Consider the following 72,089-nt stretch of genomic DNA (forward strand, 5'->3'; position numbering starts at 1 on the left):
CTATTTCTACACTATTTTAACACAGTTTTACACTATTTCTACACTGTTTTAATACAGTGTAAAAAATATCCATTCTCTCCTCCTACAGCATGCATACAGTTCAGGACATGCTGAAACACAACTGGAAGGGTTGCACAACACATGTAGCTGCAGGGCGAACTGTGGGATGGAGCACTGAAGCAGACAGTTTTACTGCAGGAGATAAAGTTTACAGCTGCAGGACAGAATTACCGTGTCAGTCATCGCCTGATGAAGAAGAAAACAGAATACTTTTACGGTATTTAAGCCCTGAAGGGAGACTGGATGTCTCTGCAGGAAGGAGGCATTTCCTACGGCCGAGTATCCCCAGGATGAACACTTTGACTGGAGTAAATGTGTTTATCCCAGAGGAGAAAGTCAATCTAAAATCTATTATTTTAAAATATTACCCCATTCACCTGTGGTGTCTCTCCTTAATGTGATCTGACGGTTAAACCGAATAAGCAGAACATTACCTGGTTATGTTGGTTCAGACCGGTTCAGGACCAATAAAATAAGTTCGGATGATCCCGAACCCGCTCAGCGGTACCAGTGAAACAGTTCTCAATGGTTCCCATCAGCGGCGGCTCCTCCATAGCGGCGATTTGTGCGACGCACTACCAAACACAGAGTTTTTTTTGTTTTTGTTTTTTTTAATCTAGTTGCTAAGGCGGGCAAACTGGTTGTATATGTCATTGTCCAATCAGATTAAGGTCGCGCCTGGTGTTGCCACGCCCATTTGGGGCGATTTCTGTCAGGGTCGAATTTGCACCAGAAATCTCCCGTTGACATGAATGGTACGTCAGTTTTTTTCAAAAATCCTGCTCCCAACACATTTTCTATTCGGGTTTATGTGCTGCACAAACGACGTGCTTTCCTCACACGTCTGCTGCGCGGGACCATGAACATTCTACGAAGAAGATGGCGAGTGTGGAGTGCAACAATACGGCAGTGTTTCTGACAGAAGTACCCTTTAGTCGTCGTACTAATGCGGAGAAGGAAGTTTGGAAGAATTTCGCAGGATTTTGGAGCTCGCCTTGCGAGGCAAAGATGAAACCCAGGGCTCCACCAACCCTGCTATTATTCCAGGTAGTATTTGATGTAGCTAAATAACCTTTTGTGCTCAATCATTGACTTGTAATGATTTAAATCTTTTATATAATGTTGACAATAATAGCAGAATGTATAATGACACATTCATTGTTAATGGTGCAGTATTATATTTAAAAAAAGAGAGAAATCTCACATAAGTAAGCTGCACTTAACCATGTTTGACAACTGGTTATACATTTCTAAGTCATATTTTCCAAAACTTCAATAAACACTTGACTTGGATTTATATGCTGTCATTTTAATTACATTCTTTCGAATGAAAATTGAATGAATCTTATCATTAAGAGCTTATGAGTTTACTTATTTCATAGAATCCTGGAACAATATGAGGAAAATAAATAAATAATGGTTAAGGTGTAATATTAACTGATTGGCAAATTATGCAAAAAATAACAAAAGATTATTAAAAATTATTACAATAAATTATGCTACCTAGACAAATATACCTCAGTCCTGTGGACTTTTATGGTACTTATCAGGGGTGGGACGATATGCTTTGGTCACGATTCGACTGTATCACGATTCTACAAGTTTTGCGATTCGATATAATCAGTAATTGCAATTTTCTTCCTCCTTAAAAAAAACAAACAAGTTGAATGAATGTCGTTCTCATAAGCAATGCACATCAGCAGCTGACATTTATTTCAACAGAGACAAAAAGAGTACTTAACATGTACGGCATGTTTTTAAAGTTTACGGTTACTAAATGAATTGAAATGTCCACACAGCACAAATGTGGGCTAGTCTTAACATAACTTAATGTGATGAATTGATGAAGTTTTTCTGGACACGGATATGACGAAATATAATCGATTCGGGGGAGAAAAATTGATTTTTAAAACCATCCCCTAAGAAATTGCGATATGTACATGAATCGATTTTTTCACCCACCCCTAATACTTATGGACATAACGGGGGAAATTGCAGAGTCACTTTGGTTATTTAAGGAAGACAAGGAGTTTCTGGACGATTGGACATTTTATTTCCTTCGTGGGAACAGAACCGGTTTGCATCAGCACACTCTGATGCAGCTTTCACAGACTGGAGATTGCACTACCTAAAAAAATGTCAGGAGCCGCCACTGGCGGTACCAGTGAAACAGTTCTCCAACAGTTCCCATGACTCAGCTGTTTGAAGCTAACCGTAGCAGCTTAGAATTAGCCAAACCGGTTAGAAACTGTTAGCTTGCTTGTTAGCATCGGGCTACAACACAGGAACCGCCATCAAAACCGCCAAAATGTCACGTGACTCACGTATAACGTCACTTCAGTTAACGAAACCAAGGTTAACTAATCAGGTTTACTTATTAAGCGAACTGATAACACGGGCATTCAAACCCAAACTCACCTGAATCCGTCGTCTTCGTCTATCCGAAGTTCTGCTTTTACTCTGGATATAACGGCAAAGTCACGGTCTCACGTTCAAGTGGCGCTCAGCGCCCCCTGCAGTCCCCCAGCGGTACTACACCGAACCGTCCTGAGACCGTGAGGCCGAGCATCCGGATCAAAGCTGAGGATCTGCTCAGCAGTTAGGACAGAGGTGTGAGCAGAATGGCATGTGTGGGGGGGCAGTTAGCTCATCTGGGTGGGCAGAAAACAATACCTGAAAAAATCGGTGGAAAACCATTACTACAACTTCAAGCATAATAATAATAATAATGATAATAATAATCAAAATAATAATAATACTAATAGTAATAATTCAATTCGGTAATGAAAATATGGTCACACTAGCATAAATCATTACCGTCAATTTTGTTAAAAGTGTGGTTTTGTTTGTTTTGGGTTTTTTGGGTTTTTTTGTAAAGAAATGTAGAACTTGTACGATGCAGGCAAACGCACCATTACAACACCATCAGGGTCACAAGAAATGTGTTCACCAAGTAACTGCTAAAGAGAAGAAATAAAGCTGAGAGTACCAGGATACTATTACCCTGCAGTCCTGTTGTGTACCAGAACTAAAATCTACATCCATTGTCCAGCAGAAGAACAAAGTGTTCAACACTCAGAGGCATGGTTAAGGTAAGAGAGGATGAAACCCAACTACCACTCTATCAAGGCAATTTCAAGACAGTCACATCCATCTGGAATACTCTTAAATTGTTTAGAAACTATTCAGAGTAGGCCTATGTCAGATCTCGTTTGTGGCTCAGTGGAATCTTTTTTATGAAGTTTGTTTTTGTTAGTTTTTTTGTTCATTAAGTCTACATTTCAGATCATTATATACAACAAAAACATCCGAAAATCGCCTTTTTTAAAACTTTGCAGATATATGATTTTTTTAAATCACCACCTGCATTTATTCTATCAATACAAGACACAAACAGAGATAATAAATCGTGGCCTTTTTTCTGGCCAGTTTTCTTTGGATGGACAGGGCAAATAGAGCAAATAGAATAGAATAAAAATAGAGAGTAAACATCAGCTATAAACAAATCTACAGAATGAAGACAAGGGTAAATAATAATAATAATAATAATAATAATAATAATAAACATCAGTAAACTAAATAAAAACAGATTTGTACATTTAACAATAAAGGTAAAAATAAATAAATAAATTTAACTGAGCAGACTGAACCAATAAGAAATATAGGGTATATGGATAAATTATAGGGGTATATTCACATTATATTGTACTATACTTGATGATATTTGTGCAAATGTTATTCGTGCAAAATGAGCAGTTGGGCTTCTGTTTTAGAGCTGTTTAGTTGCAGGAAGTTTGCCGTCATCCATCATCTCCTCCAGGCAGGTGGAAACTGTGGATAGGGCTGCAGAGGGGGGGTTTGTTTTAATGTAGAGTTGGGTGTCATCAGCGTAGCAGTGGAAAGATATTCCATGCCGGCTGATGACAGGACCAAGGGGGAGCATGTACAGTGTGAAGAGGGTGGGGCCAAGGACATGTCTGAATTTGCACCTCCCAGGGATACATATTCTGTTCTGTCAGTGAGATATGATGTGAACCGAGCCAGGGTAGTGTCAGAAAGTCCGATGGTGGAGTGGAGGCGGTGTAGAAGGATGTGGTGATCGATGGTGTCGAAAGCTCCGGTGAGGTCAAGAAGGATGAGAAGTGATGGAGAGCCAGCGTCAGCGGTCTGTAGCAGGTCATTGGTAACCCTGACCAGAGCGGTTTCTGTACTGTGGCCAGAGCGGAAACCAGACTGGAACTTCTCATACAAGCTGTTAGTGGTGAGGTGGTTGTGAAGTTGAGCAGAAACTACCTTTTCCAACACCTTTGATAGGAAAGGGAGGTTGGAGATGGGGCGGTAGTTGACCGGTGCTTCTGGGTCCAGGCTGGGCTGTTTGAGTAGTGGCTTGATGACGGCAGTTTTCAGGGATGTGGGGACGTGGCCGGACCGGAGGGACTGATTGATGATTTTGGTGATCATGGGACTTATTGCAGAGGAGTGACTTTTAATAAGGACTGAGGGAAAAGGGTCCAGGGCACAGGTGGAGGGCTTCATCTTCCTCAGAATGACTTCGATGTCATGCTGTGTGGTGTCAGTGAAACAGCAGAGGAGTTGAGTGGTCTCGGACTAGGTGACTGTTTTCACTGATGCATCAGTGGAAGCATTTAAGGGGGTCTGACTACTTCCTGAAGGCTCTGTATAATAACTCCAGACTCCCTCCTCTCATGCTCGGCTCGGGTTCTCCTCAGAACCTCAAATGTTCTTTTGGAGCCTCTCTCCCAGTTTGGGTCTCACGGCTCCACGGTACCCTCTTTAGGGCGATGAGAATACAAAACAAACCCAGTAAAATGGCCCTGTTCTGCATTTTCACAAATCAAAAAAGGTTTAACAAATCCCAAACAAAGTTTTAATGAATCTACAGCCTCTTTAGAATAATTCCATCCAGATTTGAGCAGTCTAACCATTGTAGTTTCCATACAGGACCCAGTTTAGGGCGATCAAAATGCAAAAAATGCAGTGAAATGGCCCTTTATGCCCATCCATTTAATTTGCGAATCGGATGCCAACTTCAGCGTCGTCTCTATGGGCTTGATGTGGCGCTCATGTGCCCCCCCTGGAACATTTAAAATCACTGCTCCACCCCTGCCTGTGGGTGTTTGCTTTGTGATTATTGTGATTATTTCACCATTTGGGTGATCAGCCGATTCATTTATCAGGTCTGCTGTGTAGCTCAGAAACTCTTTGGTTATTCCTCAAGTTCTTAAATAACCTAAATACAACATTTTATTTGTGGAAAACAATACATTTTTGGGCTGTTTACAGTTATTGATTACTGGACGATTCTCATTTCATTCCTGAGATATCTTCCATTCATCAATTAGTATCATAACTAGAAAAATTTCTGGAGAAATTTTGATGGGTGCCAATCTACTACCCGCCCTATCAACAAACCATTTAGTTGAAGTTGAGAGACTCCTGTCACATATTAACTTTGAATGAGGTCTCTGTGATGTCGTATGGCTGAGTTATGAGGCCTCAAAAATAGGGCAGTTTTTGGCATTTTGGGGCTCGTTAAGTGCTTTTCAATCGATTTTCCCATTGAATTTTGGGCCTTAAATTCATAAGACATATCTACTGAAGACAGTCATGTCATTTTTATCAAGGTCCTGTTTAAAATACAGCTTTTATGGCATTTTCAATATGGCCTCGTTAAGTGCTTTTCAATGGATTTTCCCATTGCATTGCGGGTATTTTCAAACTTCCCCTCACTATCAGTTTAAAGGAGAAAAGCAGAGCAGATTTATAACATGAAGCTGTTATAACAGGGCAGCCATCTTGGCTCTGCCCTCATAAGCAGTCTTAGAACAGAGCAGGCTAACGAGGCGTTGCCCCGGTAACAGGCGCAGGTGCTGTGTCTCTGACATGTACGCTCACTATGGCTTCTTAAAATCGGCCTATAATTTTGACTGCACTCGACTGTCTCGAACAAACGGTCGCTGTTCGAAAAGTAAAAGTCGTATCCGAATAATTCTTGAACCGTCAGCGCCCCAAGAGACGGCAGACGCCAACAGTGTAATTTTCATTCGGCTACTATGTGTGGCTCGTTTTTTATGGCAGTTTTAAAATAATTTTTCACCTGAATTTTCTGATTTTAGGCGTTTATAATGGGCGGAATTGTCAGTTGGAGGGCCGACTCTCTGCGCTCATAGGCGATTTGTGATAAATCTTTGAGGCAGAGCTCATTGAGTCTGACTTTGTGTGAAAGAGGACAAAAATACCTACATTTTGAAGTAAAGTTTGTCCAGATCGGGCAGATATTTCGGACATTTGTTTGAGGAATTGGTGCAGTATCAATTTTTGAGTGAGGATCTGAGTCGGCGAGACACCTCAGCTGAGATGTAGTCTTCCTAAAACGTAAACTGCCGTTGTGTCAAAGCTGTAAAATGTATCAACAAACCCTTTGGTTCAGTTAAAGCTGAGAGTCTCCTGTCACATAAACTTTGAACGAGGTCTGTGCGATGCTTTATGGCTGAGTTATAAGGCCTCTAAAATAGGGTAGTTTTTGAATTTTCAATGCATCTTCCCATCCACAATTTTTCCACTTTTTCCCATTTTTCCGGATTTCCTTTCGACTAATGAGAGCCAAACGTCATAGCACAAAGATCGAGGTTGTTGCCCACGCAGCGGTATGCTTTTTATGCCGGTCGGACCGTCGGTGCTAGACTGGTAGCGAACCGAAATTCATGACGGAAACAGGAAAACAATATGTGTGTCTAATGCCTTGGGCGGTCAGACTGAATGTGCTTATTAAACAGCTAAGTTATCACCTGATGAAACTGGACGAGCAGAGAAAGAAGCTCCTGAATTTAGCATCGTATCACTTTCCTTTAATGTGAAACTATCATCTGATAAAGAACAACTCGCTGACGTTTATCTGGGCTGGTTCCATTTCTGTGAGTTCCCAGATTACCCCAGAAGAAGAAGGCTTCTGCCTTTCTGTGGCGGCAGAAAGAAAAGTCAAAGCAAAGAGGCACAGAGGCGGCTGCTTCATTCAGAAAACACTCCAAACATTTATTGAGTCTCGGCTCTCTGAGGCAGAGCTGACGCTAACAGACATTTGGCACAAAGATAGATATGTTTGATTTTCCACACGGAAAACAGCCTGAATCACAGGTAACTTGATGCTGCGCGGGACATTCCTGCGTCTGTGTTCCCACCAGAGGAGGGCGGGCCGAGCGGGGGCGGTTCGACAGGCAGCAGCACGTTTTCTGCTGCCGCTGCTGCACCGGATCCAGAACACTGAAGTCTGAAGCAGAACCTCAGGGAGAACCTCAGGAGAACCACGGAACATGGCCGGCTTCTCCTAACCGAGCCGTCCTCCCCATCGGGCTGCATTCATGTCACATGGGAGAATCTGAACTATTGTTCAAGTAAAAGAAAAAGCAACTCTGGAATCATCTGTCAAGTTTAATAAAAGATGTGTGAGGTTTGTGTTCCGGGGCTGAGAAGGTGGTTCTGATTTTTAAAAGTTCTGTTTTCCAGATGAGTTCCTGGAAATATAAATCAGTTTCTAATGTTTACAAATCAAAGGATGCCTGAATTAATCTGATCGATCCAGGGTTTGGGTTAGAGTCCAGACCCAGAGGAGTCCCGACCCAGAGTCCAGAGGTCTGATCCTCTGGACTCTGATGCTCTGCTTGAGCTCCACGTTGGAAACAACGAGCCTGAGATGCATCTGAACGCTCTGCAGGAACAACCTTCTGCAGCTTTACTCTCCCATGTGACATGAACAGAAACTTCAGCCCCTCACAGTCCTGCAGACCCGGTTGGTTCTGGAGCTAACCTAAAGCTAAAGCTAACCTAAAGCTAAAGCTAACCCCTCGTTAACACCTTCTTTGGCAGAACAGAAAGACTGCACTGGAAAAAATATAAATCTTACCAGGTATATTTGTCTCATTGGGTATCTCATTACACTTAAAGCAATACTATGTAACATTTCTACATCAAAGTAACAGTTTGAAAAAAATTGTGGGGCTAAAATGAGTTTTAATATTACGATCGGCCTGTCTCCTATGCCCTTTGGGGGTCTGAGTTGGAAAAACTGCGCAATGTAACTTTGCTGGAGCGGCCCGGGAGCTGAGCGGAAGTACTTCGACTTGCTTTCTGGCACACCTACCGCAAAAACAAATAGAGCCCTCTCACGCTCCCAGGTATAAGGCTAAGCTAGCGCAACATTGTCGGTACGATCACCATGGCAGAGGCACCGAAGAAACAGAAGAAGACGTTGACTGATGAAGCAAGGAAGAGAAAGAGAGAGGCCGACAAAGCAAGAGACCGTAACCGTACGTTACCTCCAAGCCTGTAGGGGGAGCTCCATAATGGGCTTTTTGAGAAGTTACATAGTATTGCTTTAATATCAGACACAACTGCCTAACAAGCACCATTTCAGCCAGATATAGGGACTTGTTTTAATACAATACATCTGGAATATCTTGTTAAGAGAAAAAGTCTTGAAAACATCTTGTTTTGAGTCACATTTCATATGAAACAAGCTTTTTTTTTTACATTTGAAGAGGTTTTTAAGCTAATTTCAAGATCACTTTTAACTCAAAAGTCCTAAATATCACATTTTATTTCAAGAAATCTTGACAAGCTGATTTTCACTAGTTCCATTGGCAGATTTTTTTTGCTTATTTCAAGCAAAAACGTCTTTTATTTGTTGTTTTTTTACTTATTTTTCGAGGGGCATTTTTTCCAGTGTGAATGTGGTGGACTGGACGGTCTTCATGAACACAAACACAGACAAACGGGGTCAGTAAGGCAGCTATCGTCTGACACACTCTGTGGAAATCTGTTTTAAAACACACTTTGGTCATTTAAAATAAGGTTTCATACGTCTTTAAAATCAGCTACTCTGTAGGTTTATACGTCTGCAGCTTTACAAAGTGCAGGTTGAGACTTTAAACGAGCGGCTTTGTCAGAATAAATACACACGGCAGACTGTGGAAGCAGCAGAGAGAAGCAGGGATGAGGCTACAGGTGAGAGCAGCTGGGGATGTAGCGCCCCCTGCTGGCTGGAGGCTAACGCCCCAAAGAGAGTTAAACATCATGAGGACTGTTTCTTTCTGATCAGAACTTTACTTCTGTCGGTGAGCAGCTGTGGTTCTGTTGGAATGAGACAGAACTCTTTCTGGAGGATTATTGTCAGATGATTTGACTGATTTCAGAGTTTTATTGCACATCTGACACTGATCGGACTGTGAAGCAGCCCAGAGACGCTCAGAAATAAAGGCAGAAACGGCTCAATGAAAGGTTTATGTGATGATAAATGCTACTTTCATTAAAAACAACTGAACAGTTTGTGAAATTAATTATATTTTCTGCAGTAATTTTAAAGAACATTAATTTTAAGGACCTCAGACGGGGAAATAACAGGAGGAAATGCTTCTATGAATGGAATAAATCATCTGGAGTAAATAAATGTGACAATCTGATGCAAAAGGAGGAAAAAGAGAAATAACAACAAAAAAGAAAGAAATTCCACAAAAAAAAGCAACAATTTTAAAGGAATAAAGTTAAAAATTAAAGCAGAAAAAATAATTTATTTCACATTTTATTTGAGGATAAATTAATTTCTCTTTCATTTTAGTAGAATTTATCATCACATAAACAGATTTATAGTTTAATTTATAACTCTGGCCGTTTCTGTCGCTGGGACTCAAACCAGCAGCTAAAGGTGAGCAGGTCTGATCCGGTTCTGATCCGGTTCTGATCCGGTTCTGATCCAGCCTGCTGCTGCTCTGCGGCTGGATTAATGCGCCACGAAAAGTAGTGCCCTGATATTCTCCTGTTGATAAAACCAAAGGACTCTTCAGTCTTCAGCAAGAACCGGATCAGAACCGGGTCAGAACCGGGTCAGAACCAGATCAGAACCGGATCAGAACCGGGTCAGAACCGGGTCAGAACCGGATCAGAACTGGATCAGAACCGGGTCAGAACCAGATCAGAATCATCAGAACCGGATCAGAACCAGATCAGAACCAGATCAGAATCATCAGAACCGGGTCAGAACCGGATCAGAACCGGGTCAGAACCGGGTCAGAACCAGATCAGAACCGGATCAGAACCGGATCAGAACCGGGTCAGAACCGGGTCAGAACCAGATCAGAACCGGATCGGAACCGGGTCAGAACAGCAGATTTGTCGTGACTGTGCCTGAAACTTTAAAGTGGGAGGGGCTTTTAAAGTGGGAGGGGCTTTTAAAAGCAGGAAGTTTGAGTGTTGAGCAGACAGGAAGTCAGACGGCGCAGAGAGGCGCCGCCGTGCTGCTGGTCTGAGTCTGAAGGTTTGGTGTTCAGTCAGGCTAACGCTACGCCAGGCGGTGATGACATCATCGCAGACGTCTGACCTTCATCTGGAAGCTGGTGACGTAACTAGTGGCAGTGATTGGACGTCTGGTCACATGACGCACGCCGTGTCCCTGCAGCCGGGCGGCGTGCTGGGCGGCCGCTCTGCTGAGGAGCTGCGAGAGGTCGGTGGGCGAGCTGGTTTCCTATTGGTCGGTGTGTTTGGGCGTCGCTCTGCCCTGCGTGATGGTAACCCGCGGTTACAGCTGGGTGGGGCCCCGGCTGTACGGCTCGCCGCTGCCAGGAGGCGGCGCCGTCACCAGGCTCCTCAGGTACACGCAGGGGTTCCTCCTCCGGCCGGAGCCGGGCGGCGGTGGCGGCGGCGGCGGCAGCACGCCGGGGGGCCTCAGGGACGCCATGAGGGGCTGCAGCTCCTGCGCCAGCCCACCCTCCTCGTCCTGCTCCTCCTCCTCAGCCTTCTTCTTCTTCTCCGGAAAGCAGAAAGAGCCCTGCGGCGCCGGGGGTCCGATGGAGGTGGTGCTGCCCAGCGCGCTGCCCGGTGGGGTGTAGGAGGCGGGGCGGGGGCCTCCCAGCCTGGAGAGGGCGCTGATGCGGGGGTGGAGCGCCTCGGGGGCGGGGGGGGAGGACATGCTCTCCAGGGAGGAGATGCTCTGGTTCCAGGCCTGCTGCAGGTCCACAGGGATGATCTTCGTGGCCTCCACGGACACACAGGGCGGGGGGGAGCCCACGCCGCCCTTCCACGGCAGGTGGCTGTCCTCAGTGGGGGGCGAGGTGGGCGGGGCCGGAGGGCTGTGGCCGCCTCCCAGAGCGGCTGGAACTGGAAGAGGAAACAACAGCATCAGTTACTGATCTCACACTTCCTGGTACTGAGGCTGTGTTCCAAACCGCATACTACTCCCACTACTCCCACTACTCCCACTACTCCCACTACTCCCACTAACTTTCTGAGTTAGTATGCGAGTTTGAGTAAGCAGAAGTTCCCGGATGCATACTAGATTCTCCTAAATGTTGGGTATGCATCATGAGGTCACTACTCATACTCAAACTACCCAAGATGCAACGTAACGTGACGTCGCCGATCGTCATTTCCTGTCAAAACGGCAGTTTCAAGCTAGCTACAACGAGGGTAGGTTCACTTCCTGTTTTCAAAACAAAAGCACCAATTGTATGGTAATGGCTTTCCCTATGATAAAAGGCAACGGGTATTTTATTTTGTGAAAATAACAGGAAGTGCGTTAGCTCACTGCGGCTAGCTTTAGTAGCGCCGAATTCGTGGGAACAAAATTGTAAACAGCCGGTATTTTGACCGAGCTCCATCATATCTTAAAGATCTCAAAGTTGGATATTTTCCCAACAGAGTACTTTGCTCTCAAACTGCAGGTTTACTTGAGGTTCCCAGAGTTTCTAAAAGTAGAATGGGAGGCAGAGCCTTCAGTTATCAGGCCCCTCTCTGTGGAACCAGCTGCCAGTTTGGGAGGCAGAGCCTTCAGTTATCAGGCCCCTCTCTGTGGAACCAGCTGCCAGTTTGGGAGGCAGAGCCTTCAGTTATCAGGCCCCTCTCTGTGGAACCAGCTGCCAGTTTGGGAGGCAGAGCCTTCAGTTATCAGGCCCCTCTCTGTGGAACCAGCTGCCAGTTTGGGAGGCAGAGCCTTCAGTTATCAGGCCCCTCTCTGTGGAACCAGCTGCCAGTTTGGGAGGCAGAGCCTTCGGTTATCAGGCCCCTCTCTATGGAACCAGCTGCCAGTTTGGGAGGCAGAGCCTTCAGTTATCAGGCCCCTCTCTGAGGAACCAGCTGCCAGTTTGGGACGCAGAGCCTTCAGTTATCAGGCCCCTCTCTGTGGAACCAGCTGCCAGTTTGGGAGGCAGAGCCTTCGGTTATCAGGTCCCTCTCTGTGGAACCAGCTGCCAGTTTGGGAGGCAGAGCCTTCAGTTATCAGGCCCCTCTCTGAGGAACCAGCTGCCAGTTTGGGACGCAGAGCCTTCAGTTATCAGGCCCCTCTCTGAGGAACCAGCTGCCAGTTTGGGAGGCAGAGCCTTCAGTTATCAGGCCCCTCTCTGTGGAAGCAGCTGCCAGTTTGGGAGGCAGAGCCTTCAGTTATCAGGCCCCTCTCTGTGGAACCAGCTGCCAGTTTGGGAGGCAGAGCCTTCAGTTATCAGGCCCCTCTCTGTGGAACCGGCTGCCAGTTTGGGAGGCAGAGCCTTCAGTTATCAGGCCCCTCTCTGTGGAACCGGCTGCCAGTTTGGGAGGCAGAGCCTTCAGTTATAAGCCCTGTTAAATAGAAATGTGTGTCCGGTTAAACCCGTCAGTAACTCTCTGCAGGTTTCCCGCTGGATCAGAACTACGTGTTTCTTTACCTGATTTAGGTCGTTCCTTCGGCGTCTCCACCTTGCGAGCGATGAAGGTGATGCCAACGTCTTCCTCCTTCTCTGGGTCCGAATGCTCAGCTTTGTCCCCGTCGGGCTCCACAGGAACGACCACCGGATCTGACACACAGAGCGCGGCTGTTAGCTCGTTAAGCTAAGATACGCTAACCGACCGTTAGCATCCGTTAACATTAATGTTCCCCATGATGATCAGAGTTTTGGGGAGCTGCGGCTCGGTCTCTAACTTTATCTGTGTTACCTTTGTCCTGCCAGCTGACGTTGCGTCTGGGTTTGTCCCCGCCGTCCTCCTTGACGTCGGATCCTCGGCGCTGTTGGATGATGAAATAAATTACATTCATAAGTTTATTAACTTATTACTTACTGAGGGAAGCCTCTGCTTCCCTCAGAGGCTGAAGCGTGTGCAGGTGTGCGGGCTGAAGGCCTCTTGCCTTCTTCAGGCTGCGCTCCTTCTTGTGTCTCTTGTATCGGGTTGATTTGAACGTCTCCATGCGGCTCCTCATGTTCCTCTGGAACACCTCCCGGTCCTGGCGCTCCTTCTCCCCCAGAGGCATGAAGTGGCGGCTGTACTGGGACTGATACTGAGAGGGGACACAAATAGGGCATTCAGGGCCGGAGAGAGCAGCTGAAACACATCCCAGGAGCCCCAGGTGTCCCCTAAACTCCTCCTCCAGGACTCTAAGTCTATGTTCAAAACCGCATACTTCTCCTACTTCTCCTACTAACTTTCTGAGTTAGTATGCGAGTTTGATTAAGCGAGAAGTTCCCGGATGCATCCTAGATTCTCCTAAATGTTGGGTATGCATCATGAGGTTACTACTCATACTCAAACTACCCAAGATGCAACGTAATGTGACGTCGCCGATCGTCATTTCCTGTCAAAACGGCAGTTTCAAGCTAGCTACAACGAGGGTAGGTTCACTTCCTGTTTTCAGAACAAAAGCACCAATTGTATGGTAATGGCTTTCCCTATGATAAAAGGCAACGGGTATTTTATTTTGTGAAAATAACCGGAAGTGCGTTAGCTCACTGCGGCTAGCTTTAGTAGCGCCGAATTCATGGGAACAAAATTGTAAACAGCCGGTATTTTGTCAGGTTTTCAACACGTTGGGGATCTAAACGACTACTTTCTCACCTGAAAATGTTTCAAATGTTGCTAAAGTTTACAGAGTTTAGAGCTTAAGGGAAATCAGCTTCAGGCCGGCTGATTTCAGCTCGGGCAGGAGCGAAATGCATTGTGGGTAAACGCTCTGCATACTGTCTGATCGATGAGTATGCAGTATGGAGTATGCAGTATGTACTATGTAGTATGCAGTATGTACTATGTAGTATGTAGTATGTAGTATGCAGTATGGAAGTATGTAGTATGTAGTATGTAGTATGCAGTATGGAGTATGCAGTATGTAGTTTGTAGTATGTAGTATGTAGTTTGTAGTATGCAGTATGTAGTATGCAGTATGTACTATGTAGTATGTAGTATGTAGTACTGAATCGGCTCTGCTAAAAGTCACCAATGATCTGCTTCTCACTTTAGATTCAGGTCAAAATGCGATCCTGGTTCTTTTGGACCTCAGTGCAGCGTTTGATACTGTGGACCACAACACCCTCCTATCCCGTCTTGAGGACTGGGTAGGCATAAAGGGGACAGCATTACTCTGGTTCAGCTCCTACCTCAGACACAGAACCTTCTCTGTATCCCTTGGTTGCTCCTCTTCCTCCTCAGCTCCTGTTTCTTATGGGGTCCCGCAAGGCTCCATTTTGGGCCCTTTGCTGTTTTGTTTATACATGCTCCCCCTTGGCGACATCATCCGGCGTTATGACATCTCTTTTCACTTTTATGCCGATGACACCCAGCTATACCTGCCCCTAAAATCTGATAACTCCATTCAGCCTCTTCTGGATTGTCTCCAGGATATTAAGCGCTGGATGAGTAGTAACTTCCTTCAGCTAAATGATGGTAAGACAGAGGTCATCATTTTTGGCCCTCCTAAAGCTAGGCCCCTGATCGAAGGACAATTAGCCCACCTCTCCCCTTTTGTCAAGCCACATGCCAAAAATCTAGGTGTCACCATTGACTCAGAGCTCTGTTTTAAAAGGCAGATTAGCTCTGTTATCAAGAGTAGCTTCCATCAGCTGAGAATTATTTCCCATCTCAAACCCTCCCTGTCTCCCAAGGACTTAGAAACAGTAATTCATGCATTTGTTACATCCCGGTTAGATTATTGCAACTCCCTCTATCTTGGTCTCCCCCAGTCCCAACTTTCTCGTCTGCAATTGGTACAGAATGCAGCTGCAAGGCTGCTAACTGGCACCAAAAAATATCAACACATCACCCCTGTACTGGCCTCCTTACACTGGCTCCCCATTAGCTTTAGGATCCACTTTAAAGTCCTGCTGATTGTATATAAGGCACTGCATGGGTTGGCTCCCTCATACATCTCAGACCTCCTCCATCCCCTCTCAGCATCCAGGTCCCTTAGATCTGCCGACAAGGGTCTTCTCTCTGTGGCCCGCACCCGCCTCAAGCAAAAAGGCGATAGAGCTTTTGCAGTAGCAGCCCCACGTCTGTGGAATTGTCTTCCCCCAGATGTTAGACTGTCTCCCTCTGTGACCAACTTTAAATCAAGGCTCAAGACCCACCTATACTCCCTGGCCTTCCCTGCTTCCTAGCTTTCCATCTCGCTCCTCTCTTTATATTCAAGTGTCTTCTGTTCTGTTGCTATTCATTTGTTAGTGCTGTCTATTTGTCAATTGCATTTCTGTATTTGTCTTTCTTACTCTCTTTGTGTTTGCTTTTATATTTTGCTTGTTCTGATTTGCTTTTATTTTTCTATTTTTTTTTAGCCATATCATATGTACAGCACTTTGGTCAGTGGAAACTGTTTTAAACGTGCTCTATAAATAAAAATTACTTACTTACTTACTTACTAGTATGCAGTATGTAGTATGCAGTATCTGGTATGTAGTATGCAGTATGTAGTATGGAAGTATGTAGCATGTAGTATGCAGCATGTAATATGCAGTATGTAGTATGTAGTATGGAAGTATGTAGTATGCAGCATGTAGTATGCAGTATGTAGTATGTAGTATGCAGTATGGAAGTATGTAGTATGTAGTATGCTGTATGTAGTATGCAGTATGCAGTATGTAGTATGTACTATGTAGTATGCAGTATGTAGTATGTAGTATGCAGTATGCAGTATGGAAGTATGTAGTATATAGTATGTAGTATGTAGTATGCAGTATGTAGTATGTAGTATAGAAGTATGTAGTATGGAAGTATGTAGTATGGAAGTATGTAGTATGTAGTATGCAGTATGTAGTATGTAGTATGTAGCATGTAGTATTCAGTATGTAGTATGGAAGTATGTAGTATGTAGTATGGAAGTATGGAAGTATGTAGTATGGAAGTATGTAGTATGTAGTTTGTAGTTTGTAGTATGGAAGTATGTAGTATATAGTATGTAGTATGTAGTATGTAGTATGCAGTATGTAGTATGCAATATGTAGTATGTAGTATGTAGTATGGAAGTATGTAGTATGGAAGTATGTAGTATGCAGTATGTATTATGTAGAATGCAGTATGGAAGTATGTAGTATGTAGTATGCAGTATGTAGTATGTAGTATGCAGTATGTAGTATGTAGTATGCAGTATGTAGTATGCAGTATGCAATATGCAGTATGTAGTATGTAGTATGTAGTATGTAGTATGCAGTATGTAGTATGCAGTATGCAATATGCAGTATGTAGTATGTAGTATGTAGTATGTAGTATGCAGTATGTAGTATGCAGTATGCAATATGTAGTATGCAGTATGCAATATGCAGTATGTAGTATGCAGTATGTAGTATGCAGTATGTAGTATGTAGAATGCAGTATGGAAATATGTAGTATGTAGTATGCAGTATGTAGTATGTAGTATGCAGTATGTAGTATGCAGTATGCAGTATGTAGTATGCAGTATGTAGTATGCAGTATGTAAGTATGTAGTATGTAGTATGGAAGTATGTAGTATTTAGTATGTAGTATGCAGTATAGAAGTATGTAGTATGTAGTATGCAGTATGTAGTATGCAGTATGTAAAAAAACCCTAAAGGACCCTGTTACCCCCCAAAGGACCCTGTAACCCCCCTAAAGGACTCTGTTACCCCCCTAAAGGACCCTGTAACCCCCTAAAGGACCCTGTTACCCCCCAAAGGACCCTGTAACCCCCCTAAAGGACCCTGTTACCCTCCTAAAGGACCCTGTAACCCCCCTAAAGGACCCTGTAACCCCCCTAAAGGACGCTGTTACCCCCCTAAAGGACCCTGTAACCCCCCTAAAGGACCCTGTTACCCCCCTAAAGGACGCTGTTACCCCCCTAAAGGACCCTGTAACCCCCCTAAAGGACTCTGTAACCCCCCTAAAGGACCCTGTTACCCCCCTAAAGGACTCTGTTACCCCCCTAAAGGACTCTGTTACCCCCCAAAGGACCCTGTAACCCCCCTAAAGGACCCTGTTACCCCCCTAAAGGACTCTGTTACCCCCCAAAGGACCCTGTAACCCCCCTAAAGGACTCTGTAACCCCCCTAAAGGACCCTGTTACCCCCCAAAGGACCCTGTTACCCCCCTAAAGGACTCTGTTACCCCCCAAAGGACCCTGTTACCCCCCTAAAGGACTCTGTAACCCCCCAAAGGACGCTGTTACCCCCCAAAGGACCCTGTAACCCCCCTAAAGGACTCTGTAACCCCCCTAAAGGACCCTGTAACCCCCCTAAAGGACTCTGTAACCCCCCTAAAGGACCCTGTTACCCCCCAAAGGACCCTGTTACCCCCCTAAAGGACTCTGTAACCCCCCAAAGGACCCTGTAACCCCCCTAAAGGACTCTGTAACCCCCCTAAAGGACCCTGTTACCCCCCTAAAGGACTCTGTTACCCCCCTAAAGGACCCTGTAACCCCCCTAAAGGACCCTGTTACCCCCCTAAAGGACGCTGTTACCCCCTAAAGGACCCTGTAACCCCCCTAAAGGACTCTGTAACCCCCCAAAGGACCCTGTAACCCCCCCAAAGGACCCTGTAACCCCCCTAAAGGACCCTGTAACCCCCCCAAAGGACCCTGTAACCCCCCCAAAGGACCCTGTAACCCCCCAAAGGACCCTGTTACCCCCCTAAAGGACCCTGTAACCCCCCCAAAGGACCCTGTAACACCCCTAAAGGACTCTGTTACCCCCCTAAAGGACTCTGTAACCCCCCAAAGGACCCTGTTACCCCCCTAAAGGACCCTGTAACCCCCCTAAAGGACCCTGTTACCCCCCTAAAGGACCCTCCCTGCCTCAGACTTACCCGTCTCCTGGGCTTGTACAGGTTTCCAGCGAGGACGTGGTGCGTCTCGCTGTCCTCCTCCACTTTGGCTCCGGGGACGTTATCGATCACCTGCAGGTCCAGGCAGACGCCGCTGCCGTTCTCACGCCTGAAACACACGGTTAGCACGAGGCTGTTAGCACGAGGCTGTTAGCACGAGGCTGTTAGCACGATGCTGTTAGCACGATGCTAAGAGCTTCAGCTTGATGTTCGACACGTTTCACACACTGACAGGTGATCATCAACTTCTGATCATCGATATCTGATCATTGATTTCTGATCATTGATTTCTGATCATCGACTTCTGATCAGTTCAATCAGAACTGATCGGTTCAATCAGTTCTGACAGTTCTTGTGAGGCGGTCATGTGACTCACAGGTAGTTGGTGACGTTGGTGACTTCAGGGAAGGAGGCTCTGCTCGCCATGGAGGGCAGAGACAGTCGGGCTGAGGTCAGGACGTTCCCACCCTGCACACACATGAAAAGGTTAAAGGTTAAAGGTGAACCTCCTGAGGCCTGTGGCCTTTCAGGCCTGTGAGATCCTCATCAAACTGACTTCAGGGGTCTGAACCCGATCCTTCAGCCCAGGAGCTTCACCGGATGAAGCAACTCGGAGACCTTCAATTTTTCATAAGTACAGATACATGTTCCTCAAAAACCTATAAATTAAACTGTGGGGTCCCCCAAGGCTCAATTTTAGGCCCAATACTTTTTAATTTGTACATGCTTCCGCTTTGCGATGTCATCAGTATTTTCAAACCCTTCCTGGGTCTGGTTCTGGTCGCCTCAGGCACGCTCAGGACGGGAGATTGGACTGAAGACAAGTTTCGGTGCAATCTGTTGGTTTCCTTAGCTAGGAAACTGTTTTTGAATTGGCTCTATATGAATGAATTGGATTATTTTATAAATAATTATGATTACAATTAATTGAATTCCAATTGGACTTTATTATCTAAGTGCCTTGAGATGACATTTGTTGTATTTGGTGCTTTATGAATAAAAATGAGTTGAATTAAGCGGGACTTAATTAGGTGTCCAGTCTGTATTTAATTGGGTGGGAACCAGGACAATGTGTGAAGAATGAGAGTGCAACCTTACAATCATCAAGATTTATGTACCTCACTGGTTTTGTTTTTGTTTGTTGTTTTTGTTACATGTTCATAAAACAAAATAAAAACTTTAATTATAAAAAAAAAAAAATAAATGAGTTGAATTGAATCAGGAGATACGGCATTAATTTCCATCGCTATGCTGATGACACACAGCTCTATATCGCTGTGTCTCCTGAGGACACAAGGCCAGCTGATATTCTTCTTAACTCTATTTCAGATATAAAATCATGGATGGCAGATAAGCTCAACCAGGACGAAACAGAGGTTTTAATTATTGGTCCTGAAGCCAAGAGACAGAAACTTTTGCTAAAACTACAACATTTTAAACCATCCCAATGTGTTCAGAACCTGGGAGTCACTTTTGACTCTGCGCTTGATTTTTATCAAAAATATAACCAAAATAGGTTTCTGTCAGCTTAGGAACATTGCCAGAGTCCTTCGGTTTCTCTCTCAGTCTAACACGGAGGTGCTGATGCATGCTTTTATCTGCTTTCTGGTCTTCCCAAAAAGAGCTTCTCAAATCTACAACTACTTCAAAACTCAGCCGCACGTGTGCTGACGATTTTAAGGTTCTTTTATTAGTTTTTAAGTGTCTTAATGGTCTTGGGCCTTCTTATCTATCTGACCTGCTTTTATATTACTGACCCTCGCGGACCCTGAGGTGCTCCGGCTCCGGCCTTTTAGTTCATTCCAAATGTAAGAACAAAAACCCACGGTGAGGCATCCTTCTATTACTATGGCCCAGGTCTGTGGAACGGCCTGCCGCAGAGACTCAGGGCCGCAGAGACTGGCAATGTTTTTAAAAGCAGGTTCAAGACACCTTTTTAACTTGGCTTTTATACCTTTTTAACTTGGCTTTTAATTGATTTCCTTCTTATCCCTCTTATATCCCTTTTAACTACTTATCTATGGTGTTTAACTTCGATCCTAGCCGAAGGCTGTTTTCTAGGATAACGTTTTAGGAATAATATCTTATGCCTTTTAAATGTATTTATTGTATTCTGTTATTATTATTATCGTTATTTTTATTATTTCTATTTATTTTTTCATTTATTTTATTTATTTATTTTTTCTTTTAATTCATTTATTTAATTTATGTTTTTTTTTTGCTTCCATCTATTATTATCTTTTTTTTTTTTTTTTTTACTACTACTTTGAATACTGATTATATCCTGCCTTTTATCCTCCAGCTCTAGTGTTTTCCTCAAGGGGAGCCCTCCACACCGGGAGTTGAGCTGGGGGCCTGTCCGGGATGGGCTGGAGGAGCGCTGCACGGTGGCATTACGGCCGCGGCGTGGGCTCCTCCGTCCGTCCTGGTCGGGGCGGCCCCCCTTGGGGCTGTGGCCGGCTAGATTTCCTGGAGTGGACGGCTCCCCAAATTAACGCTTTCCTCACCTGGTTCCTCAGAGCCCAGCAACATCGCATTTTAAAGAGCTTTGTTTGCCACTGTGTGTACATGTCTGAGTGGGTGGGTGTGTGGATACATGGGGGGTGGGGGTTTTAACCTTTTAACCTGTACAGCACTTTGTGTTACATCTTATGTATGAAAGGTGCTATATAAATAAAGTAAATAATAAATAATAATAATAATAAAGATCTCAACTGAAGTCAGACTGGAGCTTTTATTTCAGCTTTCACTGAGGTGCAGCCTCATGTTATTCTTATTCTATGCTGCCTGACAGCATTTTATTCTGACCTTTAAATGTTTTAACAAGAGTTTGTCAGGTTTTTGTCTCTTTCTGTCAGCTCAAACTCTGGAACTCCTCCAGGCTTTTCATGGCGTCCACAGACAGCTGATCACAGCTCTGTTTAACCCCCCCCCCCCGATGTTCAAACTGTTCCAGCCGGATGCAACTGAAGCTGTCAGAGCTCCTGATGCTGCCCCCTGCTGGAGGCACCTGGGAGTTAATAATCCTCCTCCATCACTTCTGAAGAGTTTTCCACATTTATCCAACATTTCTGAACTTAGCTGTGGCTAAAAGCTGCCTATCGGTCGAGTTTCCACCAGGTGCATGATGGGAAATACCCTCAGAAAGATGCAGCTGTGGTCTCACAGACAGTGACCCTGTGCGGTGTCGGTACCGGCGGCCCACACGGGGGTTCTGCTTCAGCTCCTACCTGGTCGATGACGCTGATGGCGTCCCGGATGTTGATCTTCTGGTACGCCTCCCACAGCTCGCTCTTCCTGTACACGGACTTCCTCAGCAGCAGCTTGCTCAGGTAGTTCTTATCGAACTGCTCCCACCTGCAGACAGACAGCAGCGTTCTGAGGTTCTGATTCTGTTCTGAGCTTCTGAGGTTCTGTAACTTGTGCTGACGGAGTGGGACTCACTTGTCTCTCCAGTGGTGATACCCCTGCAGCCCGGCGATGTCCTCCACTGCAGTCAGGATGTGGTCGAAGGCCTGGAGAACACACACGTGCACACACACATGCACTAATGCATTAATAATAATAATAATAATAACAAAAAGAGGAAGAGAAGTGCACTGTAAAGAATTTACCGTAAAGTTTGTAAAGTTATTTTACAGTGGAGCTGCTGTTATTTATTTTAACAGTATATTGCCGTTTTTCGGATTACAGCACATCTACCATAATTTATTTAACAGTATAATAACATATTTTGGATTTGGACAGCAATTCGTTACAAAGACTGTTTTATGCTGTTAAATTACAGTTATCTGCTGGTATTGTTAAATGACTGATTTAACTGTTAATTTACATGTGAGGGATGAATATTCAACAGTATGTAAAATACAGTCGGATACTGTTGTAAATCCACCGTTAATATACAGCAATCCGCTACAGTGTCGGGATGGAGAGGAGAAAAAGGAGGTGAAGAGGCTCATTTCATGTCAGAGTTGGTCCTTTTCACCTTCTCCGTCCTCCTGCCTGAGACTCAGAAATCCCTCGTGTCCACATACTTTTGAAACCCATCTCCTTCCCTGCGAGGCGGCTGCAGGAGGTTTAACCCTCGAACACATCAAAGATGTGCGGACGTTGCTGAAGCAGCACTTAAGATGAAGGATGGGCGATGACATCACAGGACGCCTTAAAGCGTCACCGAAAACAGTCGGTCTTATAGAAGCTGCGGTTCTGATTATTATCGATGTTAACTCATTGGCTGCCAGCCATTTTCAGTGAAGAGAGAGCTAAAAGTGTTTTACAGTTTTTTGACTGATTTTCCAAGACCCTCAGAAAAGTGTGTCTTATGACTATGTACACACCGAAATTACCAAAAGAAAGAGTAGACTCTCTTCTTTCATCAGGAAAAAAAAGTTTGTTTCTACCGTTTTCAGTCCTTTAGTAATAGACAGTAGAACATAGGTTGGTTTCACCAAAAACAGCTGTTTGACCAAAAAAACGGAGAAAACAAGCTTCTTTTTTTTTGTGCATAGTGGCACTGCTGCCACCTAGCGGGTAATTTTGCCAGTACATTCTCTGTTTAGTGTTTACAAGCCTAAGATTTAGTGACGAACTCCGCTAGATTGTCCCCCAGCCCGCTCCGTTAAAAACGCAATTGACGTCTATAGACGTCTTTGGCACCGAAAGAGTTAAACTGAAGTGTCTGACAGGAATAATCTGTCCAACAGCAGAGAACAGAAGAAGAAGAAAGGTCACCCTTTCGTGGATCTCCTCGTTGATGGTCGGCTTCTTGCTGGTGGCACGAGGAACTTTGAGCCAGTTCACCAGCGGCTTGATGGTCAGACCCTGGAAGCGGAAGAAGAACAGGCTGGTCAGAAGTAATGGGACAGCAGCGTCAGATCTACGGTCTCTAAAACACTTATTTTAGAGACGAACAACAACAGAACCAGCTGCATGTTTCCTGATGGTCAAACTGAGATCAGACGTGTTCTGGCTCCAGTTTGAGGGTGCGTTTGTTTTGTGTCCGGCGCAACGGCCCAAGGTTTACTGTGGCTGTGCTCGAAACCGCCTACTTCTCCTACTAACTTTTTTAGTTAGTATGCGAGTTTGAGTAAGCCAGAAGTTCCCGGATAAATACTAGATTCTCCGAAATGTTGGGTATGCATCATGCCCCATTGGTCCGTGTGAACAGCCAATGATGGGCCCCCTTGTTGTCTTAAAAGTACTGGATGTGAGTAGATGAGCAGAGTAAATTCTCTCTGTTGAACTTGGATTAAACAAACATTTGCAGGTGCCCATGGTGGACGTAAATGCACTGGAACCTTGTTAGAATAAAAACGAGGAGAAGTTTCTCTCTTTAAACTCTTGGGCTGTGTTCGAAACCGCCTACTTCTCATCCTACTCCCACTACTCCTACTAACTTTAACTTTTTTTTAACCCTCTGGGGTCTGAGGCCTTTTCAGAGACTTTGACGAAGTTGTCACCACCTTGACATTTTCAAGTATTTCAACTAACTGTAAACATCTATGCAAAAGTGACATATATGGTTGTATTCTGAAAAGCCGAACAAAAAACAATATGAGAGTGAAGTGAATGTAATACAAACAAGTTTTATTTAGATTGAGGGTAAACACAACTGTACAAAAAACAGGTCTTCAAACAGTGCAAGAAAACACACTATAAATATATCTAGCCAAGACTTTTGAAGGTTGAACCTTGTAAACAAAAGTGTTGGCTGCATAAAAGTAAAAAGTGCAGTCAGAAATGTTTTGTTGTTTCCACACAAACTGTAAAAAAGTAATTGTAACTCCAGGCATTGTCTCTGAGAGTTGAATACTAATTAGATGGGTGCGTAAAGGCGGTAGCATGGTTGCCGCGTCTGTCACGGCGGTGGTGGACCGTGACGTCAAAATGACGTTTCAGGCCTGGCGCTTCCCTTGAAAAGACGGCGCGGCGCGTTGTCGTGCACTAGTCGATTTTTGTAACTTGGCGGCGCCGAGCACAACGAACCGGATGGACCGATGTGAGACCGGCTCAGTCAGGAGGTGCGTTTGTACAGCAGCTGTACGAAACTGCAGTGAAACAGCACAGGGAGCACGTAAACTCCCCAAACTGGTGCACAGAGATGGGCAGAACTTTGGGGAAAGAGGGAGAGTTCTGTAAGAATGTGTGGAGGAAGCTACGGGACAGATACGTGAAGGCAAAGAAGAGGGCAGAGACTCTGTTGATGCCGGGGGCTTCAAACCTTCACCTCTTTTAACTGAATTAAAAAATTAAAATGATCCGAATACTGCAGCAGTATCATTAATTACAGTATTCCTGCTCTTGACAGCGGCATTGTTTTCTTCTCCACTTTCGTGGTTGTAGAGTAGCGGTAACCTTCACGTAGCAGCGCCACCTCTGTGACGGAGAAAATTGCAACTACTGGCGCGCAACGACTTGCGCCACTATATAGGGTCCTATGGCGGGCACGAACTCGTGACGTCATCAACACCGCTCGCGCGAGCAGACGCAGCAACCATGCTAGAGCCTTAACACCCCTGATTCCCCACCCCCTGTCATTCTCAATGTGATAATTGTCTGTCACTGGCAGGACATTGCTGCCTCCCCCACATGCTGGCTGAATGGGGCGTGTTCTCACCTGTGAATAGCCACTCAGTCACCTGGTACTTTACATGTGAATAGCGATAGGTGTGGCCTAGGAAGCTGCTGCAGTCAGAGAGTACAGAAAATCCAAAGATTTCTGTTCACTCTCTTTAAAAAGGGCCACCTATATAATTTATTTTAATATATATATATTTGAAAACTAGAAGTTTCAAGGTTTTTAATGGTGTCACTAATATGGTTGAATGACAAAAACTCACAGAGTTACAGATGTGTTTTTGGAGATGTGTAAAAAATCCCGCCGGCGGGATTTTTTTACGGATGCATACTAGATTCTCCTAAATGTTGGGTATGCATCATGAGGTTACTACTCATACTCAAACTACCCAAGATGCAACGTAACGTGACGTCGATCGTCATTTCCTGTCAAAACGGCAGTTTCAAGCTAGCTACAACGAGGGTAGGTTCACTTCCTGTTTTCAAAACAAAAGCACCAATTGTATGGTAATGGCTTTCCCTATGATAAAAGGCAACGGGTATTTTATTTTGTGAAAATAACAGGAAGTGCGTTGCTCACTGCGGCTAGCTTTAGCAGCGCCGAATTCGTGGGAACAAAATTGTAAACAGCCGGTATTTTGTCAGGTTTTCAACACGTTGGGGATCTAAACGACTACTTTCTCTCCTGAAAATGTTTCAAATGTTGCTAAAGTTTACAGAGTTTAGAGCTTAAGGGAAATCAGCTTCAGGCCGGCTGATTTCGGCTCGGGCAGGAGCACAATGCATTGTGGGTAAACGCTCTGCATACTGTCTGATCGATCAGTATGTAGTATGGAAGTATGTAGTATTAGTTAGTTAAGTTAAGTGACTTTATTTATACCCGAAGGTAGATTTGGTCCTCCGCTTTTAACCCATCCAGGTTGGCACCTGTTGACACACATGCACAGGGTCACACACTCAGAGACAGATGCCAACCTGGAGCGGTGGGCAGCCATGAAAGCGCCCGGGGAGCATGGGGGTACGGTGCCTTGCTCAAGGGCACCTCAGCCGTGACAAGGAGGTGGACAGACACCCCTCCAGCTATCAGTTCCACCAAGCGAGAGTGGGGATCGAACCGCCAAACTTCCGGTTATTGGACGACCGACTCTAACCACTGAGCCCCAGCCGTATGGAAGTATGTAGTATTTAGTATGCAGTATGGAAGTATGTAGTATTTAGTATGCAGTATGGAAGTATGTAGTATGTAGTATGCAATATGGAAGTATGTAGTATGTAGTATGCAGTATGTAGTATGCAGTATGTAGTATGCCGTTTGCAAGTATGTAGTATGTAGTATGTAGTATGCAGAATGTAGTATGCAGTATGTAGTATGCAGTATGTAGTATGCAGTATGTAGTATGCAGTATGTAGTATGCAGTATGCAGTATGTAGTATGCCGTTTGCAAGTATGTAGTATGTAGTATGCAGAATGTAGTATGCAGTATGTAGTATGCAGTATGTAGTATGCAGTATGCAGTATGTAGTATGCAGTATACAGTATGCAGTATGTAGTATGCAGTATGTAGTATGCAGTATACAGTATGCAGTATGTAGTATGCAGTATACAGTATGCAGTATGCAGTATGTTGTATGCAGTATGTAGTATGCAGTATGTAGTATGCAGTATGCAGTATGTAGTATGCAGTATGTAGTATGCCGTTTGCAAGTATGTAGTATGTAGTATGCAGAATGTAGTATGCAGTATGTAGTATGCAGTATGTAGTATGCAGTATGCAGTATGTAGTATGCCGTTTGCAAGTATGTAGTATGTAGTATGCAGAATGTAGTATGCAGTATGTAGTATGCAGTATGTAGTATGCAGTATGCAGTATGTAGTATGCAGTATACAGTATGCAGTATGTAGTATGCAGTATGTAGTATGCAGTATACAGTATGCAGTATGTAGTATGCAGTATACAGTATGCAGTATGCAGTATGTTGTATGCAGTATGTAGTATGCAGTATGTAGTATGCAGTATGCAGTATGTAGTATGCAGTATGTAGTATGTAGTATGCAGTATGCAGCATGTAGCATGTAGCATGTAGCATGCAGTATGTAGTATGTAGTATGTAGCATGTAGCATGTAGTATGTAGCATGCAGTATGTAGTATGCAGTATGCAGCATGTAGCATGTAGCATGCAGTATGCAGTATGTAGTATGTAGCATGCAGTATGTAGTATGTAGTATGCAGTATGCAGCATGTAGCATGTAGCATGTAGCATGCAGTATGTAGTATGCAGTATGTAGCATGTAGCATGTAGCATGCAGTATGCAGTATGCAGTATGTAGTATGTAGCATGTAGCATGTAGCATGCAGTATGTAGTATGCAGTATGTAGTATGTAGCATGTAGCATGTAGCATGCAGTATGCAGTATGTAGTATGTAGTATGCAGTATGTAGCATGTAGCATGTAGCATGTAGCATGCAGTATGCAGTATGCAGTATGTAGTATGTAGCATGTAGCATGTAGCATGTAGCATGCAGTATGCAGTATGTAGTATGTAGCATGTAGCATGTAGCATGCAGTATGTAGTATGCAGTATGTAGTATGTAGCATGTAGCATGTAGCATGTAGTATGTAGTATGCAGTATGTAGCATGTAGCATGTAGCATGTAGCATGCAGTATGCAGTATGTAGTATGTAGTTTCGAACATAGCCTGTGTCTTTGTGGAAATGGAACATGTACAGAAGGAGGCGGAGTCTCTCCTACCTGGAACATGACGGTGAAGAAGACCACAACAATCGTCGTGGCCACGAAATAATCCTTGGCTTTGACCTTCTCGCCGTCCAGCAGCACCACCAGAGCAAACGCCACCGCCCCCCGCAGGCCGCCGTACGACATCACCACCTGGTCGATCTTGTCCAATGGGACGAGGCGGAAGCGATTCAGAACCCAGGTCTGACCAACCACACCTGAGGACAGGAAAGAGAGGTTCTGCTCAGACACAAAGCTGGAAAATATGAATCCAAAAAGATGTTTGATTCTGTGACAGCCAATCAGAGCAGCCTGAAGATGTTTGATTCTGCGACAGCCAATCGGAGCAGCCTGAAGATGTTTGATTCTGCGACAGCCAATCGGAGCAGCCTGAAGACGTTTGATTCTGTGACAGCCAATCGGAGCAGCCTGAAGACGTTTGATTCTGTGACAGCCAATCGGAGCAGCCTGAAGATGTTTGATTCTGCGACAGCCAATCGGAGCAGCCTGAAGATGTTTGATTCTGCGACAGCCAATCGGAGCAGCCTGAAGATGTTTGATTCTGCGACAGCCAATCGGAGCAGCCTGAAGATGTTTGATTCTGCGACAGCCAATCGGAGCAGCCTGAAGATGTTTGATTCTGCGACAGCCAATCGGAGCAGCCTGAAGACGTTTGATTCTGCGACAGCCAATCGGAGCAGGCGGCGCTGAAAGGTCAAACATCTGATTTCTCGGGCTGATGTGACCTTTTCTCTGTAAACATCAGCGCTGAGCTGTGAGGCCTAAAGGTCACCGTCTGCCTCTCTTACTCCCTCAGCTTCGGGGTAAAGTTCCCCGTCAGAAAGGGGCGGAGTCACTGACCCATAGCTCTGAAGACGAAGATGAAGACCAGGGTGCAGGACACCAGGCCCGTGTCCCAGGCCCACTTGGACTTGTCCACCGCTGAGATGCCCAGGAAGATGAAGATAATGGTCTCGGCGATACTGGCCAGCGTCTTCATCGTGTACTTGACGGTGGTCCGAGACTTCTGGGAGATGTTGGCCTCCACGTACTTATTGGCTCCGATGCCACAGAAGGTCATCCTGAGGGCAAAAGAAAAGAGGCGGAGCTCCAAACTGAGCACACGTGAAGCGGGAAACATCGACAGGGGGGCGGGGCCGCTCAGAGGGGGCGGGACTTACGACAGGATGGCGGACAGCGAGAAGAGCTCGGCCGTCAGGTAGGCCAGGTAGACCAGCAGGAAGACGAAGAGCGGCTCGATGATGCGCACCTTCTTAGTGAAGCGGGTGATGAAGCCGAGGATGACGGCGAAGATCAGACCCACCAGCGTCCCCCCGATGCTGACGATGAGGAAGGAGGCTGGAGAGGAAGAGGAAGAGTGAGTGTCTGTAGAGGTGTGGAGGTGTGCTGCTGGGCGGGACTCACCTGCCCACCAGGTGTGCTGCTGGGCGGGACTCACCTGCCCACCAGGTGTGCAGCTGGGCGGGACTCACCTGCCCACCAGGTGTGCTGCTGGGCGGGACTCACCTGCCCACCAGGTGTGCAGCTGGGCGGGACTCACCTACGCCTTTGAAGTAGTCGGCGGTCTGGACGTTCTCTGGGCCGACCTCCACGAAGGAGATGTAGACTTTATACAGAACCTGCAGCAGGAGAAGTTTAAAGTTCTGATTTAAGTTCTGTTTAAAGTTCTGATTTAAGTTCTGATTAAAGTTCTGTTTAAAGTTCTGATTTAAGTTCTGTTTAAAGTTCTGATTAAAGTTCTGATTAAAGTTCTGACTGCAGTGAACATTGTGTTTACTTTTTAAGACTTACAAAGTAAACACAAAGTGAACACATGGAGACCTCAGTACTGTTTTCAGATTATTTTTAAAGTGGTTAATGTCAGACCGAGCAGAACAAACTGGATCTCTGGAGCTGCTCGGCGTCGCCCTCCTGTGGCTGAAAGGAGAAACACAACAACACGAGTCCTTCAGCCAGTTTCTGGCTGCTCATTCTTCTCTTTCAGAACATTTAAACCGAATATTTCTCAGTTTCTCAGATGAACTCTCCACAAATACAAACGTGGCGTTAGGTTTCAGGGCTCAGACGGTTAATCTGTGCGCCGCTGAGGCATTTCTAATGAAAGTGAGGGCAAACATTCGAGTTATTTAGGTCTCCAGCCGGGGACCCGAGCTCACGCCGGCGGTATTCCCACACTTTGGGTTTTTCCACCCTTTAGGGATTAGCTCATGTTGCTGCGGAGGATTACCCAGCAGCAGGTAATCTGCTCAGCTGATCAATGTCAGCAGCGCGACCTCTGACCTCTGAGGGGCGGCGGAGGGGTCGCTCATCAGAACCTCAGAGTCCAAACTGATGACCCGGCCCCCCCACTGATGCTAACCCTGATGCTAACCCTGATGCTAACCCTGACGCTAACCCTGATGCTAACCCTCTTACTGCTGCTGTCCCATAATACTACAAACACAACAAGTGCAACCAAAGTTCACACGCAGCTCACGGTCGGTTGTGGACATTGTTGACGTTGTAAGCCTCTCTGTTGCTATAGCAACGCAGCAATATACCCAACATGTGTGATAGTGGTGTCTATGCATACAGTGTGTTCCTGCTCTGTGTGTGTGTGTGCGTGTGCACGTGTGTGTGCAGGTCAGCGCGCTCCAGTTTTTGCTGAGTCACTGAAAGCTCCTCCAAGTCAGTCAAGCTGAACAACAAACCAAGATGGTTCCTGCTCCATGAGCTGGAACAGTTCCTGATGTGTGGGTGGGTCAGGGGTCAGAGGTCAGGGGGTAACCTGACAGGGTAACCCTGACCCCTGACCCCTGACAGCCTGGTCCCATGACCATGAAAACTCTGACAATGGTTAAATCCAGGCTGAAAATAGTTCTGTTTAGCTGTGCATATGACACCTGAAAGTATTTTATCTGCACTCTTCACTTTTAAATTAATTAATGATTATTATTCTTCTTTTTTTAATTTCTAAATTTATACATTTTTAAAATTTTAATTTTAATGATTTTATTGCCTTCTTGTGATTTTATGTAGCTGTAAAGCACTTTGAATTGCCTTGTTTACGAATTGTGCTCTACAAATAAAATTGCCTTGCCATTAAAAGGCGCAGTCACTGAGATGGTAGGATCAGACCCTGCACCACACTGAGCCCTAAAGGCTGATTCATGGTCGCCTACGGAGAAGCTCTCCTATCTATCCTTCGAGGAGGCGGAGACTCGCGGAGACCCCTAGGGTTGTGATTAGTCAGCTAACAACATAATTTCCTGAATCACTTTCCCGGTTTAGCTCCTTCCTCTCAGAACAACAACACCGCCATTTCTGAAAGAGTTTACTGTGTGCCGGTTAGGAATGGGAATTGATAAGATTTTTACGATTCCAATTCCATTTTCGATTCTGCTCAATGATTCGGTTCTTTGTCGGTTCCCTTATCGATTCTCATTTGGAGAAAAAGGACAACAAACCGGTCGATTAGCATCAACTTTGTTTAGTTTAGAAGTAACACGAGTCATGACCTCACAAACCCAACAACGTTGAGGTCCACATTGGTCTATCCTGGCCTGGGTAATTTAACTCTTCCTGCTCTGGTGAAAGGAGAAGCTGGAGGTAGAGGTGAACTGGGGTAGTACCACCAGCCTCTGGCTCTGAGCCAGTCAGGCTCTGTCTCTCATGATTTCATCTAAATGTAATGCCTGAGAAGGCATTCATTTAACCTTAACCGTTACTAACAGCAGCTTTTACAATCAGGCAAATGGTGCTAACATGATAGGCAGTGTTTGTTAGTTAGTTACCTGCAGTGTTAGCCGAGGACATGCTAACGTTGCTAACGTTGCTGCTGCTGCTGGGTTCAGATTCACCAACGTTAGTCCGGAGCGGATCGAAAACGCGACATTCATTCATAGTTATTGCATGTTGGTAGTATTTCCTCCCTTTGGTGAAATATTCACTTTGCAAGTTGCCCTGTTGTCGTCTTTTTTAGGGATGTGTAACCAAACTTTCGAGCGTTTGTACCGCTTGGGCGCCATGTTTACTGTTGGCTGCTGGCTGCGCTGGACTCGCCACGCAACGCTGCGTGGTGACGTCATTCGCGCCCACTGGAATCGATAAGGGAATCGTTTGCAAAATCGCCAAACGGTTCCAAGGAATTGAAACACTGGGAACCGGTTCTCATCCCTAGTGTCAACATTTGGTCAGAATTATTTGCATTTCAACATCAACAAGCTCCAACTCCAACAACAGTCTTTCTCTCTCGGTCGCCATCGTTCGCTGTGAGGAGGAACGGAGCCGGAAGGTGAACAACCAATCAGCCACTTTCACCATAGACGTAAGAGATTGGGTCGTCTAACGTAGCGCCGCCTACTGATCGGGAGGTGAACTGCCTTGGGTATCCGACAGCCCGACGGAGAACTTAGAGAGGTTTAAAGCCTCTGCGTGGAGTCGGTCTGATGGATGGAAATCAGCAGCTTTTAGCAGTTCAGCCCACCACTTTCTGTCTGTACTCTCTAAGATGTGTCACCGTGACTTCAGGGAACGCCTGTAACACCGGTTCTACTGGGACTCTGTCCTTACATTACGGTCATTCTGCAGACGCTTTTATCCAAAGACTTACAATCAGTGTGTTCCACATCGGTAGGCAAAAGAACTTCAGGTCACAAGAAATCAGAAGTGCATTTCCTTCCAAAACCAAACAGCTAAGAGCATAACTAGAGTAACCCTAACACATCTGAGGGCTCCACAGACTGTGAAACACTTTAAAACAGGCCTGAAAACCTTTCTTTTTACCCAATGTTTTTTAATGATCTCCCTTTAAATGCTCTGTCCTGTTTTTATTTCATTTTTGCATTTAAAGGACTCACTACTTTTATTTGCATTTTACTGTCCCTGCTTTTGATCTTAATATCTGTCTTTTATCCCACTGTAGCACTTTGAGATTTTATTGTAAATGTAAAGTGCGTTATAAATAAAATGTATTATTATTAGAGCAAGTGCAGTAAGTTAGGTACCGAGACACATGGGAAAAGAAAAAAGACAATTTAGGAAACAAATAAGTGCGTAACGGTAGGCGTCCATTGTTCCGTCAACGCAAGCCGTATCCAACGCATTCAGTTCATTTTCAATGAAATCCGGCCGATCGTTGTCGCCGTGCTCACAAAGCATGCTGGGATTCCGGCACGGCGAGCGGGGGACCGGCGGCACGTCAAAAAGTTGGGCTCGCTTGAAGTTTATGCAAATTTGCCACGGCAGACGGAGTGCGTTACCCAATGACAGTAGACCATGTAGTTTTTTTCCCTTTGTTTATTCACCCCTGAATGTTTCGGGTATTGCTCATGTCATTGCTATTGCCGGCAAAATGAACAGCAGCAGTGGCCAGTATGGCTGTGCTAAAACGATTGTAGGAATAAACACACCTAAAACATCAGGCAATTGTGTGAGCATCTCCACTTTTGCAGTAAAGTAATGACCATCAAGGAATAGAGGTTCAATCCAGTGCATCAAATTCTTTCATGGGCAGAGGTGGAGTAGTGGATTAAACGTTATCAATAATTGTGATAGGCATTCATTTCAACAAAAGAACCAAATCACACCCATGGCCATGTTTTCACAAGATGTCTTGTTCATGTTTCATTTTTAAATCAGAGAAAAGGTGCAGGGACAGGTGATGCAGCGAGAAGGAGATCTCCTGTGTCGCAGCAGCAGCACAGCAGCTCTCCTCGCTCGCAGATCCACATCCATGGTGCAATATGAAATAATGTTCCATTGCTGACGATTTATACACATTAATTTCCCTCCAAAACTCAAATTTTTAGAGGGAGAAACTCCGGTTGGTTAAAATCACAAGTTATTTACTTTCCCCCGGAGCCATTCTACCGTATGTTCTATCTACAACTTCGTATACACGCCCACTGTAGTAGCAACACGGCGACACTAGGCATCCGATCCGGCGAGTTAAGTTGACGTGACGGAACAATGGACGCCTACCGTAAGGAGCTGTCCTTTAAACAGACTCCATTCTTAAGTTTCTCGTTGGTGCTGCTCTGGCCGACTGCTGAGTTCTTCTCAAATTGATTGATTGATTTTTTTTATTATTATTTGTTTATTTAGTCATTTATTATTAGTAGTAAAGTATTTTTTATTATTTTTTATTTTTTATAACTAGTATTTTTTACTAGAATTGGTATTATTATTGTTGTTTTATTGTTGTTAATACAATCATTGTAAATATTTAAAAAAAATGTTGAGCTACTCGACCAATTTGAATTTCCCCCATTGGGGGATGAATAAAGTATTTTTCTATTTTCCATTCTGTTTCTAAAAGAATCAGAGAACAAACACGGGGCCCGGCAGAGGTCCGGTCCTCAGGGGCTCCGGACAGGCGCTGCCTTCAGGGTCTCACCACAGTGACGGCGTCGTTGAGCAGAGACTCCCCGAACACGATGATGAACAGCATTTCGTTGACGTGCACCTCCTCGAACACAGCCAGCACCGCCACAGGGTCCACGGCCGAGATCAGGGCGCCGAACAGCAGGAAGTCCATCAGGTCGGCCTGCACGCGCTCGTCTGCAGAAACAGACAAAGAGAGATTCTGACCCAACGTGACCTCACAGGCGACATCAGGACCACAACAGGAAGTTTCTGATTGACTGGATGGTGAGAAGTCTGACCAGAGTTCTGAGCCCTGAAGGTGCCCCACAGGACTGGGCTGGAGTTCAGTAAAGTAACTACCCCAAACTGTAGTAAAGGTGGGATTAAGTCCCAGTTTCACATCAAATCTGAGAGCAGTTCGTATTGGTGCTGATGTACAATATTTAATCCACCGTTGCAGGTTAAACACCATACCTGTGTTGCTTTAAAGGAGCTGCTCCCTTACAGACTAAACCCAGGGAATAACAGGGAGGGCAGGAAACAGAACAGATTAAAGACAAACTGCAGGATGAGACAGTTAGTGTTTGCTGTTAATCCTCCTGAACAGAGGGGGCGCTTCATCGCCCCAAAGATCTGCACACTGCTGACCTCTGACCCCATCACTGACCTCTGACATCACTGACCTCTGACATCACTGACCTCTGACATCACTGACCTCTGACATCACTGACCTCTGACATCACTGACCTCTGACCCCATCACTGACCTCTGACATCACTGACCTCTGACCCCATCACTGACCTCTGACATCACTGACCTCTGACATCACTGACCTCTGACCCCATCACTGACCCCTGACATCACTGACCTCTGACCCCATCACTGACCTCTGACATCACTGACCTCTGACATCACTGACCTCTGACCCCATCACTGACCCCTGACCCCATCAATGACCTCTAACATCACTGACCTCTGACCCATCACTGACCTCTGACATCACTGACCTCTGACATCACTGACCTCTGACATCACTGACCTCTGACCCCATCACTGACCTCTGACATCACTGACCTCTGACATCACTGACCTCTGACCCCATCACTGACCCCTGACCCCATCAATGACCTCTAACATCACTGACCTCTGACCCATCACTGACCTCTGACCCCGTCACTGACCTCTGACATCACTGACCTCTGACCCATCACTGACCTCTGACCCCATCACTGACCTCTGACATCACTGACCTCTGACCCCATCACTGACCTCTGACATCACTGACCTCTGACCCCGTCACTGACCTCTGACATCACTGACCTCTGACCCCATCACTGACCTCTGACCCCATCACTGACCTCTGACATCACTGACCTCTGACATCACTGACCTCTGACCCCATCACTGACCTCTGACCCCATCACTGACCTCTGACATCACTGACCTCTGACATCACTGACCTCTGACCCATCACTGACCTCTGACCCCATCAATGACCTCTAACATCACTGACCTCTGACCCATCACTGACCTCTGACCCCGTCACTGACCTCTGACCCATCACTGACCCCTGACCCCGTCACTGACCTATGACCCCCAGCAGCTTGGCGGCGTACAGGCAGAAGCCGGTGCAGAAGGCGTTCCACAGGGTCCCCACCACGGCGTAGGTCAGGATGGCCCCCAGGTTGTCGAAGAAGAGGCGGGCCGGCATGAAGTAGCCGGCGTCGCCCACGATGGTGGGCAGCAGGAAGAGGAAGAAGAGGGCGGGCTCCAGCTGGTACAGCTGCTTCTTATTGGCTATGAGGACGACCCCGCCCAGAACCAGACCCAGCAGGATCAGCATGCAGCTCTCTGGGACCACGGTGGTGAACCGCTTGGAGAAGTGGAACACTGCGGAAAGACAAAGGACAGACCCGGGATCAGATCATCCTTTCATCTCCTACATCCTTTCATCTTCTACATCCTTTCATCTCCTACGCCCTTTCATCTCCTACATCCTTTCATCTTCTACACCCTTTCATCTCCTACATCCTTTCATCTCCTACATCCTTTCATCTCCTACACCCTTTCATCTTCTACATCCTTTCATCTCCTACACCCTTTCATCTTCTACATCCTTTCATCTCCTACACCCTTTCATCTCCTACATCCCTTCATCTTCTACATCCTTTCATCTCCTACATCCTTTCATCTCCTACATCCTTTCATCCTCTACATCCTTTCATCTTCTACACCCTTTCATCTCCTACATCCTTTCATCTCCTACACCCTTTCATCTCCTACATCCTTTCATCCTCTACATCCTTTCATCTTCTACACCCTTTCATCTCCTACATCCTTTCATCCTCTACATCCTTTCATCCTCTACATCCTTTCATCTCCTACATCCTTTCATCTCCTACATCCTTTCATCTCCTACATCCTTTCATCTTCTACACCCTTTCATCTCCTACATCCTTTCATCCTCTACATCCTTTCATCCTCTACATCCTTTCATCTCCTACACCCTTTCATCTCCTACATCCTTTCATCTCCTACACCCTTTCATCTCCTACACCCTTTCATCTCCTACACCCTTTCATCTCCTACACCCTTTCATCTTCTACACCCTTTCATCTTCTACACCCTTTCATCTCCTACATCCTTTCATCTCCTACATCCCTTCATCTCCTACATCCTTTCATCTTCTACATCCTTTCATCTTCTACACCCTTTCATCTCCTACATCCTTTCATCTCCTACATCCCTTCATCTCCTACATCCTTTCATCTCCTACACCCTTTCATCTCCTACACCCTTTCATCTCCTACATCCTTTCATCTCCTACACCCTTTCATCTCCTACACCCTTTCATCTCCTACATCCCTTCATCTCCTACATCCTTTCATCTCCTACACCCTTTCATCTCCTACATCCTTTCATCTCCTACACCCTTTCATCTCCTACACCCTTTCATCTTCTACACCCTTTCATCTCCTACATCCTTTCATCTTCTACATCCTTTCATCTCCTACACCCTTTCATCTCCTACATTCTTTCATCTTCTACACCCTTTCATCTCCTACATCCTTTCATCTCCTACACCCTTTCATCTCCTACATCCTTTCATCTCCTACATCCTTTCATCTTCTACATCCTTTCATCTCCTACACCCTTTCATCTCCTACATCCTTTCATCTCCTACACCCTTTCATCTCCTACATCCTTTCATCTCCTACATCCTTTCATCTTCTACATCCTTTCATCTTCTACACCCTTTCATCTCCTACACCCTTTCATCTCCTACACCCTTTCATCTTCTACATCCTTTCATCTCCTACACCCTTTCATCTTCTACATCCTTTCATCTCCTACATCCTTTCATCTTCTACATCCTTTCATCTTCTACATCCTTTCATCTCCTACATCCTTTCATCTCCTACATCCTTTCATCCTCTACATCCTTTCATCTCCTACACCCTTTCATCTTCTACATCCTTTCATCTTCTACATCCTTTCATCTTCTACATCCTTTCATCTCCTACATCCTTTCATCTCCTACATCCTTTCATCCTCTACATCCTTTCATCCTCTACATCCTTTCATCTCCTACACCCTTTCATCTTCTACATCCTTTCATCTCCTACACCCTTTCATCCTCTACATCCTTTCATCTCCTACATCCTTTCATCCTCTACATCCTTTCATCCTCTACATCCTTTCATCTCCTACACCCTTTCATCCTCTACATCCTTTCATCTCCTACACCCTTTCATCCTCTACATCCTTTCATCTCCTACACCCTTTCATCTTCTACATCCTTTCATCTCCTACATCCCTTCATCTCCTACACCCTTTCATCCTCTACATCCTTTCATCTCCTACATCCTTTCATCTTCTACATCCTTTCATCTCCTACACCCTTTCATCTCCTACATCCTTTCATCTCCTACACCCTTTCATCTCCTACACCCTTTCATCTCCTACACCCTTTCATCCTCTACATCCTTTCATCTCCTACACCCTTTCATCCTCTACATCCTTTCATCTCCTACACCCTTTCATCTCCTACACCCTTTCATCTTCTACATCCTTTCATCTCCTACATCCTTTCATCTCCTACATCCTTTCATCTCCTACATCCTTTCATCTCCTACATCTTTATGCCTCCATCTTTGCTTCTCTGATTCAGCTCCTCTGCACCTGATTGGCTACCGCCCGCCTGTTCCTGATTGGTCTGACTTGATTTAAATGAGCACAGAAACAGCAGCTCACAGGTCAACTGGTCCTGAGGTGATGAGTCACCTCCTCTGTGATTGGTCGATACGTTCACACGTCTCTCAGGTACAGATGATGTCACATTTTCTCTAAAGGATGAAATCAGGTCTTCCTTTGTTGTCAGTGTGAATGTGTTTCTGTGTGTTTGGCCCATACACACAGCTGGGAATCCATCATTTAGGGTCTGATATGAGTCATAACCAGACGAGTCACACACAGACGGTCCTGAGCTGCTGATGAGTCACCGTTCATGCTGACTTTTTACAGATTCTGACAATAACACTGTGTTCATGCTGACTTTTTACAGATTCTGACAATAACACCGTGTTCATGCTGACTTTTTACAGATTCTGACAATAACACCGCGTTCATGCTGACTTCGATTCTGCAGAAATCATTTTCCTCTAACCTGCAGGGAACAAACTGCTGGTTGTGATTTATCATCAAGAAGAAAAAAAGGATAAAATGAAGAAAACGTTTCATAATGTAGGAGATAAACAGAATAGTTAGTAAAACAGTGAAAGAAAATGAATAAAACTGAATTAGAGACAAAAAGAGCAGCAAAAATAAATCAAAGTTCAGAAATAAATAAAAACAAAAATAAAACACCAACAACAAGAAATCAGTAATAAAAATGTAAAAAACAAATAGAGCTTTATGAATATATGGATCTTTGTAGAGAAGAAGAAGAAAAACACCAGGATGTTAAAGCTACTGCAGGCAGGATACAAGACGAGTAAAAAGCGTCGGGTCGCTTTCTGGGAGAGAAAATAGGGCCAAGAGATTGTGAGGTCTGACTTTTTCCTGGAGAACCATTTTGTGATGCAAATGTATTACTCTGTTGAACGCATATTGTTCTGAGAAGCAAAACGCTTTATTTTTTAAACCCCAGCCAACTAGCCGGACTACCTTCATCAACACCAAAACGAGGCTGGAACTCTGCTCACAGGACGCAGCAGGGGGTAAGAAGATGTTCAGAAATGATGCTGCTGATATGGGATGTTACACAGCTTCATGTCAGAAGAGGCGAACTGTCCCTTTAAAACCTGTCGGTGTGCCACAGGGTTCAGTTCTGGGCACTTTGCTGTTCCTGTTATATCTGCTCCCTCTTTAAGGCGAATCCTCCCACTATGCAGATGACACTCAGCTGTATTTCTCTTTAACATGTTTCTCAGCTGCTCAGACTCTGTTAAAGTTGGATGTCTGGCAGCTTTCTCCACCTTAAAGCAGAGGAAACAGAGCCTGAGGCCCACAGATCTGTGTCTCAGCTCATGGAGACTCTGGGTCCTCCTGCTTCTTCAGATGAACCTTCCATCAGGAACCTTTGGCTAACTTTCCTCTCAGCTTTCACTTTGGATGTTCGTGTCAAATCTCTGCTTCTCTTGTTTTTATCTCTCCAGAAATAATTCACAGTTCAGTCCCATCGTGTCTCTGAGATGGAAACTGTTCTTCCTGCATTCAGCTCTGGATTATTGGGATTCTTTGTGAAACTAACTGAGTCCTCTGAGCCCTCACATGTCCCACCATCAACCCCAGAGCTCACCTTAAGATCCAGGTTTGGACCTTCAGAGCTCTGCAGGGACCCATCAGAACTGTTCCCTCCATGTGAGGTCATGTGATCAGCTCCCTGAGGTCATGTGATCAGATCTGTGGACTGTTAAAAAGCAGCTAAAAACTCAGCTTTTTAAACTTTGTTTTTTATGTTCCAGATTTTTGTTTGAAACTCTTTGTGATGTTTATCCTGAAGCTGCTGAACTGATGAAATGTTACCGATTTACAGACATAACCGAGCGTTACCAGCTGCTTCCACCAGGGGGCAGAACACAGACTGGGACAACAAACACTGGGACAGCAGAAGGTTGGTGTTGGGTTCATGTTCAGCTGGTCAGCTGCACATTACATCAGTGTCAATAAGGCAGCTATTATATATATATGCACATGTGTAACTAAGAGTATGTTCTTTAGGAGAGAAAGGAGCTCCGACGCTTCCTCAGCGACCTCCTTTAGGAAACACCGGGTCGTCCTTTAGGAGGACTGGACCCTTCTGTGCTGAATCACTTCAATGTTTTCTATATTTATCTCTGCCTGGTGTGTCAGAGCTTCTTAGTTCCTGCTCATGTGTTTTATCAAAATGAAAATGAGGTCAGAACATTTATAAAAAAAAGTTATTTCCAAAACATCCAGTTCTTCTCTGCGGCTTCACGGTGTTTGTGGGGAACTATTTTCAGCTGTGGAGGAATTTTCTGCGTGAGCGTCTGTGGCAGCAGAAGAGTGTGTGAGTGTGTGTGAATCCAGATAAACTGCTGTGTGTGTGTGTGTGTGTGTGTGTGTGTGTGTGTGTGTGTGTGTGTGTGTGTGTGTGTGTGTGAATCCAGATAAACTGCAGTGTGTGTGTGAGTGTGAATCCAGATAAACTGCAGTGTGTGTGTGTGAATCCAGATAAACTGCAGTGTGTGTGTGTGTGTGAATCCAGATAAACTGCAGTGTGTGTGTGTGTGTGTGTGAATCCAGATAAACTGCAGTGTGTGTGTGTGTGTGTGTGAATCCAGATAAACTGCAGTGTGTGTGTGTGTGTGTGTGTGTGTGTGAATCCAGATAAACTGCAGTGTGTGTGTGTGTGTGTGTGTGAATCCAGATAAACTGCAGTGTGTGTGTGTGTGTGTGTGTGTGTGTGTGAATCCAGATAAACTGCAGTGTGTGTGTGTGAGTGTGAATCCAGATAAACTGCAGTGTGTGTGTGTGTGTGTGTGTGTGAATCCAGATAAACTGCAGTGTGTGTGTGTGTGTGTGAATCCAGATAAACTGCAGTGTGTGTGTGTGTGTGAATCCAGATAAACTGCAGTGTGTGTGTGTGTGTGTGTGTGTGTGTGTGTGTGTGTGAATCCAGATAAACTGCAGTGTGTGTGTGTGTGTGTGTGTGTGAATCCAGATAAACTGCAGTGTGTGTGTGTGTGTGTGTGTGTGAATCCAGATAAACTGCAGTGTGTGTGTGTGTGTGTGAATCCAGATAAACTGCAGTGTGTGTGTGTGTGTGAATCCAGATAAACTGCAGTGTGTGTGTGTGTGTGTGTGTGTGTGTGTGTGTGTGTGAGAATCCAGATAAACTGCAGTGTGTGTGTGTGTGTGTGTGTGTGTGTATGTGTGTGTGTGAATCCAGATAAACTGCAGTGTGTGTGTGTGTGTGTGTGTGTGTGTGTGTGTGTGAATCCAGATAAACTGCAGTGTGTGTGTGTGAGTGTGAATCCAGATAAACTGCAGTGTGTGTGTGTGTGTGTGTGAATCCAGATAAACTGCAGTGTGTGTGTGTGTGTGTGAGTGTGTGAATCCAGATAAACTGCAGTGTGTGTGTGTGTGTGTGTGTGTGAATCCAGATAAACTGCAGTGTATGTGTGTGTGTGTGTGTGTGTGTGTGTGTGTGTGTGTGTGTGTGTGTGTGTGAATCCAGATAAACTGCAGTGTGTGTGTGTGTGTGAATCCAGATAAACTGCAGTGTGTGTGTGTGTGTGTGTGTGAATCCAGATAAACTGCAGTGTGTGTGTGTGTGTGTGTGTGTGTGTGTGTGTGTGAATCCAGATAAACTGTAGTGTGTGTGTGTGAATCCAGATAAACTGCAGTGTGTGTGTGTGTGTGTGTGTGTGTGTGTGTGTGTGTGAGTGTGTGAATCCAGATAAACTGCAGTGTGTGTGTGTGTGTGTGTGAGTGTGTGAATCCAGATAAACTGCAGTGTGTGTGTGTGTGTGAGTGTGTGTGTGAATCCAGATAAATTGCAGTGTGTGTGTGTGTGAATCCAGATAAACTGCAGTGTGTGTGTGTGTGTGTGAATCCAGATAAACTGCAGTGTGTGTGTGTGTGTGTGTGTGTGTGTGTGTGTGTGTGTGTGTGAATCCAGATAAACTGCAGTGTGTGTGTGTGTGTGTGTGTGTGTGTGTGTGTGTGTGTGAATCCAGATAAACTGCAGTGTGTGTGTGTGTGTGAGTGTGTGAATCCAGATAAACTGCAGTGTGTGTGTGTGTGTGTGTGTGTGTGAATCCAGATAAACTGCAGTGTATGTGTGTGTGTGTGTGTGTGTGTGTGAATCCAGATAAACTGCAGTGTGTGTGTGTGTGTGAATCCAGATAAACTGCAGTGTGTGTGTGTGTGTGTGAATCCAGATAAACTGCAGTGTGTGTGTGTGTGTGTGTGTGTGTGTGTGTGTGTGTGTGTGTGTGAACCCAGATAAACTGTAGTGTGTGTGTGTGAATCCAGATAAACTGCAGTGTGTGTGTGTGTGTGTGTGTGTGTGTGTGTGTGTGTGTGTGTGAGTGTGTGAATCCAGATAAACTGCAGTGTGTGTGTGTGTGTGAATCCAGATAAACTGCAGTGTGTGTGTTTGTGTGTGTGTGTGTGTGTGTGTGTGAGTGTGTGAATCCAGATAAACTGCAGTGTGTGTGTGTGTGTGTGAATCCAGATAAACTGCAGTGTGTGTGTGTGTGTGTGTGAATCCAGATAAACTGCAGTGTGTGTGTTTGTGTGTGTGTGTGTGTGTGTGTGTGAGTGTGTGAATCCAGATAAACTGCAGTGTGTGTGTGTGTGTGTGTGTGTGTGTGTGTGTGAATCCAGATAAACTGCAGTGTGTGTGTGTGTGTGTGAATCCAGATAAACTGCAGTGTGTGTGTGTGTGTGTGTGAATCCAGATAAACTGCAATGTGTGTGTGTGTGAATCCAGATAAACTGCAGTGTGTGTGTGTGTGTGTGTGTGTGTGTGTGTGTGTGAGTGTGTGAATCCAGATAAACTGCAGTGTGTGTGTGTGTGAATACAGATAAACTGCAGTGTGTGTGTGTGTGTGTGTGAGTGTGTGAATCCAGATAAACTGCAATGTGTGTGTGTGTGAATCCAGATAAACTGCAGTGTGTATGTGTGGGTGTGTGTGTGTGAGTGTGTGAATCCAGATAAACTGCAGTGTGTGTGTGTGTGTGTGTGTGTGTGTGTGTGAATCCAGATAAACTGCAGTGTGTGTGTGTGTGTGAATACAGATAAACTGCAATGTGTGTGTGTGTGAATCCAGATAAACTGCAGTGTGTGTGTGTGTGTGTGAATCCAGATAAACTGCAGTGTGTGTGTGTGTGTGTGTGTGAATCCAGATAAACTACAGTGTGTGTGTGTGTGTGTGTGTGAATCCAGATAAACTGCAGTGTGTGTGTGTGTGTGTGTGAATCCAGATAAACTGCAGTGTGTGTGTGTGTGTGTGTGTGTGTGTGTGTGTGTGAATCCAGATAAACTGCAGTGTGTGTATGTGTGTGTGTGAATCCAGATAAACTGCAGTGTGTGTGTGTGTGAATCTAGATAAACTGCAGTGTGTGTACGTGTGTGTGTGTGTGTGTGTGTGTGTGTGTGTGTGTGAATCCAGATAAACTGCAGTGTGTGTGTGTGAGTGTGAATCCAGATAAACTGCAGTGTGTGTGTGTGTGTATCCAGATAAACTGCAGTGTGTGTGTGTGTGTGTGTGTGTGAATCCAGATAAACTGCAGTGTGTGTGTGTGTGTGAATCCAGATAAACTGCAGTGTGTGTGTGTGAATCCAGATAAACTGCAGCGTGTGTGTGTGTGTGAATCCAGATAAACTGCTGTGTGTGTGTGTGTGTGTGTGTGTGTGTGTGTGTGTGAATATAGATAAACTGCAGTGTGTGTGTGTGTGTGTGTGTGAGTGTGAACCAGACTCTCTCCTCTCAGAACCATCTGGATTCATGTGGAGCAGCTGAACGTTCTCAGAGTTTCTGTGAACGACGTCTGTCTGGTGTGTGGGAGGCTCAGCTGTTTCTGTGTGTGCTAACTGTGCAAACTAACTGTTAAAGTAACTCTGATGAAGGTTTAATTTCAGGGTCAGATGTTCCATCCTCAGTAACGGACCCGTCTCCACATTATCAGCTGTAAACCTTTAGGACTAACAGCATCCTTACATGGTAACATCAGGACATGCAGCATGACATGATGAAGAAGAACTGTAGATGTAGCACATGTTTACAGCCTGCATTATGTGAAATTAAAAACTGTTACACCTTCATAAAGGCTCATAAGCAGGTGGGAGGGGCTTAACTGAGGCGCTACGCCACAGAGTCTCCAACAAGAGAAGTTCCAATGCCTCTGGACTTTGCTGTCCTCAGAGTGTCCCTCCTCCTTACTCTCCTCTCACCAACTGGTTCAGAACTGAAGAACCTCTCTGATGAGAGGTGAAAGCCTTCAAGGTCCGAGAAGAAGTCCAGCTGCAGCTGTTGGACCACCCTGACCTGGATGAGACTCGACACGTTTGAACTCTTCTCGCGTCAGACGTGGTCGGACGGGACCAGAAAGTACCAAAGCACCAGAAAGTACCAAAGTACGTGGTTATGGTCGGATATTACTGAAAATGTGTTTCTGACAATAAAAGACTAATTGTATGAATAAAACCCATGGTTACAGGTTTACCTGACAGGTTCCTCACAAAGCAACGGGCCATGAAAAGCTTGGACCAGACATGTGGACACAAGGCTGTGTTCGAAACCGCATACTTCTACTACTCCTACTAACTTTAACTTTTTTTAAGTTCCCGGATGCATACTAGATTCTCCTAAATGTTGGGTATGCATCATGAGGTCACTACTCATACTCAAACTACCCAAGATGCAACGTAATGTGACGTCGCCGATCGTCATTTCCTATCAAAACGGCAGTTTCAAGCTAGCTACAACGAGGGTAGGTTCACTTCCTGTTTTCAAAACAAAAGCACCAATTGTATGGTAATGGCTTTCCCTATGATAAAAGGCAACGGGTATTTTATTTTGTGAAAATAACCGGAAGTGCGTTAGCTCACTGCGGCTAGCTTTAGGAGCGCCGAATTCGTGGGAACAAAATTGTAAACAGCCGGTATTTTGTCAGGTTTTCAACACGTTGGGGATCTAAACGACTACTTTCTCACCTGAAAATGTTTCAAATGTTGCTAAAGTTTACAGAGTTTAGAGCTTAAGGGAAATCAGCTTCAGGCCGGCTGATTTCGGCTCGGGCAGGAGCGAAATGCATTGTGGGTAAACGCTCTGCATACTGTCTGATCGATGAGTATGCCGTATGCAGTATGTAGTATGCAGTATGTAGTATGCAGTATGCAGTATGTAGTACCAGGGTTTGAATCCCATTCCTGCTTTTCTTACCTCTTTTATTTCTTCCCCTACCCGAACCAGGGTTTGCATCCCCACCCCGCTGTGACTGGTGTGCAGTTGGTGAGAGGCTGGTTGGTTATCGCACTTACTCTAGCACTAGTTTTGCTCTTAGCTGTTTGGTATTAGAAGGAAATGCACTTATGATTTCTTGTGACCTGAAGTTCTTTTGCCTACCGATGTTGAACGCACTTATTGTAAGTCGCTTTGGTTAAAAGCGTCTGCAAAATGACCGTAATGTAATGTAATGTAAAGTAGTATGCAGTATGCAGTATGTACTATGCAGTATGTAGTATGTAGTATGCAGTATGCAGTATGCAGTATGTAGTATGCAGTATGTAGTATGTAGTATGCAGTATGCAGTATGTGGTAGCAGTATGTAGTATGTAGTATGCAGTATGCAGTATGCAGTATGTAGTATGCAGTATGTAGTATGTAGTATGCAGTATGCAGTATGTAGTAGCAGTATGTAGTATGTAGTATGCAGTATGCAGTATGTAGTATGCAGTATGCAGTATGTAGTATGTAGTATGCAGTATGCAGTATGTAGTAGCAGTATGCAGTATGCAGTATGTAGTATGTAGTATGCAGTATGTAGTAGCAGTATGTAGTATGTAGTATGCAGTATGCAGTATGTAGTATGTAGTATGTAGTATGCAGTATGCAGTATGCGGTATGCGGTATGCAGTATGCAGTATGTAGTATGCAGTATGTAGTATGTAGTAGCAGTATGTAGTATGTAGTATGTAGTATGCAGTATGCAGTATGTAGTATGCAGTATGTAGTAGCAGTATGTAGTATGTAGTATGCAGTATGCAGTATGCAGTATGTAGTATGCAGTACGTAGTATCCAGTATGTAGTATGCAGTATGTAGTATGCAGTATGCAGTATGTAGTATGCAGTATGCAGTATGTAGTATGCAGTATGTAGTAGCAGTATGTAGTATGCAGTATGTAGTATGCAGTATGCAGTATGCAGTATGCAGTATGTAGTATGTAGTATGCAGTATGCAGTATGTAGTAGCAGTATGTAGTATGTAGTATGTAGTATGCAGTATGCAGTATGTAGTATGCAGTATGTAGTATCCAGTATGTAGTATGCAGTATGTAGTATGCAGTATGCAGTATGTAGTATGTAGTATGTAGTATGCAGTATGCAGTATGTAGTAGCAGTATGTAGTATGCAGTATGTGGTATGCAGTATGCAGTATGCAGTATGTAGTAGCAGTATGTAGTATGTAGTATGTAGTATGCAGTATGCAGTATGTAGTATGCAGTATGTAGTATCCAGTATGTAGTATGCAGTATGTAGTATGCAGTATGCAGTATGTAGTATGTAGTATGCAGTATGCAGTATGTAGTAGCAGTATGTAGTATGCGGTATGGAGTATGTAGTATGCAGTATGCAGTATGTAGTATGCAGTATGCAGTATGTAGTATGTAGTATGCAGTATGCAGTATGTAGTATGCAGTATGCAGTATGTAGTATGTAGTATGTAGTATGCAGTATGCAGTATGTAGTATGCAGTATGCAGTATGTAGTATGCAGTATGTAGTATGCAGTATGCAGTATGTAGTATGCAGTATGTAGTATGTAGTATGTAGTATGCAGTATGCAGTATGTAGTATGTAGTATGTAGTATGCAGTATGTAGTATGCAGTATGTAGTATGCAGTATGCAGTATGTAGTATGTAGTAGGCGGTTTTGAACACAGCCTAAGTGTCGCAGGTAGATCCAGCCTCAGGACGGACATGTTTCTTCCTCCAAACTGAGGGGAGCATCTGGACAGCTTCCAGGCTTCCTGCCTCTAACCCATCCTGTGAGTCACTGTGTTGGTCAAACTAACTTCACTTGAGCTTCAGAGATTATTTTTATTCTAATTGGACACTTTATGGACCTAAAAAGATGTCTTTTAAATAATTAATCACAGAAAGATCTCATCGTTTTGGTTCTTCTTGTTGTTCCTCGTGTCAGATTCAGCTGGAGGATCAAGGAGGATAAAGAACCTGTCGTTCTTAACACACTGACTCTATCTAATTACATGAATGAAACACAGAGGATCAGGGGCCCCTGGGGGCCTGGGGGCGCTTTGCCTGGTTCATGTAGCGGAGCTGTGAGATCGGTGTAAATGAATCATGATGGAAACAGACGGCTGTTTGCTGTCTTTGATGGTTTCCTTCCTCCTGTTGATTTATGATGAGCATGATGCTGTGTGTGTGTGTGTGTTAAACACAGAGCTTTGATCAGATTACTGGTTTGAATCCTTTTTACCTGCTTTAATCCTGAATAAATGATCATTATTCAGTGCGTTGCTGCCCAGATTCTAAGATTATTTCCTGTAATGACAGCTTCTCACTTCATCCTGTTAAAGGAACGGATGTCTGATCATGTGACTGATGAACCTTCACACATTACACATCCGTGTTCATCATTCAGATGGGCTTAAACAGAAGCTGGAACAGGCTGAATTATTTCAGTTTGTGTTGAGCTCTACTCCTCCTGTGATTAGCTAACTCACTGTAACTCACTGTAACTCACTAACTGTAACTGTAACTGTAACTCTAACTGTAACTAACTGTAACTCACTCAAACTGTAACTGTAACTCACTGTAACTCACTCTAACTAACTCTAACTGTAACTGTAACTCACTCAAACTGTAACTGTAATTCACTCTAACTGTAACTGTAACTCACTGTAACTGTAACTCACTCTAACTCTAACTCACTCTAACTCTAAATGTAACTTTAACTAACTGTAACTGTTACTGTAACTCTAACTAACTGTAACTATAACTGTAACTAACTCACTCTAACTGTAACTGTAACTCTAACTAACTCTAACTGTAACTAACTGTAACTCACTCTAACTCTAACTGTAACTAACTGTAACTGTAACTCTAACTCTAACTGTAACTAACTGTAACTCTAACTAACTGTAACTAACTCACTCTAACTCATTCTAACTCTAAATGTAACTGTAACTCTAACTGTAACTCTAACTAACTCTAACTGTAACTCTAACTGTAACTCTAACTTATTCTAACTCTAAATGTAACTGTAACTAACTGTAACTCACTCTAACTCTAACTCTAACTGTAACTCACTCTAACTCATTCTAACTCTAACTAAAACTAACTGTAACTCTAACTCTAACTAACTGTAACTGTAACTCTAACTAACTGTAACTCTAACTGTAACTAACTCTAACTAACTCTAACTCACTAACTCACTCTAACTGTAACTAACTGTAACTGTAACTCTAACTCACTGTAACTGTAACTCTAACTCACTGTAACTCTAACTCTAACTCACTGTAACTAACTCTAACTCATTCTAACTCTAAATGTAACTGTAACTAACTGTAACTAACTTTAACTGTAACTAACTCTAACTGTAACTCACTCTAATTCATTCTAACTCTAAATGTAACTGTAACTAACTGTAACTCACTCTAACTCTAACTGTAACTCACTCTAACTCATTCTAACTCTAACTAAAACTAACTGTAACTCTAACTCTAACTAACTGTAACTGTAACTCTAACTGTAACTCTAACTGTAACTAACTCTAACTAACTCTAACTCACTAACTCACTCTAACTGTAAGTGTAACTCTAACTCACTGTAACTAACTGTAACTAACTGTAACTCTAACTCATTCTAACTGTAACTGTAACTCTAACTGTAACTCTAACTCACTGTAACTGTAACTCTAACTCACTGTAACTCTAACTCTAACTCATTCTAACTCTAAATGTAACTGTAACTAACTGTAACTAACTTTAACTGTAACTAACTCTAACTGTAACTCACTCTAATTCATTCTAACTCTAAATGTAACTGTAACTAACTCTAACTCACTCTAACTCTAACTGTAACTAACTCTAACTGTAACTCACTGTAACTCATTCTAACTCTAAATGTAACTGTAACTAACTGTAACTCACTCTAACTCTAACTGTAAATAACTGTAACTCTAACTAACTGTAACTCTAACTAACTGTAACTGTAACTAACTCTAACTGTAACTCACTCTAATTCATTCTAACTCTAAATGTAACTGTAACTAACTCTAACTCACTCTAACTAACTGTAACTCACTCTAACTGTAAATAACTGTAACTCTAACTAACTGTAACTCTAACTAACTGTAACTCTAACTAACTGTAACTGTAACTAACTCTAACTGTAACTCACTCTAATTCATTCTAACTCTAAATGTAACTGTAACTAACTCTAACTCACTCTAACTAACTGTAACTAACTCTAACTGTAACTAACTGTAACTCACTCTAACTCTAACTGTAACTCACTCTAACTCTAACTCACTCTAACTCATTCTAACTCTAACTAAAACTAACTGTAACTCTAATTTTAACTAACTGTAACTCTAACTAACTGTAACTCTAACTCTAACTAACTCTAACTCACTCTAACTGTACGTGTAACTCTAACCCACTGTAACTCTAACTGTAACTAACTGTAACTCTAACTCATTCTAACTGTAACTCTAACTGTAACTCTAACTCACTAACTCACTCTAACTGTAAGTGTAACTGTAAGTGTAACTCTAACTCACTCTAACTCATTCTAACTCTAAATGTAACTGTAACTAAATTTAACTCACTCTAACTGTAACTGTAACTAACTGTAACTGTAACTGTAACTAACTGTAACTCACTCTAACTGTAACTGTAACTAACTGTAACTCATTCTAACTCTAAATGTAACTGTAACTAACTGTAACTCTAACTAACTGTAACTGTAACTAACTCTAACTGTAACTAACTCTAACTGTAACTAACTCTAACTGTAACTAACTGTAACTCACTCTAACTCTAACTGTAACTGTAACTAACTCTAACTGTAACTAACTGTAACTCACTCTAACTCTAACTCTAACTCACTCTAACTCATTCTAACTCTAACTAAAACTAACTGTAACTCTAACTCTAACTAACTGTAACTCACTAACTCACTCTAACTGTAAGTGTAACTCTAACTCACTGTAACTCTAACTGTAACTAACTGTAACTCTAACTCATTCTAACTGTAACTCTAACTCTAACTGTAACTCTAACTCACTAACTCACTCTAACTGTAAGTGTAACTCTAACTCACTCTAACTCATTCTAACTCTAAATGTAACTGTAACTAAATTTAACTCACTCTAACTGTAACTAACTGTAACTGTAACTAACTGTAACTCACTCTAACTGTAACTCTAACTGTAACTAACTAACTGTAACTCATTCTAACTCTAAATGTAACTGTAACTAACTGTAACTCTAATTGTAACTGTAACTCACTGTAACTCATTCTAACTCTAACTGTAACTAACTGTAACTCACTGTAACTCATTCTAACTCTAACTGTAACTCACTGTAACTCATTCTAACTCTAACTGTAACTGTAACTAACTGTAACTAACTAACTGTAACTGTAACTAACTGTAACTCTAACTAACTGTAACTAACTAACTGTAAATGTAACTGTAACTAACTGTAACTCTAACTAACTGTAACTAACTGTAACTCATTCTAACTCTAACTCTAACTGTAACTAACTGTAACTCACTGTAACTCATTCTAACTCTAACTGTAACTAACTGTAACTCACTGTAACTGTAACTAACTGTAACTCATTCTAACTCTAACTCTAACTGTAACTAACTGTAACTCTAACTAACTGTAACTGTAACTAACTGTAACTCATTCTAACTCTAACTCTAACTGTAACTAACTGTAACTCTAACTAACTGTAACTGTAACTAACTGTAACTCATTCTAACTCTAACTCTAACTGTAACTGTAACTGTAACTAACTGTAACTGTAACTAACTCTAACTCTAACTGTAACTAACTGTAACTCTAACTCTAACTGTAACTAACTGTAACTAACTGTAACTCACTCTAACTCTAACTGTAACTGTAACTAACTGTAACTCACTCTAACACTAACTGTAACTGTAACTCTAACTAACTCTAACTGTAACTCTAACTCTAACTCTAACTGTAACTCTAACTGTAACTGTAACTGTAACTCTAACTGTAACTGTAACTGTAACTGTAACTCTAACTAACTCTAACTGTAACTCACTCTAACTCTAACTGTAACTCTAACTCTAAATGTAACTCTAACTAACTCACTCTAAATGGAACTGTAACTGTAACTCTAACTAACTGTAACTAACTGTAACTCACTCTAAATGTAACTAACTGTAACTGTAACTGTAACTGTAACTAACTCTAACTCACTCTAAATGTAACTCACTCTAACTGTAACTCTAAATGTAACTAACTTTAACTGTAACTGTAACTCTAACTCACTCTAAATGTAACTGTAACTGTAACTGTAACTCTAACTCACTCTTAATGTAACTAACTGTAACTCTAACTCACTCTAAATGTAACTTTAACTGTAACTGTAACTCTAACTCACTCTAAATGTAACTGTAACTTTAAATGTAACTAACTGTAACTCTAACTGTAACTCTAAATGTAACTCTAACTGTAACTGTAACTAACCCACTCTTAATGTAACTGTAACTCTAACTGTAACTCTAACTCATTGTAACTCTAACTCTAACTAACTGTAACTCTAACTGTAACTAACTGTAACTTTAACTCTAACTCTAACTAACTGTAACTCTAACTGTAACTCTAACTCACTCTAAATGTAACTCTAACTTTAAATGTAACTAACTGTAACTCTAACTGTAACTCTAAATGTAACTCTAACTGTAACTGTAACTAACCCACTCTTAATGTAACTGTAACTCTAACTGTAACTCTAACTCATTGTAACTCTAACTCTAACTAACTGTAACTCTAACTGTAACTAACTGTAACTTTAACTCTAACTCTAACTAACTGTAACTCTAACTGTAACTAACTGTAACTTTAACTCTAACTGTAACTAACTGTAACTTTAACTCTAACTAACTGTAACTCTAACTGTAACTCTAACTCACTCTAAATGTAACTGTAACTTTAACTGTAACTGACTGTGCTGCACATCAGAGGCTAATTCCTCAGTAATAACCTGAAACTAAATGTAGAAACGGAGCGCCCTTTGGTGCTTCCAGTGCTGTAGATGCTTTTTAACGTATTGCTACTTTTCTGTTGTTTCCATAAACAAAGTCAGGAGCTAAAAGTTGGATATGCTGATAAATCATTTACCCAGATGCTCACCTCTCAGTTCCTCTCACCTGAGAGGAGGAGGAGACACGAGGAGAGAGCTTCCAGCATTAACTGAGCGTACAGCAGCAGAGGTTCATACCAAAGTCAGGTCAGCTAACTTTAAACAGATTAGTCTCAGCTGCATCATCTCCGTAATGTCGTGTGTTTTATCATCTGAGAACCTTTAAAGATGCTCAGGAAAGCGTTTATGGATAGTTTTAAACATCTGAACCTGCTCAGATTACGCAAAGCAACAACATACGCTTCCATAGTTCCACAAAAGCCGACTGTCACCTGGAGAACGTTTCCAGGATTAAAGGACTGATGAAGCTCAGAGAAGCTGCTCCAGGTGTTTATCTGCAGCAGACCTGATGGAACAGAGTGTTTCCTGCTCTGATCGGAGAGCTGATTCAGTCCATCCTGAGGCCTCTACTTCCTGCTGGGTTAAACCCTGCTGCTGGTTTCTGAAGCTTTAACTGGTTTCTGAAGCTTTAACTGGTTTCTGAAGCTTTAACTGGTTTCATCTCAGACCTGCTGGTTTCTGAAGCTTCAGGATCAGCTCTGCTTTCTGTCCTCAGAGTCAGAACCAAACCTGGAGAAGCTGCTTTCAGGTTTTATGTGGAATAAACTCACAGATAACTGCAGGTCTGCTGCTTCTTTTAAATCAAATCACCACTTTCCTGTTAACCACTGCATTTGATTAGCTGAATTATATAAAGGGATTTTCACAAATGATTTCCACTGCGCTCTGCTCATCACTGCGTTTTCAGACCTGAGACACGTTGCTCCTCCAACACTGAAGCCTTCAGCACACAGGCTGTAAATCTGCACCAACACTCTGACAGTTACAACCAGCGGAGTTTAAACGACTTCATGACTGCGCCCGAGGACAGGAAGAAGGGACATGCTCTGTAAAGTCTTCATCAAACTCTAAATTAAAAGCTAAAATTCACTAAATACTGACGCATTTCCTTTTCCTGCTCTACTGACTTAAACAACTGTCCAGATGTTTAAACAACAAACTGCTCAGGTGCAGCTGACTTTTAAAACTTGTTTTCATGTTTTAGTTGTTAAAAAGAACATCTTTACTTAAATGTCATTCCAGAATACATGAATGACATGCTAGCAGAGTATAAACCCAGCAGAGCTCTGAGATCTGCTGACTCAGGTCAGATAGTGGAGCCCAGAGTTCAAACTGGACCCGGTGAAGCAGCTTTTAGCTGTTATGCTGCACACAACTGGAACAAACTACCAGCAGAACTGAAATCAGCCCCAGCTGGAAGCACTTTTAAATCCAGGTTAAAAACATTTCTCTTTCCGTGTGCTTATGGTTGAGTTTATATCTTTTTTCCCCCCTCTTCTTTGATTGCTTTAATTTTTATTCTATTTTAATTCTCTTTAAATTGATTGTTTTTATGCTGCTTTATTCTGTTCTTTTAAATGCCTTGCCTTTATGTAAAGCACATTGAGTTGCCTGTGGTATGAAATGCGCTGTATAAATAAAGATGCCTTGCCTAAAGAAGCCAGAAAGTCTGTGACTGTATCTGAGGCTAAACACATAAAACTGCTGCTTTATCTTTCCCCGACATGAATCCATCTGAGTCTGAGGACACAAACACGTTCAAACCTCATTTTTCCATCAGCAGAGGGGCTCAACAACCCTCCGGCCCGGGGCCCCTCTGGAGGTGCCTCCGGCCCTGGCAGGTAAACTTTCCATTACCCAGACTATGAGCTCCAGTCTGAGACGGTCCAGCCGGGACCCCCTCACACTCACACGCACACAACGCACAGAGGCAGACTTACAGATCTTGGCCACGCTGGCCACCAGGAGCCAGATGGCGATGATGTAGGGGGTCTGGACGTAGCTCCACTCCCACTGGACCACCCGGTACCCGCCGCCGTGATGATGCTCCCCCCCCTCCTCCTCCTCACCGGGACCGGCCGGTTCTTCTGCTGCGGACTGGGCCAAGGCCACGGCGGGCGCCCCGTGTTCCGCACCGGGCTGCGGGGCGGAGGGAGAGGCGGGGACCGGCGGCAGGAAGCTGAGCCCGGACCCCCGGAGCGGCGGAGCGCGGCTCCCCGGCGGGTCGGCGGCGGCGGCCGGCAGCAGCAGCAGCAGCAGACCGAGCGGCAGCATCATGTCCGGGAGCTCAGCGCGCTGACATCCCGCCGGCCTTTATATACACACCGAGACACGGAGAGGACGCGGGGCAGCGCGAGCAGCCGACACCGTCAACACGCACGCGCACTCACACAAGCACTCACGCACTCACACAGGTTCCGGTACGACTCGGAGGAGGAGACACCGGAGCCGCACGTGACCCGCCCAGTCCGCCTTTAAAGAGACGCTGCAGGTGAAGCCCCGAGGAGCCGTGACGTCACACATCAACACGCCGTCTGACGTCAGAACTCAGGAAGGTTTAACGGTGCGGTCTAATTCCTGCAGCAGCAGCTGATCCTGTGGGGGGCTGCACTGATTCAAACTTTACCCCAACATTTTGTTCTTTAAACAACTGTCCAGATGTTTTACCAACTAACTGCCCAAATGTTTTACCAACTAACTATCCAGATGTTTTACCAACTAACTGCCCAAATGTTTGACCATCTAACTATCCAGATGTTTTACCAACTAACTGTCCAGATGTTTTACCAACTAACTGTCCAGATGTTTTACCAACTGTCCAAATGTTTTATCAACTAACTGTCCAGATGTTTTACCAACTAACTGTCCAGATGTTTTACCAACTAACTGTCCAGATGTTTTACCAACTAACTGCCCAGATGTTTTACCAACTAACTTTCCAGATGTTTTACCAACTAACTGTCCAGATGTTTTATCAACTAACTGTCCAGATGTTTTACCAACTGTCCGGGTGTTTTATCAACTAACTGTCCAAATGTTTTACCAACTAACTGTCCAGATGTTTTACCAACTGTCCAAATGTTTTATCAACTAACTGTCCAGATGTTTTACCAACTAACTGTCCAGATGTTTTACCAACTAACTTTCCAGATGTTTTACCAACTAACTGTCCAGATGTTTTATCAACTAACTGTCCAGATGTTTTACCAACTAACTGTCCAGATGTTTTATCAACTAACTGTCCGGGTGTTTTACCAACTAACTGTCCAGATGTTTTATCAACTAACTGTCCGGATGTTTTACCAACTGTCCGGATGTTTTATCATTTAACTGTCCAGATGTTTTACCAACTAACTTTCCAGATGTTTTACCAACTAACTTTTCAGAGGTTTTACCAACTAACTGTCCGCATGTTTTAACAACTGTCCAGATGTTTCATCAATTAACTGTCCAAATGTTTTGCCAGTTAACTGTCCGGGTGTTTTATCAGCTAACGGTCCAGATGTTTTACCAACTGTCCCAATGTTTTACCAACTAACTGTCCAAATGTTTTACCAACTGTCCAGATGTTTTATCAACTAACTGTCCAGATGTTTTACTAACTGTCCGGGTGTTTTATCAACTAATTGTCCCAATGTTTTACCAACCAACTGTCCAAATGTTTTACCAACTAACTGTCCAGATGTTTTACCAACTAACTGTCCGGATGTTTTACCAACTAACTGTCCAGATGTTTCACCAACTGTCCGGGTGTTTTACCAACCAACTGTCCAAATGTTTTCCCAACTGTCCGGATGTTTTACTAACTGTCCAGATGTTTTACCAACTAACTTTCCAAATGTTTTATCAACTAACTGTCCCAATATTTTACCAACTAACTGTCCAGATGTTTTATCAACTAACTGTCCGGATGTTTTACCAACTGTCCGGATGTTTTATCATTTAACTGTCCAGATGTTTTACCAACTAACTTTCCAGATGTTTTACCAACTAACTTTTCAGAGGTTTTACCAACTAACTGTCCGCATGTTTTAACAACTGTCCAGATGTTTCATCAATTAACTGTCCAAATGTTTTGCCAGTTAACTGTCCGGGTGTTTTATCAACTAACGGTCCAGATGTTTTACCAACTGTCCCAATGTTTTACCAACTAACTGTCCAAATGTTTTACCAACTGTCCAGATGTTTTATCAACTAACTGTCCAGATGTTTTACTAACTGTCCGGGTGTTTTATCAACTAATTGTCCCAATGTTTTACCAACCAACTGTCCAAATGTTTTACCAACTAACTGTCCGGATGTTTTACCAACTAACTGTCCAGATGTTTCACCAACTGTCCGGGTGTTTTACCAACCAACTGTCTAAATGTTTTCCCAACTGTCCGGATGTTTTACTAACTGTCCAGATGTTTTACCATCTAACTTTCCAAATATTTTACCAACTAACTGTCCCAATGTTTTACCAACCAACTGTCCAAATGTTTTCCCAACTGTCCGGATGTTTTACTAACTGTCCAGATGATTTACCAACTAACTTTCCAAATGTTTAACCAACTAACTGTCCAAATGTTTTACCAACTAACTGTCCAAATGTTTTACTAACTGTCCAGATGTTCTAACAACTGTCAAAATGTTTTACCAACTAACTTTCCAAATGTTTTACCAACTAACTTTCCAAATGTTTTACCAACTAACTGTCCAAATGTTTTACCAACTAACTGTCCAAATGTTTTACCAACTAACTGTCCAAATGTTTTACCAACTAACTGTCCAAATGTTTTACAAACTGTCTGGATTTTTTACCAACTAACTGTCCAGATGTTTCTCCAACTGTCCGGATGTTTTATCATTTAACTGTCCAGATGTTTTGCCAACTAACTTTTCAGATGTTTTACCAACTAACTGTCCGGATGTTTTAGCAACTGTCCAGATGTTTTACCAACTAACTGTCCCAATATTTTACCAACCAACTGTCCAAATGTTTTCCCAACTGTCAGGATTTTTTACCAACTAACTGTCCGGATGTTTTAGTAACTGTCCAGATGTTCTACCAACTGTCCAAATGTTTTACCAACTAACTTTCCAAATGTTTTACCAACTAACTGTCCAATTGTTTCACCAACTAACTGTCCGGATGTTTTACCAACTAACTGTCCAGATGTTTTACCAACTGTCCCAATGTTTAACCAACTGTCCCGATGTTTGACCAACTAACTGTCCAGATGTTTTACCAACTAACTGTCCGGCATTTTTACCAACTGTCCGGATGTTTTATCAACTAACGGTCCAGATGTTTTACCAACTGTCTGGATGTTTTACCAACTAACTGTCCAAATGTTTTACCAACTGTCCAGATGTTTTATCAACTAACTGTCCAGATGTTTTACCAACTAATGGTCCGGATGTTTTACCAACTAACTGTCCAGATGTTTTACTAACTGTCCGGGTGTTTTATCAACTAACTGTCCCAATGTTTTACCAACTAACTTTCCAAATGTTTTACCAACTAACTGTCCAGATGTTTTACCAACTAACTGTCCAAATGTTTTACCAACTAACTGTCCCAATGTTTTACCAACTAACTTTCCAAATGTTTTACCAACTAACTGTCCAAATGTTTTACCAACTAACTTTCCAAATGTTTTACCAACTAACTGTCCAAATATTTTACCAACTAACTGTCCCAATGTTTTACCAACCAACTGTCCAAATGTTTTCCCAACTGTCCGGATGTTTTACTAACTGTCCAGATGTTTTACCAACTAACTTTCCAAATGTTTTACCAACTAACTGTCCAAATGTTTTACCAACTAACTGTCCAAATGTTTTACTAACTGTCCAAATGTTCTAACAACTGTCAAAATGTTTTACCAACTAACTTTCCAAATATTTTACCAACTAACTGTCCCAATGTTTTACCAACCAACTGTCCAAACGTTTTCCCAACTGTCCGGATGTTTTACTAACTGTCCAGATGTTTTACCAACTAACTTTCCAAATGTTTTACCAACTAACTGTCCAAATGTTTTACCAACTAACTGTCCAAATGTTTTACTAACTGTCCAGATGTTCTAACAACTGTCAAAATGTTTTACCAACTAACTTTCCAAATGTTTTACCAACTAACTTTCCAAATGTTTTACCAACTAACTGTCCAAATGTTTTACCAACTAACTGTCCAAATGTTTTACCAACCAACTGTCCAAATGTTTTACAAACTGTCTGGATTTTTTACCAACTAACTGTCCAGATGTTTCACCAACTGTCCGGATGTTTTATCATTTAACTGTCCAGATGTTTTACCAACTAACTTTTCAGATGTTTTACCAACTAACTGTCCGGATGTTTTACCAACTAACTTTTCAGATGTTTTACCAACTAAATGTCCGGATGTTTTAGCAACTGTCCAGATGTTTTACCAACTAACTGTCCCAATATTTTACCAACCAACTGTCCAAATGTTTTCCCAACTGTCCGGATTTTTTACCAACTAACTGTCCGGATGTTTTAGTAACTGTCCAGATGTTCTACCAACTGTCCAAATGTTTTACCAACTAACTTTCCAAATGTTTTACCAACTAACTGTCCAATTGTTTCACCAACTAACTGTCCGGATGTTTTACCAACTAACTGTCCAGATGTTTTACCAACTGTCCCAATGTTTGACCAACTAACTGTCCAAATGTTTTACCAACTTACTGTCCAGATGTTTTACCAACTAACTGTCCGGAATTTTTACCAACTGTCCGGATGTTTGATCAACTAACGGTCCAGATGTTTTACCAACTGTCCGGATGTTTTACCAACTAACTGTCCAAATGTTTTACCAACTGTCCAGATGTTTTATCAACTAACTGTCCAGATGTTTTACCAACTAACTGTCCAGATGTTTTACTAACTGTCCGGGTGTTTTATCAACTAACTGTCCCAATGTTTTACCAACTAACTTTCCAAATGTTTTACCAACTAACTGTCCAAATGTTTTACCAACTAACTTTCCAAATGTTTGACCAACTAACTTTCCAAATGTTTTACCAACTAACTGTCCAAATGTTTTACCAACTAACTTTCCAAATGTTTGACCAACTAACTGTCCAAATGTTTTACCAACTAACTGTTCGGAATTTTTACCAACTGTCCGGGTGTTTTATCAACTAACGGTCCAGATGTTTTATCAACTGTCCGGATGTTTTACCAACTAACTGTCCAAATGTTTTACCAACTGTCCAGATGTTTTATCAACTAACTGTCCAGATGTTTCCCTAACTGTCCCAATGTTTTACCAACCAACTGTCCAAATGTTTTCCCAACTGTCCGGATGTTTTACCAACTAACTGTCCAGATGTTTTACCAACTAACTGTCCAAATATTTTACCAACTAACTGTCCCAATGTTTTACTAACTGTCCAGATGTTCTAACAACTGTCCATATGTTTTACCAACTAACTTTCCAAATGTTTCACCAACTGTCCAGATGTTTTATCAACTAACTGTCCAGATGTTTTACCAACTAACTGTCCGGATGTTTTACCAACTAACTGTCCAGATGTTTTACTAACTGTCCGGGTGTTTTATCAACTAACTGTCCCAATGTTTTACCAACTAACTGTCCAAATGTTTTACCAACTAACTGTCCCAATGTTTTACCAACTAACTTTCCAAATGTTTTACCAACTAACTGTCCCAATGTTTTACCAACTAACTGTCCAAATGTTTTACCAACTAACTGTCCCAATGTTTTACCAACTAACTGTCCAAATGTTTTACCAACTAACTGTCCCAATGTTTTACCAACTAACTTTCCAAATGTTTTACCAACTAACTCTCCAAATGTTTTACCAACTAACTGTCCAAATGTTTTACCAACTAACTGTCTCGATGTTTTGCCAACTAACTGTCCAGATGTTTTAACAACTAACTGTCCAGATGTTTTACCAACTGTCCCAATGTTTGACCAACTGTCCCGATGTTTGACCAACTAACTGTCCAAATGTTTTACCAACTAAGTGTCCAGATGTTTTACCAACTAACTGTCCAGATGTTTTACCAACTAACTGCCCAGATGTTTTACCAACTAACTTTCCAGATGTTTTACCAACTAACTGTCCAGATGTTTTATCAACTAACTGTCCAGATGTTTTACCAACTGTCCGGGTGTTTTATCAACTAACTGTCCAAATGTTTTACCAACTAACTGTCCAGATGTTTTACCAACTGTCCAAATGTTTTATCAACTAACTGTCCAGATGTTTTACCAACTAACTGTCCAGATGTTTTACCAACTAACTTTCCAGATGTTTTACCAACTAACTGTCCAGATGTTTTATCAACTAACTGTCCAGATGTTTTACCAACTGTCCGGGTGTTTTACCAACTAACTGTCCAGATGTTTTATCAACTAACTGTCCGGATGTTTTACCAACTGTCCGGATGTTTTATCATTTAACTGTCCAGATGTTTTACCAACTAACTTTCCAGATGTTTTACCAACTAACTTTTCAGAGGTTTTACCAACTAACTGTCCGCATGTTTTAACAACTGTCCAGATGTTTCATCAATTAACTGTCCAAATGTTTTGCCAGTTAACTGTCCGGGTGTTTTATCAGCTAACGGTCCAGATGTTTTACCAACTGTCCCAATGTTTTACCAACTAACTGTCCAAATGTTTTACCAACTGTCCAGATGTTTTATCAACTAACTGTCCAGATGTTTTACTAACTGTCCGGGTGTTTTATCAACTAATTGTCCCAATGTTTTACCAACCAACTGTCCAAATGTTTTACCAACTAACTGTCCAGATGTTTTACCAACTAACTGTCCGGATGTTTTACCAACTAACTGTCCAGATGTTTCACCAACTGTCCGGGTGTTTTACCAACCAACTGTCCAAATGTTTTCCCAACTGTCCGGATGTTTTACTAACTGTCCAGATGTTTTACCAACTAACTTTCCAAATGTTTTATCAACTAACTGTCCCAATATTTTACCAACTAACTGTCCAGATGTTTTATCAACTAACTGTCCGGATGTTTTACCAACTGTCCGGATGTTTTATCATTTAACTGTCCAGATGTTTTACCAACTAACTTTCCAGATGTTTTACCAACTAACTTTTCAGAGGTTTTACCAACTAACTGTCCGCATGTTTTAACAACTGTCCAGATGTTTCATCAATTAACTGTCCAAATGTTTTGCCAGTTAACTGTCCGGGTGTTTTATCAACTAACGGTCCAGATGTTTTACCAACTGTCCCAATGTTTTACCAACTAACTGTCCAAATGTTTTACCAACTGTCCAGATGTTTTATCAACTAACTGTCCAGATGTTTTACTAACTGTCCGGGTGTTTTATCAACTAATTGTCCCAATGTTTTACCAACCAACTGTCCAAATGTTTTACCAACTAACTGTCCGGATGTTTTACCAACTAACTGTCCAGATGTTTCACCAACTGTCCGGGTGTTTTACCAACCAACTGTCTAAATGTTTTCCCAACTGTCCGGATGTTTTACTAACTGTCCAGATGTTTTACCATCTAACTTTCCAAATATTTTACCAACTAACTGTCCCAATGTTTTACCAACCAACTGTCCAAATGTTTTCCCAACTGTCCGGATGTTTTACTAACTGTCCAGATGATTTACCAACTAACTTTCCAAATGTTTAACCAACTAACTGTCCAAATGTTTTACCAACTAACTGTCCAAATGTTTTACTAACTGTCCAGATGTTCTAACAACTGTCAAAATGTTTTACCAACTAACTTTCCAAATGTTTTACCAACTAACTTTCCAAATGTTTTACCAACTAACTGTCCAAATGTTTTACCAACTAACTGTCCAAATGTTTTACCAACTAACTGTCCAAATGTTTTACCAACTAACTGTCCAAATGTTTTACAAACTGTCTGGATTTTTTACCAACTAACTGTCCAGATGTTTCTCCAACTGTCCGGATGTTTTATCATTTAACTGTCCAGATGTTTTGCCAACTAACTTTTCAGATGTTTTACCAACTAACTGTCCGGATGTTTTAGCAACTGTCCAGATGTTTTACCAACTAACTGTCCCAATATTTTACCAACCAACTGTCCAAATGTTTTCCCAACTGTCAGGAGTTTTTACCAACTAACTGTCCGGATGTTTTAGTAACTGTCCAGATGTTCTACCAACTGTCCAAATGTTTTACCAACTAACTTTCCAAATGTTTTACCAACTAACTGTCCAATTGTTTCACCAACTAACTGTCCGGATGTTTTACCAACTAACTGTCCAGATGTTTTACCAACTGTCCCAATGTTTAACCAACTGTCCCGATGTTTGACCAACTAACTGTCCAGATGTTTTACCAACTAACTGTCCGGCATTTTTACCAACTGTCCGGATGTTTTATCAACTAACGGTCCAGATGTTTTACCAACTGTCTGGATGTTTTACCAACTAACTGTCCAAATGTTTTACCAACTGTCCAGATGTTTTATCAACTAACTGTCCAGATGTTTTACCAACTAACTGTCCGGATGTTTTACCAACTAACTGTCCAGATGTTTTACTAACTGTCCGGGTGTTTTATCAACTAACTGTCCCAATGTTTTACCAACTAACTTTCCAAATGTTTTACCAACTAACTGTCCAGATGTTTTACCAACTAACTGTCCAAATGTTTTACCAACTAACTGTCCCAATGTTTTACCAACTAACTTTCCAAATGTTTTACCAACTAACTGTCCAAATGTTTTACCAACTAACTTTCCAAATGTTTTACCAACTAACTGTCCAAATATTTTACCAACTAACTGTCCCAATGTTTTACCAACCAACTGTCCAAATGTTTTCCCAACTGTCCGGATGTTTTACTAACTGTCCAGATGTTTTACCAACTAACTTTGCAAATGTTTTACCAACTAACTGTCCAAATGTTTTACCAACTAACTGTCCAAATGTTTTACTAACTGTCCAAATGTTCTAACAACTGTCAAAATGTTTTACCAACTAACTTTCCAAATATTTTACCAACTAACTGTCCCAATGTTTTACCAACCAACTGTCCAAACGTTTTCCCAACTGTCCGGATGTTTTACTAACTGTCCAGATGTTTTACCAACTAACTTTCCAAATGTTTTACCAACTAACTGTCCAAATGTTTTACCAACTAACTGTCCAAATGTTTTACTAACTGTCCAGATGTTCTAACAACTGTCAAAATGTTTTACCAACTAACTTTCCAAATGTTTTACCAACTAACTTTCCAAATGTTTTACCAACTAACTGTCCAAATGTTTTACCAACTAACTGTCCAAATGTTTTACCAACCAACTGTCCAAATGTTTTACAAACTGTCTGGATTTTTTACCAACTAACTGTCCAGATGTTTCACCAACTGTCCGGATGTTTTATCATTTAACTGTCCAGATGTTTTACCAACTAACTTTTCAGATGTTTTACCAACTAACTGTCCGGATGTTTTACCAACTAACTTTTCAGATGTTTTACCAACTAAATGTCCGGATGTTTTAGCAACTGTCCAGATGTTTTACCAACTAACTGTCCCAATATTTTACCAACCAACTGTCCAAATGTTTTCCCAACTGTCCGGATTTTTTACCAACTAACTGTCCGGATGTTTTAGTAACTGTCCAGATGTTCTACCAACTGTCCAAATGTTTTACCAACTAACTTTCCAAATGTTTTACCAACTAACTGTCCAATTGTTTCACCAACTAACTGTCCGGATGTTTTACCAACTAACTGTCCAGATGTTTTACCAACTGTCCCAATGTTTGACCAACTAACTGTCCAAATGTTTTACCAACTTACTGTCCAGATGTTTTACCAACTAACTGTCCGGAATTTTTACCAACTGTCCGGATGTTTGATCAACTAACGGTCCAGATGTTTTACCAACTGTCCGGATGTTTTACCAACTAACTGTCCAAATGTTTTACCAACTGTCCAGATGTTTTATCAACTAACTGTCCAGATGTTTTACCAACTAACTGTCCAGATGTTTTACTAACTGTCCGGGTGTTTTATCAACTAACTGTCCCAATGTTTTACCAACTAACTTTCCAAATGTTTTACCAACTAACTGTCCAAATGTTTTACCAACTAACTTTCCAAATGTTTGACCAACTAACTTTCCAAATGTTTTACCAACTAACTGTCCAAATGTTTTACCAACTAACTTTCCAAATGTTTGACCAACTAACTGTCCAAATGTTTTACCAACTAACTGTTCGGAATTTTTACCAACTGTCCGGGTGTTTTATCAACTAACGGTCCAGATGTTTTATCAACTGTCCGGATGTTTTACCAACTAACTGTCCAAATGTTTTACCAACTGTCCAGATGTTTTATCAACTAACTGTCCAGATGTTTCCCTAACTGTCCCAATGTTTTACCAACCAACTGTCCAAATGTTTTCCCAACTGTCCGGATGTTTTACCAACTAACTGTCCAGATGTTTTACCAACTAACTGTCCAAATATTTTACCAACTAACTGTCCCAATGTTTTACTAACTGTCCAGATGTTCTAACAACTGTCCATATGTTTTACCAACTAACTTTCCAAATGTTTCACCAACTGTCCAGATGTTTTATCAACTAACTGTCCAGATGTTTTACCAACTAACTGTCCGGATGTTTTACCAACTAACTGTCCAGATGTTTTACTAACTGTCCGGGTGTTTTATCAACTAACTGTCCCAATGTTTTACCAACTAACTGTCCAAATGTTTTACCAACTAACTGTCCCAATGTTTTACCAACTAACTTTCCAAATGTTTTACCAACTAACTGTCCCAATGTTTTACCAACTAACTGTCCAAATGTTTTACCAACTAACTGTCCCAATGTTTTACCAACTAACTGTCCAAATGTTTTACCAACTAACTGTCCCAATGTTTTACCAACTAACTTTCCAAATGTTTTACCAACTAACTCTCCAAATGTTTTACCAACTAACTGTCTCGATGTTTTGCCAACTAACTGTCCAGATGTTTTAACAACTAACTGTCCAGATGTTTTACCAACTGTCCCAATGTTTGACCAACTGTCCCGATGTTTGACCAACTAACTGTCCAAATGTTTTACCAACTAAGTGTCCAGATGTTTTACCAACTAACTAGCCAGATGTTTCACCAACTGTCCGGGTGTTTTATCAACTAACTGTCCAGATGTTTTACCAACTGTCCGGGTGTTTTATCAACTAACTGTCCAAATGTTTTACCAACTAACTGTCCAGATGTTTTACCAACTGTCCAAATGTTTTATCAACTAACTGTCCAGATGTTTTACCAACTAACTGTCCAGATGTTTTACCAACTAACTTTCCAGATGTTTTACCAACTAACTGTCCAGATGTTTTATCAACTAACTGTCCAGATGTTTTACCAACTGTCCGGGTGTTTTACCAACTAACTGTCCAGATGTTTTATCAACTAACTGTCCGGATGTTTTACCAACTGTCCGGATGTTTTATCATTTAACTGTCCAGATGTTTTACCAACTAACTTTCCAGATGTTTTACCAACTAACTTTTCAGAGGTTTTACCAACTAACTGTCCGCATGTTTTAACAACTGTCCAGATGTTTCATCAATTAACTGTCCAAATGTTTTGCCAGTTAACTGTCCGGGTGTTTTATCAGCTAACGGTCCAGATGTTTTACCAACTGTCCCAATGTTTTACCAACTAACTGTCCAAATGTTTTACCAACTGTCCAGATGTTTTATCAACTAACTGTCCAGATGTTTTACTAACTGTCCGGGTGTTTTATCAACTAATTGTCCCAATGTTTTACCAACCAACTGTCCAAATGTTTTACCAACTAACTGTCCAGATGTTTTACCAACTAACTGTCCGGATGTTTTACCAACTAACTGTCCAGATGTTTCACCAACTGTCCGGGTGTTTTACCAACCAACTGTCCAAATGTTTTCCCAACTGTCCGGATGTTTTACTAACTGTCCAGATGTTTTACCAACTAACTTTCCAAATGTTTTATCAACTAACTGTCCCAATATTTTACCAACTAACTGTCCAGATGTTTTATCAACTAACTGTCCGGATGTTTTACCAACTGTCCGGATGTTTTATCATTTAACTGTCCAGATGTTTTACCAACTAACTTTCCAGATGTTTTACCAACTAACTTTTCAGAGGTTTTACCAACTAACTGTCCGCATGTTTTAACAACTGTCCAGATGTTTCATCAATTAACTGTCCAAATGTTTTGCCAGTTAACTGTCCGGGTGTTTTATCAACTAACGGTCCAGATGTTTTACCAACTGTCCCAATGTTTTACCAACTAACTGTCCAAATGTTTTACCAACTGTCCAGATGTTTTATCAACTAACTGTCCAGATGTTTTACTAACTGTCCGGGTGTTTTATCAACTAATTGTCCCAATGTTTTACCAACCAACTGTCCAAATGTTTTACCAACTAACTGTCCGGATGTTTTACCAACTAACTGTCCAGATGTTTCACCAACTGTCCGGGTGTTTTACCAACCAACTGTCTAAATGTTTTCCCAACTGTCCGGATGTTTTACTAACTGTCCAGATGTTTTACCATCTAACTTTCCAAATATTTTACCAACTAACTGTCCCAATGTTTTACCAACCAACTGTCCAAATGTTTTCCCAACTGTCCGGATGTTTTACTAACTGTCCAGATGATTTACCAACTAACTTTCCAAATGTTTAACCAACTAACTGTCCAAATGTTTTACCAACTAACTGTCCAAATGTTTTACTAACTGTCCAGATGTTCTAACAACTGTCAAAATGTTTTACCAACTAACTTTCCAAATGTTTTACCAACTAACTTTCCAAATGTTTTACCAACTAACTGTCCAAATGTTTTACCAACTAACTGTCCAAATGTTTTACCAACTAACTGTCCAAATGTTTTACCAACTAACTGTCCAAATGTTTTACAAACTGTCTGGATTTTTTACCAACTAACTGTCCAGATGTTTCTCCAACTGTCCGGATGTTTTATCATTTAACTGTCCAGATGTTTTGCCAACTAACTTTTCAGATGTTTTACCAACTAACTGTCCGGATGTTTTAGCAACTGTCCAGATGTTTTACCAACTAACTGTCCCAATATTTTACCAACCAACTGTCCAAATGTTTTCCCAACTGTCAGGATTTTTTACCAACTAACTGTCCGGATGTTTTAGTAACTGTCCAGATGTTCTACCAACTGTCCAAATGTTTTACCAACTAACTTTCCAAATGTTTTACCAACTAACTGTCCAATTGTTTCACCAACTAACTGTCCGGATGTTTTACCAACTAACTGTCCAGATGTTTTACCAACTGTCCCAATGTTTAACCAACTGTCCCGATGTTTGACCAACTAACTGTCCAGATGTTTTACCAACTAACTGTCCGGCATTTTTACCAACTGTCCGGATGTTTTATCAACTAACGGTCCAGATGTTTTACCAACTGTCTGGATGTTTTACCAACTAACTGTCCAAATGTTTTACCAACTGTCCAGATGTTTTATCAACTAACTGTCCAGATGTTTTACCAACTAACTGTCCGGATGTTTTACCAACTAACTGTCCAGATGTTTTACTAACTGTCCGGGTGTTTTATCAACTAACTGTCCCAATGTTTTACCAACTAACTTTCCAAATGTTTTACCAACTAACTGTCCAGATGTTTTACCAACTAACTGTCCAAATGTTTTACCAACTAACTGTCCCAATGTTTTACCAACTAACTTTCCAAATGTTTTACCAACTAACTGTCCAAATGTTTTACCAACTAACTTTCCAAATGTTTTACCAACTAACTGTCCAAATATTTTACCAACTAACTGTCCCAATGTTTTACTAACCAACTGTCCAAATGTTTTCCCAACTGTCCGGATGTTTTACTAACTGTCCAGATGTTTTACCAACTAACTTTCCAAATGTTTTACCAACTAACTGTCCAAATGTTTTACCAACTAACTGTCCAAATGTTTTACTAACTGTCCAAATGTTCTAACAACTGTCAAAATGTTTTACCAACTAACTTTCCAAATATTTTACCAACTAACTGTCCCAATGTTTTACCAACCAACTGTCCAAACGTTTTCCCAACTGTCCGGATGTTTTACTAACTGTCCAGATGTTTTACCAACTAACTTTCCAAATGTTTTACCAACTAACTGTCCAAATGTTTTACCAACTAACTGTCCAAATGTTTTACTAACTGTCCAGATGTTCTAACAACTGTCAAAATGTTTTACCAACTAACTTTCCAAATGTTTTACCAACTAACTTTCCAAATGTTTTACCAACTAACTGTCCAAATGTTTTACCAACTAACTGTCCAAATGTTTTACCAACCAACTGTCCAAATGTTTTACAAACTGTCTGGATTTTTTACCAACTAACTGTCCAGATGTTTCACCAACTGTCCGGATGTTTTATCATTTAACTGTCCAGATGTTTTACCAACTAACTTTTCAGATGTTTTACCAACTAACTGTCCGGATGTTTTACCAACTAACTTTTCAGATGTTTTACCAACTAAATGTCCGGATGTTTTAGCAACTGTCCAGATGTTTTACCAACTAACTGTCCCAATATTTTACCAACCAACTGTCCAAATGTTTTCCCAACTGTCCGGATTTTTTACCAACTAACTGTCCGGATGTTTTAGTAACTGTCCAGATGTTCTACCAACTGTCCAAATGTTTTACCAACTAACTTTCCAAATGTTTTACCAACTAACTGTCCAATTGTTTCACCAACTAACTGTCCGGATGTTTTACCAACTAACTGTCCAGATGTTTTACCAACTGTCCCAATGTTTGACCAACTAACTGTCCAGATGTTTTACCAACTAACTGTCCGGAATTTTTACCAACTGTCCGGATGTTTGATCAACTAACGGTCCAGATGTTTTACCAACTGTCCGGATGTTTTACCAACTAACTGTCCAAATGTTTTACCAACTGTCCAGATGTTTTATCAACTAACTGTCCAGATGTTTTACCAACTAACTGTCCAGATGTTTTACTAACTGTCCGGGTGTTTTATCAACTAACTGTCCCAATGTTTTACCAACTAACTTTCCAAATGTTTTACCAACTAACTGTCCAAATGTTTTACCAACTAACTTTCCAAATGTTTGACCAACTAACTTTCCAAATGTTTTACCAACTAACTGTCCAAATGTTTTACCAACTAACTTTCCAAATGTTTGACCAACTAACTGTCCAAATGTTTTACCAACTAACTGTTCGGAATTTTTACCAACTGTCCGGGTGTTTTATCAACTAACGGTCCAGATGTTTTATCAACTGTCCGGATGTTTTACCAACTAACGGTCCAAATGTTTTACCAACTGTCCAGATGTTTTATCAACTAACTGTCCAGATGTTTCCCTAACTGTCCCAATGTTTTACCAACCAACTGTCCAAATGTTTTCCCAACTGTCCGGATGTTTTACCAACTAACTGTCCAGATGTTTTACCAACTAACTGTCCAAATATTTTACCAACTAACTGTCCCAATGTTTTACTAACTGTCCAGATGTTCTAACAACTGTCCATATGTTTTACCAACTAACTTTCCAAATGTTTCACCAACTGTCCAGATGTTTTATCAACTAACTGTCCAGATGTTTTACCAACTAACTGTCCGGATGTTTTACCAACTAACTGTCCAGATGTTTTACTAACTGTCCGGGTGTTTTATCAACTAACTGTCCCAATGTTTTACCAACTAACTGTCCAAATGTTTTACCAACTAACTGTCCCAATGTTTTACCAACTAACTTTCCAAATGTTTTACCAACTAACTGTCCCAATGTTTTACCAACTAACTGTCCAAATGTTTTACCAACTAACTGTCCCAATGTTTTACCAACTAACTGTCCAAATGTTTTACCAACTAACTGTCCCAATGTTTTACCAACTAACTTTCCAAATGTTTTACCAACTAACTCTCCAAATGTTTTACCAACTAACTGTCCAAATGTTTTACCAACTAACTGTCTCGATGTTTTGCCAACTAACTGTCCAGATGTTTTAACAACTAACTGTCCAGATGTTTTACCAACTGTCCCAATGTTTGACCAACTGTCCCGATGTTTGACCAACTAACTGTCCAAATGTTTTACCAACTAAGTGTCCAGATGTTTTACCAACTAACTAGCCAGATGTTTCACCAACTGTCCGGGTGTTTTATCAACTAACTGTCCCAATGTTTTACCAACCAACTGTCCCAAATGTTTTACTAACTGTCCAAATGTTCTACCAACTGTCCAAATGTTTTAACAACTAACTGTCCAAATGGTTTACCAACTAACTGTCCAGATGTTTCACCAACTGTCTGGATTTTTTACCAACTAACTGTCCAGATGTTTCACCAACTGTCCGGGCGTTTTACCAACCAACTGTTCAAATGTTTTCCCAACTGTCCGGATTTTTTACCAACTAACTGTCCGGATGTTTTACTAACTGTCCAGATGTTCTACCAACTCTCCAAATGTTTTACCAACTAACTGTCCAAATGTTTTACCAACTAACTGTCTCGATGTTTTGCCAACTAACTGTCCAGATGTTTTAACAACTAACTGTCCAGATGTTTTACCAACTGTCCCAATGTTTGACCAACTGTCCCGATGTTTGACCAACTAACTGTCCAAATGTTTTACCAACTAAGTGTCCAGATGTTTTACCAACTAACTAGCCAGATGTTTCACCAACTGTCCGGGTGTTTTATCAACTAACTGTCCCAATGTTTTACCAACCAACTGTCCCAAATGTTTTACTAACTGTCCAAATGTTCTACCAACTGTCCAAATGTTTTAACAACTAACTGTCCAAATGGTTTACCAACTAACTGTCCAGATGTTTCACCAACTGTCTGGATTTTTTACCAACTAACTGTCCAGATGTTTCACCAACTGTCCGGGCGTTTTACCAACCAACTGTTCAAATGTTTTCCCAACTGTCCGGATTTTTTACCAACTAACTGTCCGGATGTTTTACTAACTGTCCAGATGTTCTACCAACTGTCCAAATGTTTTACCAACTAACTTTCCAAATGTTTTACCAACTAACTGTCCAAATGTTTTACATACTAACTGTCCAAATGTTTTACCAACTAACTGTCCAGATGTTTTACCAACTAACTTTCCAAATATTTTACCAACTAACTGTCCCAATGTTTTACTAACTGTCCAGATGTTCTAACAACTGTCCAAATGTTTTACCAACTAACTTTCCAAATGTTTCACCAACTGTCCGGATGTTTTACCAACTAACTGTCCAAATGTTTTACCAACTAACTTTCCAAATGTTTCACCAACTGTCCGGATGTTTTACCAACTAACTGTCCAGATGTTTTACCAACTAACTGTCCCAATGTTTTACTAACTGTCCAGATGTTCTAACAACTGTCCAAATGTTTTACCAACTAACTTTCCAAATGTTTCACCAACTGTCCAGATGTTTTATCAACTAACTGTCCAGATGTTTTACCAACTAACTGTCCGGATGTTTTACCAACTAACTGTCCAGATGTTTTACTAACTGTCCGGGTGTTTTATCAACTAACTGTCCCAATGTTTTACCAACTAACTGTCCAAATGTTTTACCAACTAACTGTCCCAATGTTTTACCAACTAACTTTCCAAATGTTTTACCAACTAACTGTCCCAATGTTTTACCAACTAACTTTCCAAATGTTTTACCAACTAACTGTCCCAATGTTTTACCAACTAACTGTCCAAATGTTTTACCAACTAACTGTCCCAATGTTTTACCAACTAACTGTCCAAATGTTTTACCAACT

At 42.3% G+C, this 72,089-nt stretch overlaps 1 protein-coding gene across 1 annotated transcript; it reads right to left on the minus strand.

Moving 5' to 3' along the window:
• Positions 1 to 7,088: 7,088 nt before the first annotated feature.
• Positions 7,089 to 54,651, minus strand: slc9a5 (solute carrier family 9 member A5). The gene is made up of 16 exons (XM_075468800.1): positions 54,220 to 54,651; positions 35,400 to 35,702; positions 33,844 to 34,007; positions 29,008 to 29,086; positions 28,628 to 28,805; positions 28,308 to 28,528; positions 27,462 to 27,664; positions 22,864 to 22,953; positions 21,577 to 21,647; positions 21,363 to 21,489; positions 18,509 to 18,600; positions 18,115 to 18,241; positions 13,223 to 13,372; positions 13,033 to 13,102; positions 12,765 to 12,893; positions 7,089 to 11,226 (listed from the first exon to the last, which is right to left on the minus strand). Exons 1-16 carry the CDS (start codon positions 54,554 to 54,556, stop codon positions 10,649 to 10,651), a joined length of 2,919 nt encoding a protein of 972 aa, XP_075324915.1. The 5' UTR covers positions 54,557 to 54,651; the 3' UTR covers positions 7,089 to 10,648.
• Positions 54,652 to 72,089: the final 17,438 nt, after the last annotated feature.

Source organism: Odontesthes bonariensis, chromosome 1 (genome assembly GCF_027942865.1).
Source record: "Odontesthes bonariensis isolate fOdoBon6 chromosome 1, fOdoBon6.hap1, whole genome shotgun sequence".
Classification (NCBI taxonomy): domain Eukaryota; kingdom Metazoa; phylum Chordata; class Actinopteri; order Atheriniformes; family Atherinopsidae; genus Odontesthes; species Odontesthes bonariensis.

Bases quoted from the DNA above. Each gene is read 5' to 3' on its own strand.
- slc9a5 (XM_075468800.1), bottom strand. From the start codon at position 54,556: ATGATGCTGCCGCTCGGTCTGCTGCTGCTGCTGCTGCCGGCCGCCGCC. The intron at 29,087-33,843 runs GTGAGACCCTGA...CTCCTGCTGCAG, and splicing joins TCAACGACGCCGTCACTGTG to GTTCTGTATAAAGTCTACAT. The intron at 22,954-27,461 runs GTAGGAGAGACT...TTCCGCTTCCAG, and splicing joins TCTTCACCGTCATGTTCCAG to GGTCTGACCATCAAGCCGCT.